The following is a 72,089-nucleotide window of genomic DNA, read 5'->3' as shown; positions in this document are numbered from 1 at the left end:
GATGCAGGAGTCTGTAACGCACTGGATGCAGGGGTATATAATGCACTGGATGCAGGAGTCTGTAACGCACTGGATGCAGGAGTATATAAAGCACTGGATGCAGGAGTCTGTAATGCACTGGATGCAGGAGTCTGTAACGCACTGGATGCAGGAGTATATAATGCACTGGATGCAGGAGTCTGTAACGCACTGGATGCAGGAGTATATAATGCACTGGATGCAGGAGTCTGTAACGCACTGGATGCAGGAGTATATAAAGCACTGGACGCAGGAGTCTGTAACGCACTGGATGCAGGAGTATATAATGCACTGGATGCAGGAGTCTGTAACGCACTGGATGCAGGAGTATATAAAAGCACTGGACGCAGGAGTCTGTAACGCACTGGATGCAGGAGCATATAATGCACTGGACGCAGGAGTCTGTAACGCACTGGATGCAGGAGTCTGTAATGCACTGGATGCAGGAGTATATAATGCACTGGACGCAGGAGTCTGTAACGCACTGGATGCAGGAGCATATAATGCACTGGACGCAGGAGTCTGTAACGCACTGGATGCAGGAGTATATAATGCACTGGATGCAGGAGTCTGTAATGCACTGGATGCAGGAGTATATAATGCACTGGATGCAGGAGTCTGTAATGCACTGGATGCAGGAGTATATAATGCACTGGATGCAGGAGTATATAATGCACTGGATGCAGGAGTCTGTAATGCACTGGATGCAGGAGTACATAACGCACTGGATGCAGGAGTCTGTAACGCACTGGATGCAGGAGTATATAATGCACTGGATGCAGGAGTCTGTAACGCACTGGATGCAGGAGTATATAATGCACTGTAAGCAGGAGTCTGTAACGCACTGGATGCAGGAGTATATAATGCACTGGACACAGGAGTCTGTAATGCACTGGATGCAGGAGCATATAATGCACTGGATGCAGGAGTCTGTAACGCACTGGACGCAGGAGTATATAATGCACTGGATGCAGGAGTCTGTAACGCACTGGATGCAGGAGTATATAATGCACTGGACGCAGGAGTCTGTAACGCACTGGATGCAGGAGTATATAATGCACTGGATGCAGGAGTCTGTAATGCACTGGATGCAGGAGCATATAATGCACTGGATGCAGGAGTCTGTAAACGCACTGGATGTAGGAGTATATAATGCACTGGATGCAGGAGTCTGTAACGCACTGGATGCAGGAGCATATAATGCACTGGATGCAGGAGTCTGTAACGCACTGGATGCAGGAGTATATAATGCACTGGACACAGGAGTCTGTAACGCACTGGACGCAGTAGTATATAATGCACTGGATGCAGGAGTCTGTAACGCACTGGATGCAGGAGTATATAATGCACTGGATGCAGGAGTCTGTAACGCACTGGATGCAGGAGTATATAATGCACTGGATGCAGGAGTCTGTAACGCACTGGATGCAGGAGTATATAATGCACTGGATGCAGGAGTATATAAGGCACTGGATGCAGGAGTATATAATGCACTGGATGCAGGAGTATATAATGCACTGGATGCAGGAGTCTGTAACGCACTGGACGCAGTAGTATATAATGCACTGGATGCAGGAGTCTGTAACACACTGGATGCAGGAGTATATAACGCACTGGATGCAGGAGTCTGTAACGCACTGGATGCAGGAGTCTGTAACGCACTGGATGCAGGAGTATATAATGCACTGGACACAGGAGTCTGTAACGCACTGGACGCAGTAGTATATAATGCACTGGATGCAGGAGTCTGTAACGCACTGGATGCAGGAGTATATAATGCACTGGATGCAGGAGTCTGTAACGCACTGGATGCAGGAGTATATAATGCACTGGATGCAGGAGTCTGTAACGCACTGGATGCAGGAGTATATAATGCACTGGATGCAGGAGTATATAATGCACTGGATGCAGGAGTATATAATGCACTGGATGCAGGAGTATATAATGCACTGGATGCAGGAGTCTGTAACGCACTGGACGCAGGAGTATATAATGCACTGGATGCAGGAGTCTGTAACGCACTGGATGCAGGAGTCTGTAACGCACTGGATGCAGGAGTCTGTAACGCACTGGATGCAGGAGTCTGTAACGCACTGGATGCAGGAGTATATAATGCACTGGACACAGGAGTCTGTAACGCACTGGACGCAGTAGTATATAATGCACTGGATGCAGGAGTCTGTAACGCACTGGATGCAGGAGTATATAATGCACTGGATGCAGGAGTCTGTAACGCACTGGATGCAGGAGTATATAATGCACTGGATGCAGGAGCATATAATGCACTGGACGCAGGAGTCTGTAACGCACTGGATGCAGGAGTATATAATGCACTGGATGCAGGAGTCTGTAATGCACTGGATGCAGGAGTATATAATGCACTGGATGCAGGAGTCTGTAATGCACTGGATGCAGGAGTATATAATGCACTGGATGCAGGAGTATATAATGCACTGGATGCAGGAGTCTGTAACGCACTGGATGCAGGAGTATATAATGCACTGGATGCAGGAGTCTGTAATGCACTGGATGCAGGAGTATATAATGCACTGGATGCAGGAGTCTGTAACGCACTGGATGCAGGAGTATATAATGCACTGTAAGCAGGAGTCTGTAACGCACTGGATGCAGGAGTATATAATGCACTGGACACAGGAGTCTGTAATGCACTGGATGCAGGAGCATATAATGCACTGGATGCAGGAGTCTGTAACGCACTGGACGCAGGAGTATATAATGCACTGGATGCAGGAGTCTGTAACGCACTGGATGCAGGAGTATATAATGCACTGGACGCAGGAGTCTGTAACGCACTGGATGCAGGAGTATATAATGCACTGGATGCAGGAGTCTGTAATGCACTGGATGCAGGAGCATATAATGCACTGGATGCAGGAGTCTGTAACGCACTGGATGTAGGAGCATATAATGCACTGGATGCAGGAGTCTGTAACGCACTGGATGCAGGAGCATATAATGCACTGGATGCAGGAGTCTGTAACGCACTGGATGCAGGAGTATATAATGCACTGGACACAGGAGTCTGTAACGCACTGGACGCAGGAGTATATAATGCACTGGATGCAGGAGTCTGTAACGCACTGGATGCAGGAGTATATAATGCACTGGATGCAGGAGTCTGTAACGCACTGGATGCAGGAGTATATAATGCACTGGATGCAGGAGTCTGTAACGCACTGGATGCAGGAGTATATAATGCACTGGATGCAGGAGTATATAATGCACTGGATGCAGGAGTATATAATGCACTGGATGCAGGAGTATATAATGCACTGGATGCAGGAGTCTGTAACGCACTGGACGCAGTAGTATATAATGCACTGGATGCAGGAGTCTGTAACGCACTGGATGCAGGAGTATATAACGCACTGGATGCAGGAGTCTGTAACGCACTGGATGCAGGAGTCTGTAACGCACTGGATGCAGGAGTATATAATGCACTGGACACAGGAGTCTGTAACGCACTGGACGCAGTAGTATATAATGCACTGGATGCAGGAGTCTGTAACGCACTGGATGCAGGAGTATATAATGCACTGGATGCAGGAGTCTGTAACGCACTGGATGCAGGAGTATATAATGCACTGGATGCAGGAGTCTGTAACGCACTGGATGCAGGAGTATATAATGCACTGGATGCAGGAGTATATAATGCACTGGATGCAGGAGTATATAATGCACTGGATGCAGGAGTATATAATGCACTGGATGCAGGAGTCTGTAACGCACTGGACGCAGTAGTATATAATGCACTGGATGCAGGAGTCTGTAACGCACTGGATGCAGGAGTCTGTAACGCACTGGATGCAGGAGTCTGTAACGCACTGGATGCAGGAGTCTGTAACGCACTGGATGCAGGAGTATATAATGCACTGGACACAGGAGTCTGTAACGCACTGGACGCAGTAGTATATAATGCACTGGATGCAGGAGTCTGTAACGCACTGGATGCAGGAGTATATAATGCACTGGATGCAGGAGTCTGTAACGCACTGGATGCAGGAGTATATAATGCACTGGATGCAGGAGTATATAATGCACTGGATGCAGGAGTATATAATGCACTCCATCCGCATAGTTTAGTGTAGATGGAGAAATCTGTTGCACTTTTTCCATCTGACCATAGAAAGTCTGCAGATAATCTATATCTAGGTGTATGGCCAGCTTTACTCTCTTTCTCCTCCCCACTTACTCTTGTCTGCAAATCTAGCAGCTTTCTGCCTTTTTTGTGAATTGGCAATTGGTGGATTTTAAAAGGCTAGTCCAAAACAGCCGAATTAGAAATATTTTCAAAATTGGCTACCATGGAATGGATTTTGCAATCCCCTTGCAGTTCACTACAAACCACTGTTCAGTGGCTAAACCCTTGATCTGCATCTGTCACCTAGCAGACAAAAGACATGCATGTTATCACAGTAAACATAAAAATGTAGTATAGCTAAAATATGGAGTCAGTGATTTTCTATGCCCCTTATCAGCCCATATCAGGGGGTTTATTCACTATAATAACAATTCACCTAGACTACAGCCAAGCTAATGGTCTTCTATGTTAAACTATAGGGCTACATCAATTCAGCTGCAATTCAAGTGAATTTGAATAAACCCTATTAGTATTTTTAATCTCCTGACTGCAGTTAACACTAAAGATGATATAAATCTATTCTGTACCAAGTGTAGGTGATGTGGGCGGCGCGATATGTGGGTGGGGCTGTGTGTGGGTGTGGCTTGAGGGTGGGTGGGGACACAGGGGCCCCATAATCTCCTATTGCCCGGGGGCCCCATGAGTTGTCAGTCCGTACCTCGTCTCACATGATCCTGATGCTTCTCCATGTCGGGGGAATAAATTAAAATATCATCCAGATACACCACCACAAACCTGCCTACCAGATGATAAAAGATGTCATCGATGAAATGTTGAAAAACAGCAGGAGCATTGGTCAACCCAAAAGGCATGACCAAATTCTCAAAATGACCTTCAGGGGTATTAAAGGCCGTCTCCCATTCGTCCCCCTCCTTGACCCTTACCAGATTATATGCCCCCCTCAAATCCAACTTAGAGAACACCTTGGCACCGACAATCTGATTGAACAAATCTGGGATCAAAGAAAGGGGATAGGGATCACAGACAGTAATGCGATTAAGCTCACAGAAACCCAGACATGGCCTAAGAGTTCCATCCTTTTTTTTAACAAAGAAAAACCCTGCATCAACTGGGGATTTGGACAGTCTAATATGTCACTTAGCCAAACTCTCTGTGATATACTCTCGCATGGCTGCTCTTTCGGGTTCAGAAAGATTATACAACCAAGATTTGGGCAATTTAGCTCCGGGAATAAGGTTGATAGGGCAATCATACTCTCGATGTGGGGGTAACTCCTGGTCTCCACTTTCAGAGAATACATCAGCAAAATCAGAAATAAAGGAAGGTACAGCTTTAGTGGTTACAACAGAAAGTGATGTGCTTAGGGCTCTTTCACACTTGCGTTATTGTCTTCCGGCAAAGAGTTCCGTCGTCGGGGCTCTATGCCGGAAGAATCCTGATCAGGATTATCCTAATGCATTCTGAATGGAGAGAAATCCGTTCAGGATGCATCAGGATGTCTTCAGTTCTGGAACGGAACGTTTGTTGGCCGGAGAAAATACCGCAGCATGCTGCGCTTTTTGCTCCGGCCAAAAATCCGGAACACTTGCCGCAAGGCCGGATCCGGAATTAATGCCCATTGGAAGACATTGATCCGGATCCGGCCTTAAGCTAAACGTCGTTTCGGCGCATTGCCGGAGCCGACATTTAGCTTTTTCAGAGTGGTTACCATGGCTGCCGGGACGCTAAAGTCCTGACAGCCATGGTAAAGTGTAGCGGGGAGCGGGGGAGCAGCATACTTACCGTCCGTGCGGCTCCCGGGGCGCTCCAGAGTGACGTCAGGGCGCCCCAAGCGCATGGATCACGTGATCGCATGGATCACGTCATCCATGCGCATGGGGCGCTCTGACATCATTCTGGAGCGCCCGGGGAGCCGCACGGACTGTAAGTATACCGCTCCCCTGCTCCCCGCTCCTACTATGGCAACCAGGACTTTAATAGCGTCCTGGGTGCCATAGTAACACTGAAAGCATTTGGAAGACGGATGCGTCTTCAAATGCTTTCAGTACACTTGCGTTTTTTCCGGATCCGGCGGGCACCTCCGGCAACGGAAGTGCATGCCGGGATCCAACAACGCAAGTCTGTAAAGAAAGCCTAGGACAGTTGTCTATGCAATAATCACTCCAATCAAGAATCTGTCTCGCTTGCCAATCATGGTAGGATTATGTTTACTTAACTATGGTAAACCTAGCACCACCGGAGCAGCAGACCCTCCAGCAACAAAACACGAGATGGATACTTGATGAAAATCACCCACCTTTAACGGATGTCCTGCACAATTTGTGATAAACATTTTTGAGTGAGTTGAGCGGAATCAGCGCTCCCCTGCTTCACTCAGGAGACGAGAGCCTGGCAGTGACAAGAACTGCCGGGTGAGTGAGTGAGTATGTGCGCCCCCCCATCATCCTTCCTTACCGCTGCACTCCCCCTGCCTCTGCGCCCGGGGCGCATATTACACACATTTGAAGAGCGCTCTGATGGGGCCCAGCATTGTCACTGTACTTCATGCCGGGCCCTGTCAAAGCACTCCCATTACAAGTGAGTGCAGCAGGCCCCCTCCCCCCGCTGGGCCCAGTCGCGGTCGCACCCTCTGCAACCGCGATCGTTACACCCCTGTCCGTAGATCATCTCCTAAATTCAGAGAAATAGGTCTCCGCGGAGCGCTCTCCCTGCTGTAAACCACGTAATCTGGTCTCGGCCTCAGAGATCCGATCCGGGTCATTGTAAATAAGACCAGAGGCTCTAAAAAATTAATCTGCCGACTGGGGGACTGTGATCCGGTTGGCAGAGAAAAAGCCCAAGACTGGGTGTCACATTTAAGCAATGAAATGATCATACCCACACGTTGACTCTCATCCCAGAAGAGTACGGACGCAGTTTAAAATACAATTTACACGACCTCCCTGAACCGAATGAAATTGTCGCTACCCCCGGAAAATCTGTCCGGGAGGGCAAACCTTAGGTTTAGGGCAGGCCTAGTACCCCCACCGGAACAGCCGCCTGTGGTCTCTGGATCTGAAAGACGGTCATTGCGGAGGTCAGCTACCTCCGAAAGACAGACCCTACAGCTGTCGACCAGTGCAGACATAGGATCCAAAGCTGCACCGATCCAAACAAAATGGCGGTTTTATGGCAGTTGATAATGTCACGAATACAGGGGAGGGAAAGGACACAGAACTAGGCCTCAAGGCTAGGGAGAGGGAAAAGGTCCCCTCCTAGGAAGCCCCTAAACCTGTCCCTGACTCCTGTCAGTATTTATAGATCCTGAAGGTGGGAAAATACATACGCCGGAACCTAGACCCTAGGAGCCCTGAAATGCCCTAGGTAGTGGCAGGGAATGAGACTACTGGTTCCTTCCCAGGTGAACGAACCAGCGTCTCCCTGAGGCCTAGTAACAACAAGAACAGGGGAACAACCAAATACAAAGAGCAGTACAACTTATCTTATAGAAAATGGATGAGCAGGAACACAGGTAAGGTCCACACACCAACTCTAAGCATAGAATATCAACCGCATGGTATGAAGTGTGAAACCAAACTAAGTAGGGAAAGCAGTAATAACCACGGGCTGCACTTGGCAATAGGTGTGGTCATTACCACACCACAACGCTGAGAATCAAGAGACTGTCAGTTAACCTCACGTGCAGTCAGTCTCTCCGATCTTCTAACCTCCGTCACAGAAGGTACCGTGACACCGGCAGGGAAACAGCCTGCCGGATACATACTAACGCTAGCCCATGTGTGCCACCAGAAGTCTGCTCCGGCCCCATTCAGTAAATTGGAGGTCCGGTCGCAGCAAGGCAAGCATGCCAAGAGGCAGCCGGACAAAAACTGCAGCAGGCCGGAGCGGACTTCCGGCAGCACACATGGGCTAGCGTTAGTACGGATCCGGCAAGGGAACAGCCTGCTGGACCCTGCTAACGCTAATGTAAAAGTAGCCTAAGTGGCTGATAACAGGGAGCAATAGATTGCTTTACATTGCACGGTTTATGGATATTAGCTAGATTAGATTATAGACTTTATAATGCAAAGCAGGGGACTGAGAATATATATGTGAAGGATGCAGTAGAATTGACCTTAGATGAACGATGTGATCTCTATAGTGAGTTACTAAAGGAGAAACGAAATGACTTTATTAGAGAATGGCATAAACTGCTGATGCCTCGTCTGTGTGACAGGTTGTTCAATGCAGGGACAATGACCTTGGCCTGGACATGTGTGCAAGTGAAGCACAGTGTGGAACAGAAGTGTCATGTTCCCATGGTGCTACAAACTCCTGGAAAGGTTCTGGGCGTGCACAGGCAGAGGGCATTAGGCCATCTAGGAATTACACATTTAAGAGGGGGGAAAATGATTTCACTCCCTCTTACAGAAATGTGTATTCTTTTGAAAGTTATGTACAGTTAGGGCTCTTTCACACGAGCGGATGCCATGTGGGTAATCCGTAGTGATGAGCGGCATAGGCAATATATATATTTTTTTCGCATAATATTCGCAATAAATTCGCGAATTTAGAATTTGTGATCTCCAGTCTTTATTTTTGCGATTGCGCAAATCAGCACTAATGATGCGCATATTTTTTGCGCAATACATGCAACTTCACATTTTATAAGGTCTGAGTAGATATTACTGATTGGTGCACTAAGTATTGTTGTGACATCACAGCACTATGTCTGTAGCATGTATGTATGAACAGCAGAGAAACAGTAATTCCTATCACACTACCTAACACCCTGCACTGGAACCTATCAGCTACACTATATCACTATCTAACCTACACTGACTATCTCCCACTATCTGTATTATATATATGAGCTAACTAACTATCTAATGTAATAGGATAAGGAATAGGATCCAGATGAAAGCACAGACCACAGCAATGACACTGCTCTCTCTCTCTCTCTCTCTCTCAGAACTTTTAAAAAAAAAACGTCAGAAAATGGCTGCTGGGGAGTTTCTTATATAGTAAGGTCGAATGCACAAGGCCGTGTTCCGCGGCCGAGAGTGGTCCGTGGTATGCCGGGCTGGATTCCTGTTCAGAGCAGGAGCGCACGGCGTCATTGGTTGCTATGACGCCGTGCGCTTCATGTCGCCGCTGCACTACAGTAATACACTATACGAGTGTATTACTGTAGTGCAGCGGCGGCATGAAGCGCACGGCGTCATAGCAACCAATGACGCCGTGCGCTCCTGCTCTGAACAGGATCCAGCCCGGCATACCACGGACCGCCCTTGGCTGCGAAACACGGCCGTGTGCATTCGGCCTAAGGGGTAGGCAACTTTCCTATTGGTTGCTGGGGATGTTGCTAAGCTCTGACAAAGATATTGCAGCCTTCTCATAGGCCCACAAGCAAGAAGGGAGGTTACTGATGAAAAAATAAAAAACGAGAATATTCACAATTAGAAATCTATAGAACTATATTCTACATCTTCGCAAATTCTCACAGTGCCGATATTCCCGATAAAAATTAGCGATTAGAATATTCGCGATCAACACTATCTGCTGCGTGAAGGAGAGCGAAACCTCGCACTGGACAGCAGCAGAGACACAGCAGTATCATGATTGATAACGCTCCGTGCCTCTCTGTGACCTTTTTACTACAAAATCACGGTGACAACTTTATCACACTGTGATTTTGTAGTAAAAAGGTCACAGAGAGGCACGGAGCGTTATCAATCATGTTACTGCTCTGTGTCACTGCTGTCCGGAACGGGGCTTGGCACTGTTTCACACAGCGGATTACCCGCACGGCATCTGCTCGTGTGAAAGAGCTCTTAAAGAGGACATGTAACCTCTCCTGACATGTCTGTTTTAGGCCTCATGCAAACGACTGTTGTGTGTTTTCCAGTCCGCAAATTGCGGATCCACAAAACACGGATGGCGTCTGTGTGCATTCTGCAATTTGCGGAATGGCATGGACAGCCATTGATATAACTGCATATTCTTGTCCGCAAAACGGACAAGAATAGGACAGGTTATATTTTTTTTGGGGACCACGGAACGGAGCAACGGATGCGGACAGCACGCGAAGTGCTGTCCGCATCTTTTGCGGCCACATTGGAGTGAATGGGTCCGCATCCAAGCCGCAAAAACTGCGGCTCTGATGTGGACCAAAACAATGGTCGTGTGCATGAGGCCTTAGGCTGAGTTCACTCTTCAGTTAGGCCTCATGCACACGACCTTTTTTATTTTTAAGGTCCGCAAAAACAGGGTCCGTAGGTCCGTGATCCGTGACCGTTTTTTCGTCCGTGGGTCTTCCTTGATTTTTGGAGGATCCACGGACATGAAAAATGAAAAAAAAATCTAAGTCAAGTTTGCCATTGAAATGATAGGAAAAAACGGACACGGATCACGGACGCGGATGACAATCTTGTGTGCATCCGTGATTTTTCACGGACCCATTGACTTGAATGGGTCCGCGAACCGTTGACCGTGAAAAAAATAGGACAGGTCATATTTTTTTCACGGCCAGGAAACACGGCTCACGGATGCGGCTGCCAAACGGTGCATTTTCCGATTTTTCCACGGACCCATTGAAAGTCAATGGAGCCGCGAAAAAAAACGGAAAACGGACCCACGGACGCGGATGCACACAACGGTCGTGTGCATGAGGCCTTATTGTGAGCCAAAACCAAGTGCGGGTGAAAAACATAGAACAGGTGCAGATCAAATCATTACACCTGCTTTGGGCTCACAATAACTGATGGAAATAACTGACCAAATAACTGAAGTGTGAACTCAGCCTTAGCACGTACTTGCATTCTCCATATAATAATTCTGGATCATCTATTCTTAGGGTCCATTCACACGTCCGTTGTTTCTTTCCTGATCTGTTCCGTTTTTTGCGGAACAGATCTGGACCCATTCATTTTCAATGGGTCCTGAAAAAAATCAGACAGCTCAATGTCAGATTTTTTTTCAGGACCCATTGAAAATGAATGGGTACAGATCTGGTCCAGATCTGTTCCGCAAAAAACGGAACAGATCAGGAAAGAAACAACGGACGTGTGAATGGACCCTTATTGTGACTTATGTGTGACATTGTGTGCGATTCCTTTTTTATTCTTTCTAGAAGTGCTTGCAATTTGCAAAGAAAGTCCATATGGGTGTTACCAGTTGGAAGGGTGTCTCTTGCACTGTCTGACATTGGCAGTACTGACTGGATGGTGTGTGTCGTCCCCCCCCCCCCCCCCCCCCTTTTTCCCCCCGACTGGTAAAACCCATCTAGACCTTCATGGCAAACTGCTAGTAATTCATTTATATCTTCTAGCAGAAAGAATAAATGAATGGTACATCATAGAGTGGACCCTGAGTTACTGTGGACCCTATTATGGTGGACATACCACCCATGTTGAACTGTTAGGTGTCACTGTTATATTTTACTGTGAAAACTCCAGTAATGTATTATATAACATGCCCCCTCATGTAAATGTAAAGCACTGTGCTATGCTATGTGTGATATGCCATGTGATGCGCCTTATGCTGCTATGGGATGACAGCAACATACTAAAGCAATGTATGCACCACTGTGCATTCATGTCCTGAGTATTCATGTCATGTTTAAGGGTTCATTCACACAACCATATTTCTGGGACTGCATCCGTTCCGCAATTTTACGGATCGGATGCGGACCCATTCATTTCAATGGGGTCGCAAACGATGCAGACAGCACACTGTGTGCTATCCGCATCTGTAGTTCCGCGGCCTAAGTTACCACCTTTCCCAACAAAAATGCTGGCCAAGTGAAGCCACACAAGGGGTGTGGTTGTGGGGGCGTGGCTTAACACAGGGTTTTAATTTGCTATGTCATAATGTGGCTCCCAGTATTAATAATGCCCCCATTAGTCCCGCCAGAATTAATAATGCCCCCATTAGTGTCTCCCAGTAATAGTTATGCCTCCATTAATGCCCCTCAGAATAGTGCCCCCAGTAATAGAAATGCCCCCATTAGTGCCAGACAGTAATATTAATGCCCCAATTAGTGCTCCCCAGAATTATTGCCTCCGTTAGTGCCCCCAGTAATAGTAATGCCGCCATTAGTCCCACCAGAATTAATAATGCCCCCATTAGTGTCTCCCAGTAATATTAATGCCCCCATTGGCTCCCGACAGAATTAATAATGCTCCCATTAGTGCTCCCCAGAATTAATAGTGCCCCCAGTAATAATAATGCTCCCATTAGTGCCACCCAGTAATACCTCCATTAGCACCCCCCAGAATTAATAATGTCCCCATTAGTTCCTCCAGTAATAGTAATGCCCCCATTAGCACCCCCAGTAATAGTAATACATCCATTAGTGCCCCCCAAAATTAATAATTCCCCCATTAGTGCCCTCAATAATATTAATCCCCAATAACACCCCCAGAATTAATTATGCCCCCATTAGTGCCCCCAGTAATAGTTATGCCTCCATTAGGGGAGGGGGGCGTTATTGTGCTCCATTAGTGCCCCCAGTAATAGAAATGCCCCCATTAGTGCCACCCAGTAATATTAATGCCCCAATTAGTGCTCCCCAGAATTATTGCCTCCATTAGTGCCCCCAGTAATAGTAATGCCCCCAGACTTAATAATGCCCCAAGTAATAGTAATGCCCCCATTGGTGCCCACCAGAATTAATAATGCCCCATTAGCGCCCTCTAGAATTAATAGTGCCCCCAGTAATAGTAAGGTCCCATTAGTGCCCCCGAGTAATAGTAATGCTCCTATTAGTGCCATCCAGAATAAATAATGTGCCCATTATTTCCCCCCACATTTCCCAGTGCCCCAGTAATAATAATAATGCCCCCATTAGTGCCCCAAGAATTAATGAAGCCCCATTAGTGCCCCCAGTAATGCCTCTATTAGTGCCGCCCAGAATTAATAATGCCCCCTTCTCTGCTTGTCTGCTCAGTATGAATTGACTTTCATTAGTGAAAAGCACTGAGGCCCACTGGTCCCTCGTCCAGTGTAGATGCTATCTGGCCCATGCAAGATGATGGACGCCTGTGGCCGGGTACCCTTGCAAGTCGTCTAGAACGCAGACCATGCTGATGTAATGGTTTCGAATGGTCTGACATGACACTTGGGTGCCTCTCACCTCCCTTAAATGTGCCTGGAGTTGTGTGGCATTCATCATACCGTTCCACAGGGCATTGTTCACAATGAAGCAGTCATCAGTGTGGGATGTGGCCAAAGGACGTCCACTTCTATACCTTTCTATGACTCTTCCAGTCTCCCTGTATCTCTGATACAACTGCTGATGACACTCTGTAACACTCTAAGCTCAGGGGCCACTTCCGTCTGAGAACATCCTTCATCAAGCCTCGCAATGGCGAGGTACTGTTGATCAATTGTTAGGTGTCGTCTTGGTCTCATGATGTCAAATTGTGAACAGCATGATGAGGAGGACTGTTTAAGGCTAGCTCTACAGGATGACAGATAGGGCACAACTACACTGCAACAGTTGTCGCGTGACATTTTGTCGCACCAATGTCGCGCAACAATTTTAATAATGATAGTCTATGGTGTGGCAATGTGACATGCCGCGACTGCAGTGCGGCAGTCGCAGAAAAATCCATCTTGATTTTTTGCGACTGTCGTAGCATGTCGCATGTCGCAGTGCGACACCATAGACTATCATTATAAAAATTGTCGTCGTGTAGACCTAGCCTAAATATCAATTCTTACTGAACGAGGAAATTTATTGGGCAATTCATGGATCAAACACCTGTCTTGAATTTTGCCCTTAAAGGGGTATTCCCATCTCAGACAATGGAGGCATATCGCTAGGATATGCCCCCATTGTCTGATAGGTGTGGGTCCCTCCGCTGGGACCCACACCTACAACAAGAACAAAGCGGGGAGCGCTGTGGCTGGAGGACCCCGGATTTCCTGGAGTCCATCCACCACCAAGCGCTGCTCCCATAAAAGTGAATGGGAGCGTACCAGGCATGCGTGGCCCATGCTTCTATTCATTTCTATGGGGCAGACGGCAATAGCCGAGCCAGCGCTCTGCTATTTTCGGCGGCCCCATAGAAATGAATGGAGGGCGGCTGCGCGTTCGCAGTGAGCCCTCTGTTCATTTCCCCGCTCTGTTCTCATTGTAGGCGCGGGCGCAAGTTGTGCAAAAAAAATGTGTACATTCAAAAGTTTAGACAAAAATAAGGAAAATAACAAATAGCAGGCAGCACTATATAGATACATTTTATTGAATAGCTCAGTAGCCAGGATGGATAAAAATCAATGATTTTAAAAAAAAAAAAAAAAAAACAGTTTTTTTTTTTATTTAAATCTGGAAAATATATTATTATTACCATCTAAAGGTTATTCCATCATGAATAAAGATTAGTTTTTTAATTATGGTACAATAAGGCTGTACGTAGACTCCCATATTGTTGAATGGATTAGGCAGTGGCTGAGGGACAGACACAGAGGTTGTAGTCAATGGAGTATATTCAGACCATGGTCGTGTTACCAGTGGGGTACCTCAGGGATCTGTTCTGGGACCCATATTGTTTAATATCTTTATCAGCGAAATTGCAGAAGGCCTCGATGGTAAGTGTGTCCCTTTTTGCTGATGACACAAAGATTTGTAACAGGGTTGATGTTCCTGAGGGATACACCAAATGGAAAAGGATTTAGGAAAACTAGAGGAATGGTTCAAAAATCTGGCAACTAAAATTTAATGTTGAAGTGCAAGATAATGCACCTGGGGCGTAAAAACTCAAGAGCAGAATATAAAATCAGTGATACAGTCCTAACCTCAGTATCTGAGGAAAGGGATTTAGGGGTCATTATTTCAGAAGACTTAAAGGTAGGCAGACAATGTCATAGAGCAGCAGGAAATGCTAGCAGAATTCTTGGGTGTATAGGGAGAGGAATTACCAGTAGAAAGAGGGAGGTGCTCATGCCGCTCTACAGAGCACTAGTGAGACCTAATTTGGAGTATTGTGCGCAGTACTGGAGACCATATCTCCAGAAGGATATTGATACTTTGAGAGAGTTCAGAGAAAAGCTACTAACTGGTACATGGATTGCAGGATAAAAACTTAGCCAGGAAAGATTAAAGGACCTTACATGTATAGCTTGGAAGAAAGGCGAGACAGAGGGGATATGATAGAAACTTTTAAATACATAAAGGGAATCAACAAGTAAAAGAGGAGAGAATATTATAAAAGAAGAAAAACTGCTACAAGAGGACATCGTTTTAAATTAGAGGGGCAAAGGTTTAAAAGTAATATCAGGAAGTATTACTTTACTGAGAGAGTAGTGATGCATGGAATAGCATCCTGCAGAAGTGGTAGCTGCAAATACAGTGAAGGAGTTTAAGTATACATGGGATTGGCATAAGGCCATCCTTCATATAAGATAGGGCCAGGGGCTATCCATAGTACTCAGTATATTGGGCAGACTAGATGGGCCGAATGGTTCTTATCTGCCGACACATTCTAGGTTTCTATATGTGTAATTCTTTGGGTAAATAAATTCCATTAATCCATTCACAATGTCATGCTCTTCCAGAGGTTTTTGTATGATTATTGGGCAGTTTCTCTGCACTACAAGATATTATCACAGATGCTTGGGTTACTTTTGCAGTTCTCAAAACTGAATTTGACTCAGCAGAGATCACATGTCTCTTCACAGCAAAAATGTTATAACATGAACAGAGTTGAGAAAAAATACCTTAAAGGAAACCTGTCACCTGGATTTTGTTATAGAGCTGAGGACATGGGCTGCTAGATGGCCGCTAGCACATCCGCAATACCCAGTCCCCATAGCTCTGTGTGCTTTTATTGTGTAAAAAAACGATTTTGATACTATACAAATTAACCTGAGATGAGTCCTGTATGTGAGATGAGTCAGGGACAGGACTCATCTCAGGTTAATTTCCATATGTATCAAATCTGTTTTTTTACACAATAAAAGCACACAGAGCTATGGGGACTGGTAATTGCGGATGTGCTAGCGGCCATCTAGCAGCCCATGTCCTCAGCTCTATACACAAAATCCCGGTGACAGGTTCCCTTTAATCCTAACTTCTACAAACCTATGAATAAGAATCAACCTAATCAAACTAATATGAAAAGTTGTTATTCTACAAATCTTCATCTACTTGCATATTATAAGTTATACCAGCAAGAATTAGTCTTTATGTAGAAAACTATGATTTAAAGGGGTTGCCCGGGATTGGTAAAGTTAGTTTAATAGCACCAAAGTCACCTTAAGTGTATATATATCTGTGTTTTACCTTTATTTTCTATGTGATCCCGATCATCAGATCTAAATTGCGAGCGCGGAGGTAAGGATTTTCTAAATGTGAGTGACATACCGGGCTCCTTTGTGGAAAGTGAAGCCTCTTCTTCCGCTTCCGAAGGAGCCCGGTGACATCACAGGCACACAAGGCGTTCTGCAGAAGCCCAGGGAGGGAGGTTAGGTAGGCGGTAACTGGCAGCACTAGGCAACCCCCCCGGGCCGGTGATGTCACCGGGCATATCAGGAGCGCTATCCTCTGAAGAAGGAGGCAGAGAACTATGCTATTTAACATAGTCCACACCTCCCATCTACTTTACATGAGTGGCAGGAGGCGAATAGCAATGAGGGGAGGGATACACGGAGGAGTGGAGACTGCTGTGACATATAGTCTAGCAGCGGCGATGGGAACATTCCGTGGGGACCGTAAGCAGCACTGGAGAACAGTCATGGCCAGTTTCGCAGTGTTCGCCGACGACCACATGCATTGCCATCTTTATTCCCAAGTCCGGCGATGCAGATGTAAGTCCTTACCTCTGCATCGCCGGGCTTGGGAATAAAGATGGCAGATCGCATGTGTTTGTCAGCGAACACTGCGAACTGGCCATCACTGCTGGAGAAGTACTGAAAATATTGAAAACCAACAGGGGGACATTGAAACTGCTAGACAAGGTGATATTGCATGTTTAAAAAAATGTGTTTTATCCCGGACAACCCCTACTGACTAGTGATTTAAATCAAATCCACCCTGTCAGTAGCTATAATTTTTATGACATGCAATTATAAAAGTATTCAGATCCAAATTCATTTTCAGATGCAGAAATTTCTGCAATAAATCTGCTGCATGTGATAGCAACCCAAAAAAGTGTATCTGTTGTTACCTAGTGTGGTAGACTACTCCATAGACTTGCATTTATTGGTATCATATTACAAACTGAATAAACGTTCCTCTGGCCCTCATACTGCTCCCTGACTGACAAGATAATTAGGGTCATTTATCAAACTGGTGTAGAGTAGAACTGGCTTAGTTGCCTATAGCAACCAGATTCCACCTTTCATTTTTGACAGCTCCTTTGGAAAATGAAAGGTGGAATCTGATTGGTTGCTATGGGCAACTCTACACCAGGACCCCAAATGTCTTCTGCTGACAGAATGTCAGTGTTCCCGCTGTGAAAAAGCTGCAGAACCATCTTCGGGACATTATAGGAAGCTTAACGTCTTCGGATCATCACTTACACTCACACGCCATTTACAGCACTAACTTTCTACCACGCCAAATAAAATGTCAACCGATTGTCCCTTTAAACGCACAGGCATTTTTTTCCTACCAATCAAAACCGGGATTCCTTTCTGGGGGGCGGTGCTTCTGCTTTAACCAATACGCTCGAAGGGTCGCTGGCATCTATCCAATTATAGTGAGCTTCAGACTCTGCGTAATTTGGGCGGGTACAAAGTGACGACATTTCTTTCCTCCAATCATTAGCTACAAGAGGAAGGTGGCGGATGACTGACATGTTTCTCGTCCAATCAGTGCAATCAGTGCGAAGTCGTCCTCTGTATATAAGAAGAGACCGTAGAGGGGTGTTGCTCAGTGGGTTCTCCGACTGTCAGTACGCAGTGGTCAGCCTCACTCAGCTCGGGCACGTTCAACCTTACCGGAGCGGCCTGCCTTTTATTTTAATGCCCTGTCACCTTTTATAAGGACTCTTTTATTGACCCGCGCCCTCTTTTTAACCCGGCTTCTCCGTCCTGTGAGCTGCGTGACCTGTTGCTGAGCCTCCTCTTCAGCTGTTAAGGCGTGGAGATAGCGTTTCCTCACTGAACACTTGCTACAATCTCTCAACTTAAGCCTCCCGGAGAATACCGAGCATCAGCCATGTCCGAATGCCCGCTGTCATCTCCGCGCTTCAGCATCCTCTCCTGGCAGCAGGTCAGCCGGTTGGACGCCATCCTGAAGGAGAGTGTACCCATCCACGGCCGCGGCAACTTCCCAACTCTGCTATGCCAGCCACGGCACCTGGTACAGGTAAGAATTGGCTGTATGGCTGGTGCTGTGCGGTACTAGGAGGGGAGTCTCCTCCATGTTGGGTGTGTGAGAAGTGACAGCCTGCCCAGTAGTGCATGCCTTCCCGCTGAGTCAGTCTGGCAGCGTGCTGGAGGACGGCTTCTCCTGTCACACACGTGGTGTAAAGGTCGTCCCCTGGAGCGCTGCTCAGCCCCCGGCTCTGAGGACGGGGGTCCCTGTATTCTGCTTGGTGGGCTCTGAGAGAAGGGGTGGGGGGGTCCCTGTATTCTGCTTGGTGGCCACTGAGAGAAGGGGTGGGGTGGGGGGGGTCCCTGTATTCTGCTTGGTGGGCACTGAGAGAAGGGGTGGGGGGGTCCCTGTATTCTGCTTGGTGGGCACTGAGAGAAGGGGTGGGGGGGTCCCTGTATTCTGCTTGGTGGGCACTGAGAGAAGGGGTGGGGGGTCCCTGTATTCTGCTTGGTGGGGCACTGAGAGAAGGGGGGGTGTGGGGGGGGGTCCCTGTATTCTGCTTGGTGGGCTGGGTCCCTGTATTCTGCTTGGTGGGCTGAGAAGGACCTACTTCATTCTGCCTGGGCTCTGAAGGAAGGGGCCGCTTCATTCTGCCTGGTGGGCGCTGAGGGAAGGGGCCGCTGCATTCTGCCTGGTGGGCGCTGAGGGAAGGGGGCCCGCTGCATTCTGCCTGGTGGGCGCTGAGGGAAGGGGCCGCTGCATTCTGCCTGGTGGGCGCTGAGGGAAGGGGCCGCTGCATTCTGCCTGGTGGGCGCTGAGGGAAGGGGCCGCTGCATTCTGCCTGGTGGGCGCTGAGGGAAGGGGCCGCTGCATTCTGCCTGGTGGGCGCTGAGGGAAGGGGCCGCTGCATTCTGCCTGGTGGGCGCTGAGGGAAGGGGCCGCTGCATTCTGCCTGGTGGGCGCTGAGGGAAGTGGCATTCTGCAGTGTATGTTCTAGCATATTGCATGGATCCTTCACACTCCAGCTGATGGCAGGGTGCCAGGTCTTAACAGTGATTTGCAGGAATGAAACTGCTGGCTCAGGAATTGTGCGGGCTGTTGCATAACCCACTTCTATGGTCCACAGTACTTGCCTCTAATAAAGTGATCGGCGGTGGCAGTCCTTGAGATAGCCCAGTCACAAGGGTCGTGCCTGTGTCTTAACAAGCTGGTAGCATTCTAATTTGCTCCACAGTTGACTTCAGTCTGTCCTGCTATCATCCATTTCAGGCTGGGGAGATGGAACGGACTATCCTGATCTTTAGCCCCTCTCCTATTACTTGTACATGTGACAAGGCCATATCTGTTTCCATTCAGTAATACACACTTGACAAGTTTAGTTAGACTAGTCCAGTGGATCCATCAGACTGGCACATGCATCCACATATCTGCTACCTCCATAACTGCAGCATGGAGGAAGGTCCTCCAGCCTGATACTGAATGGGTCCTGTTCTGCCACTCACATTTGCTTGTCCCCTATGAAACCACATGGCTATCTGTTACAGAAACTGTGGTGGGTTTAGACATGGCGAGGAGTAGCCGATTATTGGGAAGGAAGTGCTCGTTCAGTGGGGGTGAAGCACTTACGTGCAGTGATCACCTCCACAGTATTGCGATCGCTCATGCAGAGTTTCTGGGCAGCAGTGGGCTGTTCAGACAGCACGATCTGCTGCTTGGGATCGATAATTTAATCGCTGGCACGAACAGTTTCACCCGATATACAAGTTTCGCTCATCGGGTGATCGGCTGTACCTTTAGACGGGCACATTTGCAGGAACGCTCATCCCCGATCTGCCTTATCTTGATGCAATAAACTGCATTCACTTAATAGTATCTGTATATCCATAGCCTTCACACTGTGAGCAGATCATGTGTTAACCAATTGGTGGCTCCATCTCACTTTCTTGTAGTTTTTTCATATATAGTTCATGGTGAAAGGTCTCAGAACTGCCTGTAATGCTGTTCTGCACCAATGCTGTAAAGCAGTGGTTCTCAACCTTTTCACGCCAAATACCCCTTGGTGACAAAGAAGCGAATGGTGATTAACAAAATAAGGCTATCCTCACACTGCTGTCATAGGATGTGGTCTAAGCCTCTGTCAGCAGTTCCTTCAGATTTGACGAATGGTGCTGAATGCAGCTCCAATCTTCCTGTCAAAAAGAAACGCCACTTTGGGTCTGGTGATAGATGACCATTACTATTTAAATTGTGTTCTGAGCTACCAAACATACAGGAGAATACAGACCTACATACCTGTTGCATCCAGTGATGTCTCCTGATATATAGATGTTTTGTCATCTCTGTTTAGACCAGATCGCCCTGATTTCTTTCAGCTATGTCTATGCAGAGTTTGTTACAGATATCTCAATTTCCTACTTTTCCATCATCCGCCCCATCCTGTCACCCCCAATACTATGTGCCATGCACCGCAAGACTATACTGTAGTCTCCTAAAAATTCTAGTACTGTAGACGGTGCACCTTCAATAATTATTGCCACACAGCCCTGATGGTAATAGTGTTGTGTGCGCCCCCCCCCTCAGAATAATGGTAAACTGATTCTGTGCCTGGGTGCCCCCACAGTAATAGTGCTCCCAAAAGTCCCACTAATGGTAATTTTCTCCCAGTGTGTCCTAAGTGCGAACTGCACCCCCTATACTAATGTCAGCCATTGGGCCCCAGAATTAATAGTCATAGTCCTCTGGTAGTAAAAAAGCCAACAATAATTCCCCCAGTAGTAATTCCTCCTATGGTGCCTCTTGTAGTACTGGTGTCCCAATGACCCTGCCTTATAGTGGCCCAATAGCTTAATGTATTAAGGTGCCAAATAAAGTTAAACACAAATACTCACCTCTATGTGCCTGTCTGTAATGCAGGACATAGGCTTCTGGTCTGCATCCGGAGCTGCTTGCAACCCAGCTGGGCGCAGTTTCATCATATTGCCTGCACCATCCTGACAGGCTTCAGGCCTAGTCCCTGTGGCCTATGAGGGTGAACAGCAGGGCAGGGCAACATTGGCTCCTGTGCCCTGCTGTCGTATTCAGCTTTACTGGTATCCTGAGGATGGTGATGCCATTGACTATTGAGAGGCTCTAGCAACCAGCAATGAAGCATTGTGGGTACATATTCCACAAGGTGAGAACTGGTGTAGGGTCCATCACCAGGAAATCATTTTAGCTTGGGCTGACTGAGGAAACCAAGAGATCCTTGTCTCCAGTGATCACCAATTCATCGAATATCTCAGCATGTCCATTTATGAATAATCTTCAGCCAGATCTGCCCCCTGCCAGTCTTCTAAGCTTACGGCCTTGTGTTCAGCACAAAGGTTTTTGTGCCCAGATACTGCCTTTCCCTGCCACAGCCCATTGACTGATGGAACCTGGCATTGCTCCAGCCCTATCAGTCTGTTTGATACAATTGACTCCGGCAGGCAGTTCCTCGTCCAGATAGCTTTAACAATAGTGTGAAACTAGCCTAATCGGGCTACTTAAATCTGACCCCTATTTAGTGGAGTTTATGAAATTCCTTGATTTTCAAAATTTAAGTAAATATGCAATGCACTATGCAGCTAATAACTAGAGAACACTTAATTGTAAGAAATCTGTGAATTTGTCCTGTTAGAAAAGCTCCGTATGTCCTGGAAATGTAGAATCATGTGTGAGTCTAAATGGGAATAAAAGAAACAAAGTGTATCTGCTATATTCAGTGCTGGCCATAAAAGGGTTGTCTGGGAATAAATGACTTTTCACAGGAGCCCACAGCCTGCCTCCAGTATGAAGATTCATACTTTCCTGCTTCAGACGGCTCCAGTCCTGCACACTGGCTCCCATGTGTCCATCTTCCGATCCACAGCTTGTTTACTTCCCCTCCGGTATGATCTGCTCCTGCTGAAGTCAGTTATTGGCTGCAGCGGAGCAGATGTCTGGAACAAACCACAGTCCAGAAGATAAACCTACAAGGCCAGAGGTGGGATGGTTTGAGTCTTGCCATAGCAGACAGAAGCAGGCTCCTGTGAAGTTACTTATTCTAGGGCAACCCCTTTAATACTGTCTTCCTGTTTTATCTAGCAGTTCTGAGATGACTGCAGGCCCAGTAGTGACCTTCCTTCTCTGGTCTAGAGGAGGAACTTGCTACTGAGCATGTGCAGCAGTCAGCATTGTAGCTGAAGGACTTGGAGCAGCATGACTAACTAATATAGGGACAGGAGGGGTGAAATTATTTTCTATCACCAGTAGAACACCCTGCTTATCACTGACTATAGTATAAGGGGCAGGAGAGAACTAATTATCTATCCCTATTAGAGCACCCTGCTTAATTATCTCTATATAATATAAGTACAGGAGAGAACACAAGAGAGGTGAGAACTGATCATCTATCACCACTAGAACACCCTGCTTATCAGTTTTAATAAATAACATAGGGAGACACCTCAAATTGGACACCACTGTCTTGTGGCTTAGTTGCAAGTTGTGGTCATTGCAGTGTTTTCTGCAACATTTGTTCCTTGCCACCTTTTCAAAGTGGTCTAAGAGCTAAGATTTACTACGTGTGACTTCTGCAAAAGTCAGTCTCAACCTACACCAGGCAACTCCCTGGTGTACTTTACACATAGGTGCCAAATACATTAATCCCTTCCCGGCCAGAGCCATAATAGTACAACGCAGCGGGACGTGACTTGCCACCCAGCGCTGTACTATTACTGTGCGCTGGGCGGGCGAGGCTCATCGGCAGGGTCCGGCAGTCAGCCAGACCCCTGCTGTATGTGTGCTGGCATTAACCCTTGATGTGCCGCTGTCCATGTGGGGATCGGAGCAGCCATCAGGTCCCCACGCTGCTGGGACAGCATGGCAGGGAAAGCAGCCCTATGCCTGCCTTAGGCATCGTGGCTGCCTTCCATGGATCTCACAGGAAGCGGGTATTACATATTATTCAGTGTGTAATACACTTACAGCCAATACATCACAATACAGAAGTTTTGTAATGCATTGTAAAGGGGATCAGACCCCGAAAGTTTAAGTCAGTGGAACGAAGAAATGGTGAAAAAATGTTCCAAAAAAATTAAATTTCAAGTAGTGTCCTTTTCCCAAAATAAAGTAGAAAAAAAAGACATATTGGGTAGCACCACATCCGTATCGACCATCTCTATAAAAATATCACCTGACCTAACCCCTCAGGTGAACACCGTCCCAAAAATTAAATAACTGTGCTAAAAAAAAATTGGCACCTTGCATCACTAAAAGTGCAACACCAAGCAATCAAAAAGGCATATGCCCCCCAAAATGGTACCAATCAAACAGTCGCCTCATCCTGCAGAAAATGACACCCTACCTAAGACAGTCTGTCAAAAAAATAAAAAAAAGCTATGACTCTCAGACAATGGAGACACAAATATGAAAAAAGTAGACCTATTAGGTATTGCCGCGTCCGTAACAACCTGCTCTATAAAAATATATGACCTAACCACTCAGATACACTGTAAAGTGTCAAAGCCATTACATCACAAAGTGTAATACCAAGCAATCAAAAAGTCATATGCACCCTAAAATAGTACCAATCAAACCATAATCTCATACCGAAAAAAATAATCCACTACATAAGACAGTTGCCAAAACTTTGGCTTTCAGAAGATGGAGACATTGAAAAAAATCATTATTTTTTCAAAAATGCTTTATATAAAACTGAAACAAATATTAGTCATATTTTGGTATTGTCGCATCCATAACGACCTGCTCTATAAAAATACTCACCTGTCAGATGAACATTGTGAAAAAAAAACAAAAAAAAAACTGCCAAAACAGCTATTTTTTTTGTAGTAGAAGAGAAGAAAATATATCCAGCTCACCATAAGCGCTCGGTGCACGGAGAGGACCGGACTCTTCCTTTGTACAATCCCAATAAAAGCTAATTCTCCAGCATTTGTCAGTATTGGTTGTCTTTATTGTAGATCGGTATAAAAGTACATACTGCAATCTTCACCACCCTCCACCACAGGTTAACATGTTTCAAACTGGAAAGTTCTTAATCATAACTTAGTGACTATTTTTGTTACCTTGCCTCAAAGTGTAATAGAGTAACCAAAAATCATATTTACCCTAAAATAGTACCAACAAAACTGCCACCTTATCCCGTAGTTTTCAAAATTGGTTTTATAATTTTTTTATATTTTTTTGAGATTCTACTCTAGGGGTGCATCAGGGGGGTCTTCAAATGTGACATGGTGTCCAAAAAACCAGTCCTGCAAAATCTGCTTTCCAAAAACCACTTGGGGCTCCTTTCCTTCTGCTCCCTGCTGTGCCCTTACAGCAGTTTGACCACATATGGAGTGTTTCTGTAAACTACAGAATCAGGGTAATGAGTTTTGTTTGGATGTTAACCCTTGCTTTGTTACTGGGAAAAATAGATTAAAATGGAAAATGTGCCAAAAAACTGATTCTGAAATTTCATCTCCATTTTAATTGTTGTGGAACACCTAAAGGGTTAACATTTGTAAAAATCTGTTTTGAAAACCTTGAGGGGTGTAGTTTCTAAAATTGGGTCATTTTTGGGTGGTTTCTATTATGTTAGCCTCAAAGTGATTTCAGACCTGAACTGGTCCTTAAAATCTGTTTCGGAAATTTTATGAAATTTCAAGATTTACTTCTAAGCCTTCTAACAGCCCCAAAAAATTAAATGACATTAACAAAATGATCCAAACATAAAGTAGACATATGGGGAATGTAAAGTAACTACACTGCTCAAAAAAATAAAGGGAACACTTAAACAATACAATGTAACTCCAAGTCAATCACACTTCTGTGAAATCAAACTGTCCACTTAGGAAGCAACACTGAGTGACAAGCAATTTCACATGCTGTTGTGCAAATGGGATTGACAACAGGTGGAAATTATAGGCAATTAGCAAGACACCCCCAATAAAGGAGTGGTTCTGCAGGTGGTGACCACAGACCACTTCTCGGTTCCTATGCTTCCTGGCTGATGTTTTGGTCACTTTTGAATGCTGGCGGTGCTTTCACTCTAGTGGTAGCATGAGACTGAGTCTACAACCCACACAAGTGGCTCAGGTAGTGCAGCTTATCCAGGATGGCACATCAATGCGAGCTGTGGCAAGAAGGTTTGCTGTGTCTGTCAGCGTAGTGTCCAGAGCATGGAGGCGCTACCAGGAGAGGCCAGTACAATAGGAGACGTGGAGGAGGCCGTAGGAGGGCAACAACCCAGCAGCAGGACCGCTACCTCCGCCTTTGTGCAAGGAGGAACAGGAGGAGCACTGCCAGAGCCCTGCAAAATGACCTCCAGCAGGCCACAAATGTGCATGTGTCTGCTCAAACGGTCAAACAGACTCCATGAGGGTGATATGAGGGCCCGACGTCCACAGGTGGGGGTTGTGCTTACAGCCCAACACCGTGCAGGACGTTTGGCATTTGCCAGAGAACACCAAGATTGGCAAATTCACCACTGGCACCCTGTGCTCTTCACAGATGAAAGCAGGTTCACACTGAGCACATGTGACAGACGTAACAGAGTCTTGAGACGCCGTGGAGAACGTTCTGCTGCCTGCAACATCCTCCAGCATGACCGGTTTGGCATTGGGTCAGTAATGGTGTGGGGTGGCATTTCTTTGGAGGGCCGCACAGCCCTCCATGTGCTCGCCAGAGGTAGCCTGACTGCCATTAGGTACCGAGATGAGATCCTCAGATCCCTTGTGAGACCATATGCTGGTGCGGTTGGCCCTGGGTTCCTCCTAATGCTAGACCTCATGTGGCTGGAGTGTCAGCAGTTCCTGCAAGACGAAGGCATTGATGCTATGGACTGGCCCGCTCGTTCCCCAGACCTGAATCCAATTGAGCACATCTGGGACATCATGTCTCGCTCTATCCACCAACATCACGTTGCACCACAGACTGTCCAGGAGTTGGCAGATGCTTTAGTCCAGGTCTGGGAGGAGATCCCTCAGGAGACCGTCCGCCACCTCATCAGGAGCATGCACAGGCATTGTAGGGAGGTCATACTGGCACATGGAGGCCACACACACTACTGAGCCTCATTTTGACTTGTTTTAAAGGACATTACATCAAAGTTGGATCAGCCTATAGTGTGTTTTTCCACTTTAATTTTGAGTGTGACTCCAAATCCAGACCTCCATGAGTTGAAAAATTTGATTTCCATTTTTTTATTTTTGTGTGATTTTGTTGTCTGCACATTCAACTATGTAAAGAACAAAGTATTTCAGAAGAATATTTAATTAACTCAATCTAGGATGTTATTTTTGTGTTCCCTTTATTTTTTGGAGCAGTGTATTTTTGCCTTTTTTTTTTTTTTTTTTAAATACTCCCATTTTACCACTGTCATGAAGTACAATGTGACAAGAAAACGATCTCAGAATGGCCTGGATAAGTGTTTTCAAGTTATCGCCACATAGTGACACATGTCAGATTTGCAAAAAATGGCTGTCAGGAAGGTGGAAATGGCCCAGATGTGAAGTGGTTAAGGCTACTTTCACGCTAGCGTTCGGGGCTCCGCTTGTGAGTTCCGTTTGAAGGCTCTCACAAGCGGCCCCGAACGGATCCGTCCAGCCCTAATGCATTCTGAGTGGATGCAGATCCGCTCAGAATGCATCAGTTTGGCAAATTTTTTTTTTGTTCATGGTAATGCAAACGGATCCATTCTGAACGGATCTAAGCGTTTGCATTATAGGTGCGGATCCGTCTGTGCAGATACCAGACGGATCCGCAACTAATGCGCCTGCACATTAGATTGTCAGCTGGACGGGCCAAAGTTGGCTGACAATCCAATGTTTACGGGGTGCCTCTTGACTCCATGGCAGACGTCATGAGAGAGAACTATCCAGCAAGTTGGCTTTAAACTGCCCTATTGTCTCGGAGATGAGCCACTGCAAGAGGTGTCTGGCAGCAGCTTCTACTTTCTCAACTGAGCAGTCATCTGAGTAGATTAGGAGTGATGGTTGTCAGCCACTTGAGCAGTTGACGGCATCTTTTGTGCATGGCTGACCCTACATACTGAAATGAAATGGCTCTCCTCACCATCAATTTATAATACTGGCATCTTGCATGACATCAGTCACCCAGGGCCAGGTATGACTTTCTTCTGTGCTATTTAGTGTCTAAGATCTTTCAGAATTTTTCTTAGACTTAGGCTCCATTCACACATCCGTAATAATGGGTCCGCATCTGTTCTGCAACTTGCGGAACGGGTGCGGACCTATTCATTCTCTATGGGGACGGAGTTGATGCGGAGAGCACGCTATGTGCTATCTGCATTTCTGGAGCGTGCCGCCTATCTTCTGGTCCGCAGCTCCCCCAAAAAATAGAACACGTTCTATTGTCCATAATTGCGGACAAGAATAGGCAGTTCTATGGGGGTGCCGGCCAGGTGTTTTGCAGATCCGCAATGCACTAGGGATGTGTGAATTGACCATTAGGCTACATGCACATGAATGTTTGTTTCTGTTTCTTTTTTTTTTTTTTAACATGGGGGTTACTTGCTAACTGATACACCAGTTTTCTGCTGTATATCTGTCAGATTGTGGCGTAACAGTTACTTGCACTGCAATCTGCGACTTTCCCACTTATGCTGAGTCTAAAAATGGAAGTGTTTTGACTCTACCCCAGCAAGGAAGCTGGTGTAGATTTAGCCCAATGGCGGAGGTGCTAAAGTTGTGCAGGGGTTAAGGCAGTGTCTAAAACACCAGTCTTAATAAATGAGCCCATGATGTTTTAACCTCAGCGGTAATCCTGAGTGGCTCGGGGTTAACTTACACTGCAAGCAGCGGTAACCCCGGGCCATACTCGGGATTACAATGGGTTAGTTTGTACAGGGCAGGAATGGAGGCGGACAGCAGTGTGCTGTCCGCCTCCGCATTTCCAGAGTGCAGCGTGAACTTCTGGCCGCAGCTCTGGAAGATTGTACTGCTTCAGCTACAAAATTCCTGCCTCAAACATACCGCCAGGGAGGTTAAAAAAATTAGGCCACTTGGTCTGATTGTAGGCCAAAACCAGGTGCTTCGCAAAAACTGTTCAGGTGCAGAGCTATTCATTGTCTTATCTGTGTAGCTTCTGGTTTTGGCTCGCAATCTTTCAGCATTCATAGAAACACTGTTAGTGATTATCTGGCAGTGTAAAGGTGCCACAAATTACCCAATAAACAAGTACCGTAATTGAATTTTGTGTAGGCACCTAAATCGCTGCTGGCAAATGAGTCGGCATGGGAAGAGCAATAGTGTTGGGCATCGCTGCATGTAAAAGCAGTTGTCTCCTCAACTGGTGAGCAGACAATTGCCTGGAAGGAACACTTCCCTCCTGCAGAATTGTCCGGTCTGAAGGACAGTCCAAGATGAAAAGCTGATCTCAAGCTGTCCTGCTGCCATGACCTTCAAAGGCTGGCTGTCATTTGTGGGGCCATCCAGCAGAAGGGGATTAATTCACAGGGAAAACAAAGCATTACACCATTCCCAGACTTTGTAGAACAGCCTTTATACTATATAGCGTTGTATAACTGCCTAGTGGCTGGAGCTGCTCAACAGGAAACCTCTAAAGAGAACCTTAGAGCTTTGTCCACACAGTGCAGTCTTGGACCCCAACCAGATTTGGATCCAAAAAGGAGGTGGAAGTTTCTTATATTTTTTTAGCATCCAGTGGCTAGGTAGACTACAGCTTTTGGGTGTGAAATAAATGAATTCTGTGCGCTCAGATTTGTAATTGGTTAGTCACCGCTTCATACTCAATAATGTTTGCATCCACGCCCTGTGAGCTGCCTGCAAGTGACACGAACCTGTCTCCTGGTACTTCAAGGATGGTTATGACTGTCCTGCCTGTGCATTCATCTGGGGCTATGACTTGTGTAGATAAAATCCTAAAACTCTTCACCCAGCTATTAAATGGCAACTCTGTCCCATTTATTCGTCATGAGGTTTCCTTGGTGTGCACACAAGTCAGTCAAGAGGAAGCTGTATGGAGTTATTTTTCAAATAAAACTTGAAGCTTTGCAATTTTTTTTTTTTTTTTTTAAGCCACTCTTATGGGCTGAGGATCAGGACACTAAGGGCTGTTTCACATGAGCGGATGCTGTACGTGTCAGCCGCTGCATTAGACAGCCAAGCCCCGCTCTGGACAGCAGACACGGAGCAGTAACATGACTGATAATGCTTTTGACTACAAAACCAGTGACCACTTTACCTCACTGATTTTGTAGTAAAAAGATCAGAGGCAAAGAGCATTATCAGTCATGTTACTGGTCGGTAGGGGGCATTCGTTTATTACATGGTCTGGCATGTAATGTCCTATTGCGTTACCACACATGGCTTCCTCTGGTGAGAAGAACTGTCTCTGTAATTGCTGTGAAGGTGGTAAGTCAAACTTCTGAATCAGATTAATCTATTCCTCTGCTCAGACATAAACGACTCATATTATAATGGGTAATGTAACTAGAATGAGATCTGACTCCATCAGTTAATTAAAACATAGTATATTTATTAGAATACAATATCTGAGCAAAAAACATATCCAGTGCAGCAAACTACTTCTCCCAGCATGCACACCCAAAGGTGAATGGAGCTGGCTGTGTACCACCCCATCTATTGAATACATAGTTCAGATTTATTTTTTAAAGCTGAAACGGTAAGTAAGTTTGTGCAAAAGAATTTAATTAACCCCTTCCCACCCACTAATGTACCAGTGCAGTGAGCTAATGCCAACTGCTGTAGTACATCATGTTGATGGTGCAGGCCAGAAGTTGGGCGCGCTCCATCACTTGAGAGCCAGCTGTATTGTGCAGCTGGCACCTGTCTCCCTCCTGGGGTTGGAGATGGTAAAATGTCTAGGGGAATCGCTATACAAGGTAATATAGGAGTATTGTATCTTTTACAGGGTACACAAAGATGGCAGGTTTCAGTCCCCTAAAGGGACTGAACTGAAATAAACTTTATTAGCCTACATGCACACAACCGTTTGGGTTTTTCGGTCTGCAAATTGCAGATCCGCAGAAAGATGACGTCCGTATGGCTTATATTTTATTTTTTTTTCTGATCCATTGTAACAATGCCTATCCTCCTATTCGTTTTGCGCACATGTCCTATATTTTTTGTTCATCTTTTGCGGCCCCATTGGAGTGAATGGGTCTGCACCCGAGCTGCATTCGAGTGCATGTAGGCTTATATTGATTGTGACAAATGCAGCAATACTGTGTGTGCTGTGAGTTTTTAAACTGGGGTTGCAGAGATCATGAGCTCATGAATCAGGACTAATCAGCAAAATGTTGGGTCACTAATTGACTAAGGGGATCTGTCACTGGCTTATCACACTTAAAATAGGTTTTAATAAAGCTTATTTATACATTTAGGTACACTTTTTAAAGAGGACCTTTCACTTGTAAAAACTATGTGAACTAAGTATGCTGCCATGTAGAGCGGCGCCCGGGGATCTCACTGCACTTACTATCATCCCCGGGCGCTGCTCCGTTCTCCCGTTATGTCCTCCGGTACCTTTCCTCCAGTTCTAGTAGGCGGGTCTTCCCTTGTCCTGTGGGCGTCTCCTTCTCCTAGGCTGCAGCGCTGGCCAATCGCAGCTCACAGCCTGGGAGAAAAAAAACTCCCAGGCTGTGAGCTGTGTGCTGCGATTGGCCAGCGCTACAGCCTAGGAGAAGGAGACGCCCACAGGATAAGGGAAGACACCGCCTACTATAACTTAAAAAGCAAAGGTACCGGAGCCTATAACAAGAGAACGGAGCGGCACCCGGGGATAATAGTAAGTGCAGTGAGATCCCCGGGCGCCGCTCTACATGGCAGCATACTTAGTTCACATAGTTTTTACAAGTGAAAGGTCCTCTTTAACCACTTACAAATGAAAAACCATTTATGGAAAATAAGTTTCATAATGGATTGGTATACCTGAATTACCAATGTCCTACTGTCACTCTAAGGGTGCATTTCAATGACTATGTATTTTACAGTTTTTAAAATTGATCTGCCAAAAATATTGTCACATTTTTAAATATTTTTAACCCATTGTAACAGTGGCTTTATTTTATGGGCTAAAGAACAGACATACTGATTGCGGCCCCGTTGAAATTAGCAAAAATATGGTTGTGTGACTGGGCCCAAAAGTGACAGGTTACTGATGTCAGTCATGTACAGCTGAGTTCTTTCTGGGTCTTTCTACTTCCATTTCACAAGCACTACACCCACCAGCAGCTCAGTAAACGGTCTACCTGGACAGAGCACACCCTCGCTATGGTCCTGTTTGGACTCCTGCCCACACCATCCTAGATAATGCACCGCATGTATGGCTGCCCTCCATTCATTTCTATGTGCCTGCCAAAAATGGTTGCGTGCTGGCTTGGTTATTTCCGGCAGCCCCATAGAAATGAATGGGAGTGGTGTAGGGTTGGACGATATCAAAAATATTCCCACGATAACGATATTAAGAAATTTATCGCGATAACGATATATATCGCGATAAATGCCCATTTAGAAGAAAAAAACACTTGGGGCCACAAGGAGACATTTATACTGTATGGGGGCAGCCACAAGGAGACGTTACACTGTATGGGGGCAGCCACAAGGAGACGTTACACTGTATGGGGGCAGCCGGGCAGTGCTGATCAGCCCCTCCCTCTTATCAGCCCCCTCTGGTAACCCCCCCTAGTATTAATCATTGGTGGCAGTGGCCACAGGGTCCCCCTCCCCATCATTGGTGGCAGTGCCCCTTCCCCCCAGTATTAATCATTGCTGGCAGTCGCCATCGGGTCTTGCCCCCTCCCCCCCCATCATTGGTGGCAGTGGGCAGTGCGCCCCTCCCCAGTATTAATCATTGGTGGCAGTGGCCACAGGGTCCCCCTCCCATCATTGGTGGCAGTGGGCCCCCCTCCCCAGTATTAATCATTGGAAGCCACAGGGTCGTCCCCCCCATCATTGGTGGCAGTGGGCCCCCCTCCCCAGTATTAATCATATTAATCATTGGAAGCCACAGGGTCCCCCCCCCCCCCCCATCATCGGTGGCAGTCGGTCCTCCCTCCCTCCCTAGTATTAATCATTGGAGGCCACAGGGTCGTCGTCCCCATCATTGGTGGCAGTTTGCAGTTCCGATCGGAGTCCCAGCAGTGTAATGCTGGGGCTCCGATCGGTTACCATGGTAGCCAGGATGCTACTAAGGCTCTGGCTGCCATGGTATGTTAGTGAGCAGCATTATACTCACGTGCGTCGTTGCCGCCGGGCGCTCCTTCTGTCTGTGCGGCGCATTGCTAAGGCTTATAGCATTAGTAATGCGCCGCACAGACCTATGAGAAGGAGCGCCTGGCGGCCACGACGCACGTGAGTATAATGCTGCTCACTAACATGCCAGGGCTCCAGTAGCGTCCTGGCTACCATGGTAACTGATCAGAGCCCCACCATTACACTGCTGGGACTCCGATCGGAACTGAAAACTGCCACCAATGATGGGCGGACGACCCTGTGGCCTCCAATGATTAATACTGGGGAGGGAGGAGGGGGGCATTTGCCTTAGCAATGCGCCGCACAGAGCCGCCGCAAGCGGCCAGCAGGTATCGGGGGCATTTGTACAAGTACTCTGCAAATGTCCCGTATCGGTTCATGCTGGGGCGGGTGGCCGCAGATTTAGAAGCGGTCAGCGCCCATGACCGCTTCTATGACGTCACCAAATACGGCGGTATTTACGAAACGACGATATCGCCGTTTTTTTAATACCGTGGTATATCGTGATACCGGTATATCGCTCAACCCTAGAGTGGTGGCCACACAAGCACGGTGTGCTCCCATTTACTTCTGACGATGCTAGTCATATGCACCCATTGTCTTATATGAGAATACCCTTTAATTCTGGTATTTTTGGGCTACTGTGGTGGTACTGTAGCCTGGTTTTAGTCCCACCTGTAGGGGTGGTGCTAAAATGCCCCACTTCTATTGAAAAGGCTGTCACCAGGATCAACTCATTTAAACCAGACATGCTGATTAAATCTATACCTTTGTCTATGTTAAACGGCTGCAGTGATATCTGGATTCTATTAATATGCAAATAAACAATTGGAGCACTAGGACGCAGGGCTGAATACTCTGAGCACTGCTATGAAACCCTCCCTCCTCTCCCTTGATTGACAGGACTAGACAACAAGCTGAGGGCAGAGTTGTGTGCTAGCATGTACATATCATTTAGGGTCTATTCGCACATACGCAAAATAGGTCCGCATCTGTTATTCAATTTTGCGAAACTGTTGCATCCCCATAAATTTTCAATGGGGCAGCAAGATGCAGACAGCCCCGCAAAAAAATAGAACATGTCCTATTGTCTGGAGCCACGGAGAAGAAAGGAATGTCTATTATAGTGCCGGTGTTCTGCCAGATCTCTATACCTTGCGAAAAGTCTATTCCGGAAGTGATGCGGCGGCACAGGAATCAGCTGGAGGAGGGTGTGCGCTGCACAAGGTCACATCGACTGGCTTAGCAAAGAATCATTGCAGTGCCGCGATAGAAGTACTTAGTGCACCGTGCGTGTGCACTTAGTGGTATAGAGATCTCCCTACCCTGGAGTGCACACAAATAATCAGTTGCAGTTCATCCTTATTGCAATGCTGAGTGCTGGATATCGAGGCACTTGGGGGTAGGGAGATCTGATGCAACATTTTGCACTGCAAAATCTCTATACCCCTAAGTGTGCACGTGCGGTGCAGTAAGTACTTCTATCTGCTGCAATGATTCTTTTCTAAGCCAGTGAATGCTTGCGCAGCGCCGCACACACCCTCCAGCTGATTCCGGTGTGGCAGCGTTACTTCCGGTATAGACTTTTCGCAAGGTAGAGATCTGGCAGAACACCCACATTTTGATGACCGCACATGGCCGAACACACATAGCCAGTGTTCATGTTTTGTGGACCACAACACTTGCAAACATGTGAATGGACCTTAACACTATGTACTATAGCTTCACTACACTTAAATGAGCTCAAAAAGCATTATAAATTTACATATTACTGCTTTATTCACAGGCACAATGTGTATATAGACACCAGTAATGTTTTAGCTTATAAGCATAGAAAAAACATGGATTTTAATGTGGTAATGCTATAGCTTGGTGGTAATGTGGTCTGTCATGTATGTAGAGATTTCTGGTTCAAGTCCCAGGAGATGGATATAGATATTTATAATTTAAAGGCTATGGTCATAGTATAATAAACATATAATCCCATACTATATTGAATGGTGGTGTTTTTTTGCCTTTGCTAAAACGTATTACCTGTTTATTCATAGATACAACATATGATAAAGAAACCAGTAACATTTATTAGCTTTCTGAAGAAAGTCAGTCTAAGGCCTCTTTCACACGGACGAGTTTTCTGCGCAGGTGCAATGTGTGAGGTGAACGCATTGCACCCGCACTGAATCCGGACCCATTCACTTCTATGGGGCTGTGCACATGAGCTGTGATTTTTCACGCATCACTTGTGTGTTGCGTGAAAATCGCAGCATGCTCTATATAAGCACATAGAAGTGAATGGGGCTGTGTGAAAATCGCAAGTGTGGATGATTATAATTTTATTTATTTTTCTTACGCATGTGCAAAACGCATTAAAATGCTTTGCACTTGCGCAGAAAAATTTAGCATTTTCCCACGACGCACCCACAACCTATCCGGTCCTCACACGCAATGCCTGTATGAAAGAGGCCTAAAATTCAAACCAGGGATCTCTACATACTAAACCATTAGCTTAAGTATAAATATTCTAGTTTTCAAGCAAGCAACTGGATCTGAATACTTCTGTAATTGCATGCAATTTAAATTTTTGTATAGCCACTGAGTTAATTTTATTCAATATCTGTATAGTGCAACCTGTTTTATTTCTTTGTCCGGATCACTGAGAAGGCCGCACATGCTCAGCTTCATCCTGAGCTGTGATAGGGTGAGCATGGACACACCCCCTGAGCTGCCAGCTTGATGTAAATCTAGCAGGTTCTGGTTCTGAAAATGTGGATTGGAAAGCTATAGTAAAAGGCGAGCACACTTCATTTGGACTAACACTAAAATTTAATTAAATCACACTTAATTTCACACGTGTATAACGGATAGATAAAAAGTTATAAAATACAAAGCATAAAATACACTTCACTTTGTATTTTATTGTATTTTATAACTTTTTATCTATCCGTTATACACGTGTGAAATTAAGTGTGATTTAAATTAAATTTTAGTGTTAGTCCAAATAAAGTGTGCTCGCCCTTTACTATAGCTTTCCAATCCACATTTTCAGAGGGTGGGTGTCCCTCTTACCAGGGCTAGTAGCACCTGCTCGGCAATCACGTTTGAAGTGAGCCACATCTTGAATTTTATATTAAAAGTACTGCATGTCCAACTTTTTAGTCCGGCGGCCTCTCACCGCAAACTGCCATGCTGCGCCGGAGCTCCACCCCCGTCCCCATTATAGTCAATAGGGTCCGGGGACGGAGCGGCGGTATATGTAACATGGTATACAGCATTATTGGGGGGGGCTCTATGGAGAAGTAGGGGGGGGGGGCACCTACTAGGGGCTTTATGACGCGGCTCCGCCTGGCTCCTAACTTTTTTAGCTGGCTCCTAGATTCCAAGGAAATTTGTCAAACCCTGTACTACCCATCATACCCAGCTGTCCTGTGTATACCTAAATGGGAGTTCGAATTGGGCTCAACCCTATCTGAACAATTGAAACAAATTTGTGAATCCACATGTAATTGCCCAAAACACATTGCTTGAAACATAATTTAGAGTACAACCACACAGCATGGTTCAGGTGTAGATGTGGTTGTACGGTCCTCGGTTAGCTCTTAAAGGGGGTTATCTCAGACAACTGGTTCATAATGCCAGGATATGCACCTATATCAGGAACAGAGCCCTGCAAAGTGGTGGCTAGAGGACTCCGGTCATAGAAGTAAATGGGAGTGCACCACTCCCTTCAATACCATCAACAATGCAGACTGACAAACTCATCAGTTTAACAATAGCCAGCCATATAGCTGAGCAGTACTCAACTGCATTGAGTGGTCATACCTGCATACAGTGCAGATTGTGGGTTTCTTTCACAAATTTTCATGTGTAAAAATGGAGCATAATACAGTACCAGAAAAGTGAGTTTACACAAATCTCATGTACTTTGCTTTTGGAATTTGACCTGTGGTCAGATTTTGAAATCTGCAGCTTGTCAATTGGTTGCTGTCCCATTTAAAGGGAGCATGTGATCAACTTTATGCTGACCGTACTGAGGGCAGTATAAAGTAGTGACAAATGTTGATTTCAGCGGTGTGTCACTCATCAGCTCAAAGTGGTTGTGGAGAACAGCATCATAATTATTGCAGCCCAGGCCTTAAATAGTCAAGGATATTCATGAATTCCTGCCCACCTGCTGATGACTGACAGTCTTCTACCTAGTTTTCTCCCTTTCTCTCTAGGAGAGAACTGCTAATCATCAGCAGGTGGGTGGAGAGCAGGAGATTATGAATGACCATGACTCTTCTCAGGTAATTTGACTCTTTTCCAGGCCTGGGCTGCAATCATTAGGATTCTGGTTCTTGGCAACCACTTTTTTAGCTGATGTGTGACACACCGCTGACATCTGCATTTGTCACTAATTTATGCTGCCCTCAGTACAGTCAGTATAAAGTTAGACAGGTTCCCTTTAAATGAATGGAACAGATTTTCAGTCGCAGATTTTTCTGCCTCAATCTGCTGTGTGAAGGCACCCTAACACATGCAGTTTTGATGTGGAAATTCGGGTGGATTTTGTTAGCAAACCTGCACCTGTGTGAAGGTACTTTTGTGATATTTCGGTGGTATTTAGTCCCATCCACATGGTGGCAGGCTACCCCCCCCCATTTCTCTAAAGGCTCAGTCCCTCAGTGATGCATATATGATGGGTTTGCTCCTGGGTGAAAAGTTTTTGGATTCAGGTCTGTTGCCTCATTAAATCAGTAAGGGGTCGCAGTAAATAAGGAGCTTTAAGGGTGTATTAGGCTGGCATCTGCCAGATCACTGCTAAGTGTTTGTATGAACGCTTGCTAGCATCAATGATATAGCAGTGTAAGGGCTTTCACACGAGCAGATCCCATGCATGGAATCCGCTGCGTGGAAGACAGCCAAGCCCCACTCCGGACAGAAGAGAATCTGAGCATTAACATGATTATGTTAATAGGTACATTTGCCCAGCCATCCCCCCCCCCCCCCCCCCCCCCCCAACTTAAAAATGTTGTCTTTCTAACAGACAACTGGGCTAAATACAATTGGCTGTTTTGGATTGTATGCCTTTACCTGGCTCATTGGAGTTAGTTTTTTTTGGAGTCTCTCCAACTCTAGCTTCCTGAGGCGACTTGATGCAGGTGCAAACAAGTTATAAATCTCAAGTTCCAGGGAGCGGAGCACCCTGACAGACTGGAATCTCATTTTATGTAAATTATTTTTATTTTATGCGGTTAATGGATACACCCCTTGTTTGGCACCAGCATTTGGCTTTCTGCCTACTTGGCTCAGTTGCTGATTCTAGAAATTGTTCTAAGAATGTAAAACAAATATGTCCTCTTAATATGCTCCCCTATAAGAGCAACGTATAACAAAGGTCCATATTAGCCAAAACAGCTTAGACTACTTTCATACTAGCGGCATGGACCTCACCCACCGGAACAGCCTGTCGGATCTGTCCTGCTGCTAGTGACCATGTGCCTCCAGACTGCTGTTCTGTACCCATTGAATATAATCGATTATAGTCAATAGGGACGGAGTGGTAGTCCGGAGGCACACTGTCCCTAGCGGCAGGACGGATCCGACAGGCTGTTCACCCACCGGAACTGCCTGCCAGCGGTCCGTGCTTCTAGTGTGAAAGTAGCCTTAAAAGTTGTGCTGTAATTATCAAACATGTAATTATGATTCCAGTGTATTCACCTCTACTGCCCTTCAGTGCAGAAACTTGTGTTGGTACAGTAGCTTATGCGTGCAGGTCTGTAACAAGAAAAATGTAAGTGGTCCTTTGCTTCCCCCAGCAGCGCAGATGACTGGTGCATGCACTGATAAGTTAATCCTCCACCAGGAAAAAGGGGCGTTTTGCTTGGAGAAGATGGTCACTGCAGTGGGGAGGAAGGTGACCTCTTCCAAGCATCATTGGTGTGTTCAGTAGTCCTCTGCATGGCTGGGGTCTCAGAAGCAGGTGTACACTGTTGGTGCATGCATAGTACATCTAGAGTATGGGATTGCGGTGCCATGTCAATCGAGGAGTGGCAATTCATACACAGTGGATGACTAAGGTGCACTGAGGGGCTCAGGCTTGCCCTTCGGTGAACTGAACAGTTTATTTAAATCCTTTAAAATTTGAACAGTGGGTTTACATAACAAATGTTTTTACTTGACAAGATCAACCCTACCAGGTGTCTTTTAAAAAAAAAAAAAGTGGTTCTACACTTCTTACTGATCTATCCTTTGTATAGATCATCTATACAATCTGCTGTTTGAGAAGGTGTCTGCAGTAGCGCTGTGCGCTTTTTGCCTCCTGCAGGCCAGTGATGGCACTACTAGGGATGAGCGCATTGACTTCAGCTGCTTTAACCGAAGTGGATTCACAAACTTGTAATATAGTGAATTCTGCTTTGGATGAAGCAGCTGAAGTCTATTTGCTCATCCCTAGTCACTATTTCGCTGGTCTGATCGTGGCGCAACCCCTTTCACTTATATGGGCTGAGCAGCACACAGGCCAGTGAAATGGTCGTGATGTCTTTGGTCTGAAACTTCAAGAAGGCCACTGCCTTCTCAAACAGCTGATTGGCGGTGGGCCCTGGTGTCTGACCCCTGCCAATCAGATGCTGATCTATGAAAAGGATAGATCGGTAAGAAAAGTTTAGAACCCTTTAAGTTGCAGGCCAAAGTTAAGGGTTCTTTGTGTGGATTTTTTATTTTTTTTCAAAGAAAATCCTAGTCTTCTAACCTTGGCACAAGATCATTTCCTCAGTACCTGCTTGTCCATCGTACCACCATCAAACATGAACAGAAAAGCCCACAGCCAGTCTAGTCCAACGAATGGGTAAGAACTGCGGAAACTATCTTTTGACTGCAAAGAAATTCTTTAAAAAAAAAATCTTGTAGAACCCCTTTAACCACAGGTTTATATCCCCCTAAAGACCAGGCCCTTTTTTACAAATCGGCACTACACTACTTTCACCGTTTATTGCTCGGTCATGCCACTTGCCACCCAAATGAATTTTACCTCCTTTTCTTCTCACTAATAGAGCTTTCATTTGGTGGTATTTCATTGCTGCTGACATTTTTACTTTTTTTATTCGAAATTTAACGATTTTTTTGCAAAAAAAATGACATTTTTCACTTTCAGTTGTAAAATTTTGCAAAAAAAACGAGATCCATATAGAAATTTTGCTCTAAATTTATAGTTCTACATGTCTTTGATAAAAAAAAAAATGTTTGGGTAATAAAAAAATGGTTTGGGTAAAAGTTATAGCGTTTACAAACTATGGTACAAAAATGTGAATTTTCGCTTTTTGAAGCAGCTCTGACTTTCTGAGCACCTGTCATGTTTCCTGAGGTTCTACAATGGCCGGACAGTACAAACACCCCACAAATGACCCCATTTCGGAAAGTACACACCCTAAGGTATTCGCTGATGGGCATAGTGAGTTCATAGAACTTTTTATTTTTTGTCACAAGTTAGCGGAAAATGATTTTTTTTTTTGTTTTTTTTTTTTTCTTACAAAGTCTCATATTCCACTAACTTGTGACAAAAAATAAAAACTTCTATGAACTCACTATGCCCATCACGAAATACCTTGGGGTCTCTTCTTTCCAAAATGGGGTCACTTGTGGGGTAGTTATACTGCCCTGGCATTCTAGGGGCCCAAATGTGTGGTAAGGAGTTTGAAATCAAATTCTGTAAAAAATGACCAGTGAAATCCGAAAGGTGCTCTTTGGAATATGGGCCCCTTTGCCCACCTAGGCTGCAAAAAAGTGTCACACATGTGGTATCGCCGTATTCAGGAGAAGTTGGGGAATGTGTTTTGGGGTGTCATTTTACATATACCCTTGCTGGGTGAGAAATATCTTGGCAAAAGACAACTTTTCCCTTTTTTTTTTTTTTTTACAAAGTTGGCATTTGACCAAGATATTTCTCTCACCTAGCATGGGTATATGTAAAATGACACCCCAAAACATTCCCCAACTTCTCCTGAGTACGGCGATACCAGATGTGTGACACTTTTTTGCAGCCTATATGCGCAAAGGTGCCCAAATTCCTTTTAGGAGGGCATTTTTAGACATTTGGATACCAGACTTCTTCTCACGCTTTGGGGCCCCTAGAATGCCAGGGCAGTATAAATACCCCACATGTGACCCCATTTTGGAAAGAAGACACCCCAAGGTATTCAATGAGGGGCATGGCGAGTTCATAGAAATTTTTTTTTTTGGCACAAGTTAGCGGAAATTGATATTTTTAATTTTTTTCTCAGTCTCCCGTTCCGCTAACTTGGGACAAAAATTTCAATCTTTCATGGACTCAATATGGCCCTCACGGAATACCTGGGGGTGTCTTCTTTCCGAAATGGGGTCACATGTGGGGTATTTATACTGCCCTGGCATTCTAGGGGCCCTAAAGCGTGAGAAGAAGTCTGGAATATAAATGTCTAAAAAATTTTACGCATTTGGTTTCCGTGAGGGGTATGGTGAGTTCATGTGAGATTTTATTTTTTGACACAAGTTAGTGGAATATGAGACTTTGTAAGAAAAAAAAAATAATTCCGCTAACTTGGGCCAAAAAAATGTCTGAATGGAGCCTTACAGGGGGGTGGATCAATGACAGGGGGGTTGATCAATGACAGGGGGGTGATCAGGGAGTGTTTATGGGGTGATAACCACAGTCATTGATCACGCCCGTGTAAGGCTTCATTCAGACGTCCGGATGCGTTTTGCGGATCCGATCCATCTATCAGTGCATCCGTAAAAATCATGCGGACATCTGAATGGAGCTTTACAGGGGGGTAATCAATGACAGGGGGGTGATCAGGGGCTAATAAGGGGTTAATAAGTGACGGGGGGGGGGGGGGGGGGGGTGTAGTGTAGTGGTGCTTGGTGCTACTTTACTGAGCTACCTGTGTCCTCTGGTGGTCGATCCAAACAAAGGGGACCACCAGAGGACCAGGTAGCAGGTATATTAGACGCTGTTATCAAAACAGCGTCTAATATACCTGTTAGGGGTTAAGAAAAACACATCTCCAGCCTGCCAGCGAACGATCGCCGCTGGCAGGCTGGAGATCAACTCTCTTACCTTCCGTTCCTGTGAGCGCGCGCGCCTGTGTGCGCGCGTTCACAGGAAATCTCGGCTCACGCGAGATGACGCCTATTGGCGTTAGCGTAGCCTGGGGGAGCCGCCGCAATGACGCGTTAGCGTGGCGGCAAGCGGTTAATGTGTTTCTTCAGTTGTCCATCAATATTGATGACCTATACTCAGGCTAGGCTTTCAATATCAGACTCCTGGCACCCCACTGATGAGCTGATTGGAGAGACAGCAGTAGCGGTGCAGTTTAATTACCGCTCCTCCGTCCCATTCACTTCATTGTTACAGAATATAACCAACTGCTGCTTCCCATTCAAGTGAATGGGATGGGAATGTATTTGCACTGCTCCTCCACAGCAATGTTGACTAGAAGGTAAACTGAAGAGAAAGCAGCGCTCGTACAAGTGCTTTTGTCTCTTCAGCTAATTAGCAGGGGTGCAGGTAACACTGGAAACTAGCAGTGTATGATGAAAAAACGAATCAAAGGAGGCAATATGGATAATGACAATACATTAGTAAGTGGCTTGTATACCTTTTTCTACATAAATGCCATATGCTGTGAGACAACCCCTTTAAGTTTAGTCTATAATCGTGCCAGTACTAGAAAATGGCAAGTATTTTTAATTGTAATTTTTTTGGTAACTGTAAATAAACATTCCAGAAACCAGTCTCAGGTCAGCGTGTGACTTGCTATATGCTCATTTAATGAGCATGCTTTCTAGTCTACAAGGAATCCTGTGCTTCATTCATGTAAGTGCTTCATACCAAGTGTCATCACAAACCGGATCCTCCTGGCTGAGCAGTTCTCGACTAATAGGTGCAAGTATTTAGCACAGCCAGTCATGAAATGCTTATGTAAGTGCTTTTATCCTAGTTAAGATCTTTTATGATGGTAACAAATGTGCCATAACAATTTGTTCTCAAATTTTTGCTCAAGCACAGCAGAATTATTTTCTTGCTAGACAATTTTTTAATCTGGTTTTGTCTACTAGAGCCTTCGGTTTGACCAGCCCTGAGTATGCCCAGTGTCCTCAAAGTTTGTACTGATTCCTTAGTTTTTGGTTTAACTCTGATGCAAAAGCAAATCTATGCTTGATGCTGATATAAAAAATGCACACATAAAAATCTCAAACAGCCTTCATCTTTCTTTTGTCTTATTGTAACTTAAAACGGAGAAAAATCTTAGTCAGCCATGACCACCCTCCTCCTCAGAGTTCTGTGACCAGCTGTAAAGAGACGTGGCTGAAGCAAGACCTCCAGTCTACAGTAGGACAAAAAATGGTTAAGCCCAGCCCCCTGCCATCTGTCTCCAAAGATGAAGCGGATTAGGAGTTAAAAGCCCAGACGACCCCTTTACTCAATATCCCCCACCAACCAGCTGTATGAAGAGACTGCGTAAGCAAGTGCAGTCTCGCTTCTCTTCCTGTCCGCTGCTGTCTATGGTCTTTGCCATAGACAGCAGCGGACAGAAAGAGAAGGGAGACTGCGTGTGCGCACTGCACACGCTGTCTCCTCATAGAGCGGATTGGCAGGTGTTGGACCCCTGCTGATCTGATGTTGATGACCTATACTGAGGAAAGCATTAAAGGGGTTGGCCACTATCTACTAGTAGCTGGACATGTGCAGGGAACGGCACATGCATGCAGCTAGTAGTGGGCATTATACCATCGGCACCCATGTCTGATGGCTTCATATGCCTGTTACTAGCTGAATGTATGCGGTTCCCAGCACATGTGCAGCTGCTCATGGATAGGGGCCAACTCCTTTAAACACTTTATCCACCTAAGGGGTGATCTGATTGTCAATGTCTGACTGAAGCATCCGAAGGCACCTATCCTAGTGATTGGATGTCATTGCCAGAGGAAGCTACCTGTGCATCCACAGTGAACATCAGTGTGTGGTGGACAGGAGGAAGGTTCAATAATTGACAGGCCCTTAACTTCACTCCCTAACAAATATTGTATGTATTAATGCTATTAAATATGGCTGATGTAAAGGAGTTGCACAACTTAAAATTGAATGGGAGTGTATCACAGATGATGAGTTTAAACTAGAGAAACACCTGGATCAAAGCTTGGAAGCTTGACAGACGCTGAGAGGAGAAATGAGTCCTAAGGAAACATGCCACAGCATGGAGCTCTGCTGAGCATGCAAATCATAAGACCTGTTTAGTCTGGAGGCCTTGGCAGCCAAATATACATGTAACAATTCTAGGTTTGTGCCCTCCCCTTTACTAATGGTAAACTATTTTGTTTTTGTTTTTTGCAGATAGTCCGAAATCGCCTAGAGCAGAACGGTATCCTGGTAAACAAGGTGAAACTGAATGGTTCTGCTGCAAGTCACGTGCTTCATGAAGATAGTGGCTTAGGTTACAAGGATTTGGATCTCATATTTATGGTGGATTTGAAGGGGCCTGATGCTTTTCAGGTGGTAAAGCATGCTGTTTTGGATTGTCTATTGGACTTTCTCCCTGCAGGTGTCAATAAAGAGAAGATTACGCCCATGACATTAAAAGAAGTTTATGTTCAGAAATTGGTTAAGGTTTGTACTGAAAGTGACCGGTGGAGCCTAATCTCATTATCAAACAATAATGGCAAAAACATTGAGTTGAAATTTGTTGACACTCTAAGAAGACAGTTTGAGTTCAGTGTGGACTCCTTCCAAATCCTGCTGGATTCAATGCTTGTTTTCAATCATGGCCCAGAGACTCCAATGTCTAAGAGCCTTCATCCAACTGTGACTGGAGAGAGCATGTATGGAGACTTTGAGGAAGCAATGGACCACTTGCGTAATCGGATAATTGCCACAAGAAACCCTGAAGAAATCAGGGGGGGTGGTCTTCTCAAATACTGCAACTTGCTTGTGCGTGGCTTTAGACCAAAGTCAGAAGTGGACATGAAAACTATGCAGCGGTACATGTGCTCACGTTATTTCATAGACTTTCCAGACATATGTGAGCAGTTGAGGAAGCTGAAGTGCTATCTGCAGGACCATTTTGTGGGGATGGAGGATAAGCGTTATGTCTACCTGATGACCCTTCACAATGTAGTGGATGAAAGCACTGTGTGCTTAATGGGGCATGAACGTCGTCAGACTCTCACACTCATTGCTTCTTTGGCAATTCAGGTCTTATCTGAACAGAATTTTGTCCCTGCCATCCCAAATTTTACCTGCTACTACCAGCCAGCCACCTTCATGAGTGATGGTAATTACAGCAGTTACTACCTTACTCCTGTCCAGCCTATTGTTTCCTGTAGTCACTCCTATCAGACTTGGCTTCCTTGCTGCAACTGACTTTCGCCAAGATCACTGACCAGCTTACATCCTCAGCCTTCTAAACAGATCAAGAAGTGACTGGTTGTCTTTGATCTTACCATGTGATAACAAAAGGACTAGGATGGTCCGCACTCTCAGCCTTTCAGCTGACACTTTTATATAGAAGGACAACCATTAGTATTAAAAGTTTGCCTCTTTTTCCTCCTAACTTCATACTGATGCAAGCTTTAGAACCTGTGTAACTACTGGGTGTTTGGACCAAAGTGTAGGAGTTAGAACTCTTAAGTGCCTGTAAAGCTTGACTGGTTCAACTCCTAGATTAGAGACCATTTCTTTTGCTTTCAGTATTACACAACTCTTACTGAAGATCCCTCCAGCACACCTTTTTATCTTTCTGTAGTATAATGTGCCTTTTTAGTTCTTTAATCACAAATAAAAAATTTGTTCTCTGCACCCATATACTGGATTTACAGCCTGGTGCTATAAGATATACCTCCCAAATTAAGGGCTTGCTTACACTACCATATTTGCCAGAAATTGGACTGGGTCCCAAAGGGTGTTGTCCCTTTTGTGACAGTCTTGGTTTTGACATATACAGACAGGAACACAAGGCGGTGTGAATAAGCCTTTGCAATAAATTATTTTTTTTGCATTCATATATATAGTCAACATGATTGAATAGTTAAAATCCTGCCCAATGTTTCGCTTAAAGGGACACTGACAGGGCCAAAAAGCATATTAAGGTATATATATATCCGTACAGGTCTTATAAAGTGTATAAGAATCATGTAAGTATCCCCCCTGTCCACCTTATAACTACAGTAATGTGAAGTTTTATAACCTGCTGGAATCGGGTTCAATCTGCCCAAGGGGCGGTGTTTCACCTCAGCTTGCGCCCAGCCAGCCTCGCCACAACTGCCGTTTGAAGCTCCGCCCAGCTCATCAATATTCACTTCGCTGGGCGGCTACTAGTGTCCCCGGCCAGCTTCAGCGCATGCGCCCGGGATCGCATCGCGCCTGCGTCAGTCTCATTCTCAGAGGCAGCCTCTGAGAATGAGACTGTGCGCAGGCGCGATGCGATCCCGACCAGTGAGGGTGCCGGGCGCATGCGCTGAAGATGGCCGGGGACACTAGTAGCCGCCCAGCGAAGTGAATATCGATGGGCGCTTCAAACGGCCGTTGTGGCGAGGCTGGCTGGGCGCAAGCTGAGGTGAAACACCGCCCCTTGGGCAGATTGAACCCGATTCCAGCAGGTTATAAACTTCACATTACTGTAGTTATAAGGTGGACAGGGGGGATACTTACATGATTCTTATACACTTTATAAGACCTGTACGGATATATATATACCTTTAATATGCTTTTTGGCCCTGTCAGTGTCCCTTTAAGGCTATAGGCTGTGTCTGACAGACTGTAGATTGGAAGAACTGAAACGAGTTAATGGGTGTAGAGACAAACTGATTAGACTTGTGTATAAGATGTCTAAAGTGAGGAAGGAACTGGTTTCAAAAAATTGACAAGCAAACCTACCATTACACCAAAAATGTGAAGCTGCACTAGCATAGAAATGCTGAGGAATGGAATAGTAATGTTCAGTACTGTCAACTGCTATAGGAGTTTCTTCTCAATCACCAGATTTGGCCCTTGATCCCCCAGCATTTTTTATTTTATTTTTTTCGGTGGGGGATTGTAGTATCTGCCCCATAACTGCAATTCCTTGATTTTGTTTAAGGCAGGGATGCCCAACCTGCAGCCCTCCAGACGTTTCAAAACTAACTCCCAGTATGCCTGGACAGACTAGAGCTATCATCTGGGCATGATGGGAGTTGTAGTTTCACAACAGCTGGAGGGCCGCAGGTTGAGCATCCCTGGTTTAAGGTATTAAGTGGTAATACAGCAGCTAAGACTGCATACTTTTACTGGTCTCTAGGAGAACATGCCAGGTGTCTTGGAATATTGTATTTCAGGGACCCAAAGAAAGGATGCCAATCTTCTCACCGTGCAGAAAATACATTACCCTATTTAATTTTACAGCTCAGAATGCTAAGAGCAACTTTACATAGAGACTACTTGACTGAAGGTGGCTAGACACTGGGTGGTGCTGCTGTAAATAGTAGGCGAGCCAACCATTGTCCAGGGTGTGTCTGCTTATAACTTGGTGTGTAGTAATCTGCCGCCCCTGTCCTTGTAGCATTTGACTGCAGGAGATGGTCCCACTGACACCTGAACTCCAATATCTTGTGTATAGCTACAGCTAAATGACCGCTAACTTGTGTAATGCAGCAGGGAACATATTCCTGAGAACAGGCTGTATACGGAGGGCTTTCCTAGTTTATTCTTCTGGTGCATGCCTGTGTAATTTTAGTATAAAGGTTTAAGATGTGATGTGGATGAACATTTGTCTGGTGCTGTTCACTGCTTGCATATACCTATGTATATGGCTGTAGAACCATACAGTGCCATGTCAGCCATATACCACAATGATAAAAATGATCTGGTGTAGTGTACTTTTTTTTGTGACCCACTGTATCGGGGGGGAAAAAAGTGGCCTATTTTGCTTACCTGTGTAGTTAGTGGTCTTTGAAGAAAGGCCTGATGCCTACAGAGCTTTATAGTCCTAGGTGCTCCTTTAGACAGTTGTGCTTGGCTACCGTTTTAATGGCCTGCAGGGACTTGGTGGTCTATGGCAGTTCTGTCACCAAGCTAAATCTGGTCTCATAGCCGGGCTGCGTGCATAAAGATGAACATTCAGTATAGATTCTGAATCCATGCAAGTATAATGAATGTAAATGCTGTTTTTAGATTCACACCATGTTCTGTGGGTTTCAGGCTGAATCATTGAGTGCATACTTTCCTGCAAGGCTTATAGAGCAGTTTGGCTAATGCATGTCAGCTTTTAAAACTAACACCAGGGTTAGTGCAGTGTTGGCCCATTGATAAAATGGCCTTTGTTAAAAGGGGTCTTAAGACACAATTATTGTCCAGTAACTGCATCATTGTGGGCATATAAAATGAACTGGTTTACACAGGGAGATGTGCTGCTGACAATGTAACTCTAGACGGAGCAGTTTGGATTGCTTGTTCAGACACCTTCTGTTTTGTAAAATTTAATGAGTGCAAATTGGCACCTGGTTGAGGGTCTCATCTGCCTGTATCAAATGATCCTTAAAGGGGTTCTCTGGGAATTAAAAAAATGAAAATATGTTAATATTTATTATAATTTCCCAAATGCCTTTCATTTAGTTATAATGGTTTGTTTTGTCTGGGGAACAATCATTAGGAGAAACAAAATGGCTGCTGCCCTATTGGTGGACACAAAGCCTGTCCTAATGCCACAACAGGACAAGTTACTTCACAACACTGAGCTAAAGAGCGGCCTCATCCTCCTCTCCCACTTGTCAGGGATTAGGATCCTGAATACAGATGAGAAGATCTTTAGCTGAATCTCTGTAGGAATGGAGTTCATGAGGAGACATGAAATACAGAGGACGGACAGAACAGACTGTGGTAATGGAGGCCGCTGTGTTCATTAGCCACATCTGTTTATGAACTCTAATATGGTTATCAGCTGAATCTCTGTAGGAATAAACTGTATTCAGGATGATTCCTGACAAGCAGAGAGGAGGATGAGGCAGCTCTTTACCTCAGTGTTGTGAAGTAACTTGTCCTCATGTGTGATTAGGACCTTTTTGTTTTTTCTAACAATTGCTCCTCAGACAAAACGAGGCGTTAGAACTAGCAAAAGGTATTTGGAAATATATTTAATAGTTATTTTCTTAATTCCTGGAAAACCCCTTTAAATGATTTGTCTAGCATTGGCACTTTTTTTTTTTTTTTTCTTGGCTGCCTTCCCCACCTACCTCACTGGACCTGGAGAGGGAAGCATACTTACTCCTTACCGCCTGGTTTCAGCACCTGCCAACCACTGTTCTCAGCTCTTCGGTCTCCATTTGTCAACTTTTGGAATGGATGGGCTGAGCTGCCACTTGGGGGGGACACAGTGCACTTAACCCTCATCCACTCCATCAGTTGTCATGTGGGGACTTGAGTGGTTGACTGAAGGAGCCAGAACCTAGCAATGGGGAAGCAGGTAAGTATGCTTCTCTGCCCAGGTCCAGTAAGGTTGGTGGAAGAGGGCTAGAAAGGCTGCCAAAGCTGAACTCCTCCTTTAACCAGGAACACCAGTTATTTTGCAGCAGACTTAAGGGGAGGTCATGAGAAAATGACCTAATGGTTAAATGTTTTTATGTTGAAAGAATTAGATTTTTTTTTTTGACAAAAAAATGTTAACTAGATCTAAACAAATCCTGTAGTTTTCACACTGGCTACTAAAGGTGAATTTAGACTGGCTGATGAACAGCACCTTGTTGGCAAAGAACGCTTCCTTCCCAACAGTCACTGCTTGTTCAGTGGAGGTGAAGCTCTGTATTTACTTGCAGCAATCGCCTCCACAGTATGAGAATGAGTGGTTGCTATTGCAATCACTCATCCTCATATGCTACATTGTTTCTGGGTAGCAAATTGCTGTTTAGACACTGATCTGCTACCCAGAAACAACTTGGGTGCCTGCATGAACTCGCTCGTTCATCAGGTGATTGCTGCATCTTTTGACAGGCAGATTGACCAGAGCGAGCATTTGCAGGTAGGTTTGTTCCCAATTTTCTGGCTGTCAATCCACCTTAAGCCTAATAGAGGCCACTTTACTGCAGTTACCTGCTTATGTCATTCTGATCTTGCCTGTTATCACCTGTATAGATAAAACGGGCTTCTCCACTCAAATAAGTCCGAGCATGCCCATAAAACTCACATGGAAGTAAATAGGGGTCCCTGCCAGTCCACTGTCTGTCCCATGAGCCTGCCATAAATTGTATCTGTTAAATTTAAATCTGTTTTAACTGGCAGATAATGTTTGACATTTCCTTAAGGATTGTCCCTGGGTATCAGAACAGTAGGTGACAACTTTAGTGGACCCTCAGGGTACAGTATGTTCCCATGTGGCAGATGGATTTCTTGCCTTGGTGCTGCAAATCCTGCAGCATTTTGTACAGTGCCAGCAATATGGATGAGAACTTCAGAAATACAGACACTAAGGGCTGTTTCACATGAGCGGATGCTGTACGTGTCATCCGCTGCATTAGACAGCCAAGCCCCGCTCTGGACAGCAGAGACACGGAGCAGTAACATGACTGATAATTCTTTTCTCCTCTGACCTTTTTACTACAAAACCAGTGACCACTTTACCTCACTGATTTTGTAGTAAAAAGATCAGAGGCAAAGAGCATTATCAGTCTCTGCTGTCCAGTGTGTAGCTTGGCGCACTTTCACGCAGCGAATGACACGCACGGCACAGCCCTAAATACATTTGTAACCTAAATTAACTGGTGGGGATTTTAATGCAGAGGGAGAAACCTGACAAATCAGCAGCAGAATGTCTGTTGCAGAGCACCTGAGACATGTGGCCATACCCTCATGAAAACAGATATGTATCTTGACAGATGTGGGCAGTACATGTGGCTTCATTTGATGGTGAACATCTGTAGTTTACAAAATGCATATACTGTAGTAGCGAATTTGATATTAAGGTTTAAATGAGTTTTGTTTGCCTCATTGTTTTAGTTTAGGGGTGGCCCTTCTAAATCTTGGCTTACACACCTAGTTGATGCAAAAGAAATTAATCCATAACCTAAGATATTGAGAATTAACAGTTTAGACTATGTAAGGCTACTTTCACACTTGCGGTTTCCCTTTCTGCTATTGAGATCTGTCATAGGATCTCAATAGCGGGGGAGAACTCTTCATTTTTGTGCCTGTTCATTGTCAATGGGGACAAAATGGAACTAGGCAGAACGGCGTGCACCAGAAGGCATTGCGTTCCCATGACCAACACAAGTGCTGCAAGCAGCGTTTTAGTGCGTCCTGGGATGCGGAGCAAGACTGATCCATCATGACTCGCAATGTAAGTCGGTAATCTTACACAAAATGGATCCGTCCCCCATTGACTTACAATGGCCTTGGCTATTTTAGAGATAATATAACGGATGCAGATGGTTGTATTATCATGACTGAAGCATTTTCATGACTGATCCAGCAAAAACGCAGATGTAAAAGTAGCCCAATACAAAATTCTATGCATGTGACTTCTGGTTGTTAGAGAAACTGCTATGCTACAGGTTCATGCAGACCCTCTAGATTTAGCTGCATTGAATGGGGCTAAACTGCACTCAAGCTCCTGCTGTGGCTTTGCGAGGGGTCCGTGTGGTAACTGCCAAGAATGGACCTTTTTGGTGCCGAATCAGTGTTAACCTGCACTTAAATTCTGTCTGAACCTACCTTTAGGTCAGGAGAACACACAACCAAAAATCCAGGTGTTTCCTCCACAAACTCATGAACAACCACAATGCATGTATTGCATGCAGTAGATCTGTAAAGCCAGCAGATTTCACTTGCTCTATTGGAAAGGGTGAAATCCGCTGTATAAACTGATATGCTGCAGATATAAATTATGCAATAAACGCAACTTTTCTACTGTTATGCGCAGCATATGTAGACTTCAGATTCTCATTCACTTTGCTGGTACTGTACAACACTGCAGATTTGGAGCAGTTAATCGGTGACCCTGTCCTTACAATGTTGGTCTGCTGAAGTTTCCCTTGTGTGGATGTGCAGCTGTACACAACTTTTACATTGTCCAAAGAGCGGAGCTGTGCCGCTGATTGCGTCTATCATATCTTACACATTACAAGGAAATTGCATGCCTACAGGGATTTTGTGAATTGTGCCAAATTTTCTCATCCTCATTTGCAAGTGTTTTGTAGAATGTCTGCTAGGATTGAAATCTCCCCCACTGCGTGTCACTGTGATATGCTGTTAATCTGTGCCTGCACACTGGTTAGTCTTAAAGGGGAACTAAAATCCTGAATAAAACATGAATGGATTTAATCCACAGTGCACACAATGCTAGGTCTACAAAGTGTGCCCCCAAATTGCCAGTAGTTTAGGAGAAATTTTGCTCCATCTTTGGCTAGGTCAATGTGTGATGTCACGTGGAACAGGAAGTTCAGGAGGGCGGTGGTGGTGGTCTTAACCACACTAAAATGCCTTCAGATTGATCTGCCTCAGGAGTCCCCTGGTCTTGGTCCTCACAACCACATCCCTGAAACGTAACATCTGCCTCCAAGTCTTTTCAACTTGCTCATTCCACTCCAGCCAATTTTATTTCACTGCATTGAGACAGATCTCAGCAGAGACGTGATGAAGGGTCTCTGGGCTGAGCTCCTGTGCGTGAGAGGTTAGGGTTTCCCTCAAGTTCCAAAACACTAGGAATTGTAGTTCCTTTCTTAGTCTAACTCCTTGTAGTGTCTTCTTGTAGACCATAATAACATCCTATAAATCAGTTTCTCAACTCTGGTATTTGGAACCCACCTACCAGTCATGTTTTCAGGAGTTCCTTAGTAGCAGGTGTTATAATTAATGTCCATGCATCAGAACTTTACCACAGGTATTCATTCTGAGAGATTCTCAAATCCTGACCGGTAGGTGGGTCCCAAGGACCAGAGTTGAGAAACCCTGCAAATGCTGAGTTGAAGTTATCTCCTTTTTATACCCCTCTGTCTTACTTCAGTAATAGGAAGAGCTGAGACTTCTGACAGATGGGGAAGGTGTTTGTCAGAACAGCCATTTTCTTACTGTAACCCAGCTTTCCCAGGAACCTGAGGCAAGTCTGCCTAGCGGTACCACTATTTAAGAGTGAGGGGGATTTTTCTTGGTAGATATAGTATTCTGCAGAATATGGGAAGGAGGGTGAGGAGTCATGGCTGCAGCCTGAGAGAACAAAACACTTTTTTTTTTCTAATCTACTTTGTTTTCAATATGGTCTGCAGTTGTGATAACTAACAAGCAACTTACAAAGACACAAGTATTTTTTTAGTTTTTTGGATTCTGGCTTTAGTTCCTCTAAGTATTGTATTCCTTGTACACTTTGTCCCGCATTCATGTTGTAAATTATTGTAGAAATTTCCATCTGTGATTAAGCTTAAACCTAGCTGTCCTCCCCTGTGAACACATGATGTATAGTCTTCCTTACTATGCAGTTCTGGTTATCTATTTTTACGCTAGACTGTTCCTGGTAACACCTGCACTAACCCTGCTTGTAAAGTGACTGTCCATCTTCGCTCCACCTGCTTTAATAAAAGGGCCATTTACCGTAATTACATTCTGGAACTTGAGGTGGAGTGCAGACATATTAACTGGTGAATCACACAGGCAGATTCTTTAATAGCAAATACAATTCCTGCATAAAGAAACTGTCTACACAATCTAATGCATGGAGATATGTAAGTGTATGCGCCAGTGTAGGAGTGCACCACCATGACTTGTGATTGAGTCTGGCCTCTGATTAATGTCGCTGTTCTCTAAAAATCATGAGTGTAAGAGATTAGCCCAGGAAGCGCTGCCTGTGCCAGCAACTCGTCTCTCTGCATATTAGTAATATGATGCAGTCAGAACTTATCCTGTGTCTTCAATACAACAGACCCTCAGTCAGGTAGGAACTCACTGCATCATAAATTACCTTAATGCTGTGAGGTCAGAGATGTGGCCAACACACAGGTCGTTTCCCAGGCTGCACATGTTATGTGCATGAGTCCTAAAGGCTTGCGTACATGGCAATATTTCTGGTCATTGCTCCCTTGAAATGAGCTATGGGTTTCAACATTTGCCAGCTTCTGGTTCATTTTTAAATAAAAAAATAAAATAAAAATGGCATAATGCAGGAACACTGTGTGTAAATTAACCTTGCTGTGTTTTCAGATGGTAATGTAGACGTCTTGCTGTAGAAACCCTGCCATCTCTGCAATGTTAAAGTGCTACACTCCTTTGACCAAATTTAGGCAGCTCTTTCCAGTGCTGGAGCTGCTGACAATTGGTGACTTCATTCTCCTAGCTGCATGCTCAGCTCATTCCTGGAATCTGAGCACATAGTTAACACTTGCAATGCAAAGCTGGCCCCTATCACTAAATGGGTGAAGTTAAAAAAAAAAATAATAAAAAAAATGTTTGGGTGCAGGTGCCGTGGGGTAAAGGTTTTTATTTTAGTTTTAAGATGTGCCTTTATTTTTTTTATTTCTGTGAGGGTATGGTCAAGTTTCTGCATGTAGTCTTGGACTCCAAAATCGGGAGTGGATCATAAAAGGAGAGAAAGTATAAAGCACAGGTATGACTTTATTTTCTTAATTCACTCCTAGTATTGTCCTTCAAAACTGCATCAGGAAACTTGACTGTGACCTTGCCCCAGCTACTTCTTAGGTCCTCTGTTGAGGCCTAAGGGGTGTTTAACAAAGTAAAGTTCATGTTTTGCCTGCAACATTTTGAAATTATTATTATTTTTTTTCCAAATGCATTTTGTTTTTGTTACGGGGGGGGGGGGGGGGGGAAATGTGCAGTGTTATATTACCTCCCTCTGTGGGGGTTGTGGAGCTGACAAAAAAAAAAAAATAATAAAAATATATTTTCTCAAACTCTGCCTCATTTATTGGTGCAATTTAGAAAATGCAACATTTCTAGACCTGTCAAAATCGCCCTATTTTGGTGGCGTCAACATATTCAGGCTTGTTTTTAAATGTGTGACCATTATGGTAATATCATCCTATAGATTCTTATGTCAGCCTGGCCAAATTGCTTGCTCTCCTGTCCAAGGAAAAAGCGATGATGCAATGTTGTATTATTTTTTTTTTGTCTTTTACATTGTTGCAAACATCTTGATCTGAGACTCAAGTGGCCATACTTTATCTATGCTATCTCTTTGCTTCGATCATGGAGTCATGTGCGTTAAACAGAAGGTAAGTTGGTTGCTCCAGTAAAGAAATTAAGTTGGCTAGAGATGTGTGGGTCACTCACTGGGGTGGATTGTGGTTAGCAAAGTGCAATGTGTTGGTGGCATTAGTACAGTTATAATGCATGGATTCTGTAACAGAAGAGACTCGTGTGTTCTCATAATTGGTACTTAAAGGGGTTGTCTTTTCTTGCGGTTGCTAAGGCGAGATGACTGTCCTGAACCCTGGCTGGGAAACAAGACCACATCTGTGCTCACTGTATGCAGGGCATGGGAGCTACAACAGTTCATTGCAGTCTAATGAATGCAATTTCAAGACCCCTAAGGTGACTTAATATAAGTGTGTGTGGGGAAGTTTTTAAAAAAAAAATCCCCATAATAGATATTGATGTGTCCAGGACTGGTGCAAGGATTTTTGCCACCCTAGGCAAAAGCTAATTTTGCTGCCTCTTGACTCTGCCCATTGACCTGCCCTTTTTTGTCCTCACATCCTCAGCTGTGATCTATAGGCCCCCATGCTATGTATAGACATCTGTCACCTCTCCATCCCATAGCCCAGCTCCGTCCCAGCCTCTCACACATCCTGCCAGCACTAATCCCATCATCGCCTCCTCCGGGCTGTTCTCCCCTCATTTATTCCCCGCTCTCCCTCCCAGGACAGCATGTCCCCATACAGCCCCCATCCCGCGACTTACAACTCTTTTGCCAGCACCATGGCCACTCCTTGCGCCTCCCGATCGTCTCCTCCGCTGATACCGGCCCCGAGTGAAGTTTACTGGCCACTTCCTACTCTGCACTGGGAGCGGGGTGTTTCTGCAGCAACTACTACATCACGGCCAGAGCAGCGCCCCCAGCAAGAGTGCGCTCTATGCGGTGGCCTACTTTGCTTATGGGTGGTGCCGGCCCTGTATGTGTCCCAAAGTGCCTGTACTATTACCATATATGTATACTGTACGGTAACAGAAAAATCAAAATGGCTGATTCCTGTTTTTGTCATGACTCTCAAATCTGAATAGTGATTATCCAAAGTGGTATCTATAAACTGATTTCACATATATATATATATATATATATATATATACTGCTCAAAAAACAAGAACACAAAAATAACATCCTAGATCTGAATTAATTATTCGTCTGAAATACTGTGTTCTTTACATAGTTGAATGTGCTGACAACAAAATCACACAAAAATAAAAAAAATGGAAATCAAAATTTTCAACCCATGGAGGTCTGGATTTGGAGTCACACTCAAAACTAAAGTGGAAAAACACACTACAGGCTGAACCAACTTTGATGTAATGTCTGTATGACCTCCCTACAATGCCTGTGCATGCTCCTGATCAGGTGGCGGACGGTCTCCTGAGGGATCTCCTCCCAGACCTGGACTAAAGCATCTGCCAACTCCTGGACAGTCTGTGGTGCAACGTGACGTTGGTGGATAGAGCGAGACATGATGTCCCAGATGTGCTCAATTGTATTCAGGTCTGGGGAACGGGCGGGCCAGTCCATAACATCAATGCCTTCGTCTTGCAGGAACTGCTGACACACTCCAGCCACATGAGGTCTAGCATTAGGAGGAACCCAGGGCCAACCGCACCAGCATATGGTCTCACAAGGGGTCTGAGGATCTCATCTCGGTACCTAATGGCAGTCAGGCTACCTCTGGCGAGCACATGGAGGGCTGTGCGGCCCTCCAAAGAAATGCCACCCCACACCATTACTGACCCAATGCCAAACCGGTCATGCTGGAGGATGTTGGAGGCAGCAGAACGTTCTCCACGGCGTCTCCAGACTCTGTCACGTCTGTCACATGTGCTCAGTGTGAACCTGCTTTCATCTGTGAAGAGCACAGGGCGCCATTGGCGAATTTGCCAATCTTGGTGTTCTCTGGCAAATGCCAAATGTCCTGCACGGTGTTGGGCTGTAAGCACAACCCCCACCTGTGGATGTCGGGCCCTCATATCACCCTCATGGAGTCTGTTTCTGACCATTTGAGCAGACACATGCACATTTCTGGCCTGCTGGAGGTCATTTTGCAGGGCTCTGACAGTGCTCCTCCTGTTCCTCCTTGCACAAAGGCGGAGGTAGCGGTCCTGCTGCTGGGTTGTTGCACTCCTACGGCCTCCTCCACGTCTCCTGGTAGCACCTCCATGCTCTGGACACTACGCTGACAGACACAGCAAACCTTCTTGCCACAGCTCGCATTGATGTACCATCCTGGATAAGCTGCACTACCTGAGCCACTTGTGTGGGTTGTAGACTCCGTCTCATGCTACCACTAGAGTGAAAGCACCGCCAGCATTCAAAAGTGACCAAAACATCAGCCAGGAAGCATAGGAACTTAGAAGTGGTCTGTGGTCACCACCTGCAGAACCACTCCTTTATTGGGGGTGTCTTGCTAATTGCCTATAATTTCCACCTGTTGTCTATCCCATTTGCACAACAGTATGTGAAATTGATTGTCACTCAGTGTTGCTTCCTAAGTGGACAGTTTGATTTCACAGAAGTGTGATTGACTTGGAGTTACATTGTGTTGTTTAAGTGTTCCCTTTATTTTTTTGAGCAGTGTGTATATATATATATATATATAATTATTATTTTTTTTTTCCCCCTCAGTATTAAAACAGAAGAGAAACTATATAAATGTAGTTTCACTGATCATACTGACCTAGAGAATGGAGGTACCAGGTCTGTTTTTCCACATGGGAATGCTGTAAATACAAAATCCATTAAAAAAAATTTTTTTTTTTTGCTTGCTACTAAATTTGTATACAATATCAAATGAAGCCTTTAGAATGTGCAACTTGTGAACAGAAAAATAAAATGTTCTCTGGGACAGCAGGGTGTGAAAAAAAAAATTAAAATCATTGTGAAAGGGGGCTACCTTTTGAAGCAATTTTTTTAATTATCACATTGTACTCATAAACTAAAAATCATTTTGTTGGCCTTTAAAAATATGGAGCTTTTTATTTTTTCTGTACAGGTCTGAGTTGCTCTAATAAAGGAATCAGAATTTTCTCTGCTCCCAACAGCCAGCTAATCTCACAGCTCCTGATCTCTAACATTATAAACACTCAGTATAGCTCAGCTCTCATCTTACTGATAAGAATGTGCCTGAAATAAGTGTTTATGACCTTATGAAATTAGAGAAGGGTTATTAGATGACTGGCACAAAGTGGAAGTAAAAAGTGATTCACACACCTAGACAAGAATGCCTCTATTTTTAATAGAGGCCCACAAAAAAAAATGAATTAGACTGAGTAATGCCTTTTGTATGAATCCACCATGACATCATAGTATGAGATCGACCTCTGTAGGGGCAGGAAACTGAGGATAAATTGCCCCCACACCTGTTTTTCAAATTACTATAGTGCCCTTGAAAATTTTAGTATTTCTTCATACTACAGGTAATATAACATTTATTGGGTGGGAATTCGGTGCCATCATGGTGGATTCATGGAAAAGGAATTACCGGTAAGTCTAATTCAGTTTTTTCCGATTTCACCACCATGACATGCATAGTAAACTGCTCAAAAAATAATAAAAGGAACACAAAAATAACAAATCCTAGATCTGAATTAATTAAATATTCTTCTGAAATACTTTGTTCTTTACATAGTTGAATGTGCTGACAACAAAAATCACACAAAAAAAAATGGAAATCTAATTTTTCAACCCATGGAGGTCTGGATTTGGAGTCACACTCAAAATTAAAGTGGAAAAACACACTACAGGCTGATCCAACTTTGATGTAATGTCCTTAAAACAAGTAAAAATGAGGCTTAGTAGTGTGTGTGGCCTCCACGTGCCTGTATGACCTCCCTACAACGCCTTTGCATGCTCCTGATGAGGTGGCGGACGGTCTCCTGAGGGATCTCCTCCCAGACCTGGACTAAAGCATCTGCCAACTCCTGGACAGTCTGTGGTGCAACGTGACGTTGGTGGATAGAGCGAGACATGATGTCCCAGATGTGCTCAATTGGATTCAGGTCTGGGGAACGGGCGGGCCAGTCCATAGCATCAATGCTTTTGTCTTGCAGGAACTGCTGACACACTCCAGCCACATGAGGTCTAGCAGTGTCTTGCTTTAGGAGGAACCCAGGGCCAACCACACCAGCATATGGTCTCACAAGGGGTCTGAGGATCTCATCTCGGTACCTAATGGCAGTCAGGCTACCTCTGGCGAGCAAATGGAGGGCTGTGCGGCCCTCCAAAGAAATGCCACCCCACACCATTACTGACCCAATGCCAAACCGGTTATGCTGGCGGATGCTGGAGGCAGCAGAACGTTCTCCACAGCGTCTCAAGACTCTGTCACGTCTGTCACATGTGCTCCGTGTGAACCTGGTTTCATCTGTGAAGAGCACAGGGCGCCAGTGGTGAATTTGCCAATCTTGGTGTTCTCTGGCAAATGCCAAACGTCCTGCACGGTGTTGGGCTGTAAGCACAGCCCCCACCTGTGGACGTCGGGCCCTCATATCACCCTCATGGAGTCTGTTTCTGACCGTTTGAGCAGACACATGCACATTTGTGGCCTGCTGGAGGTCATTTTGCAGGGCTCTGGCAGTGCTCCTCCTGTTCCTCCTTGCACAAAGGCGGAGGTAGCGGTCCTGCTGCTGGGTTGTTGCCCTCCTACGGCCTCCTCCACGTCTCCTGATGTACTGGCCTGTCTCCTGGTAGCGCCTCCATGCTCTGGACACTACGCTGACAGACACAGCAAACCTCCTTGCCACAGCTCGCATTGATGTGCCATCCAGGATAAGCTGCACTACCTGAGCCACTTGTGTGGGTTGTAGACTCCGTCTCATGCTACCACTAGAGTGAAAGCACCGCCAGCATTCAAAAGTGACCAAAACATCAGCCAGGAAGCATAGGAACTGAGAAGGGGTCTGTGGTCACCACCTGCAGAACCACTCCTTTATTGGGGGTGTCTTGCTAATTGCCTATAATTTCCACCTGTTGTCTATCCCATTTGCACAAAAGCATGTGAAATTGATTGTCACTCAGTGTTGCTTCCTAAGTGGACAGTTTGATTTCACAGAAGTGTGATTGATTTGGAGTTACATTGTGTTGTTTAAGTGTTCCCTTTATTTTTTTAAGCAGTGTATATAAGGCCGAAAAGACATTTGTCCATCCAGTTTGGCCTGTTATCCTGTAAGTTGATCCAGAGGAAGGAAAAAAAAAAAAAAACGAGATGGAAGCCAATTTTCCCCACTTAAAGGGGAAAAAAAATTCCTTTCCGACTCCAATCAGGCAATCGGAATAACTCCCTGGATCAACGACTCCTCTAGTAGCTATAGCCTGTAATATTACACTCCAGAAATTCATCCAGGCCCCTCTTGAATTCTTTTATTGTACTCACCATCACCCCCTCTTCAGGCAGCGTTCCATAGTCTCACTGCTCTTACCGTAAAGAATCCTTTTCTATGTTTGTGTACAAACCTTCTTTCCTCCAGACGCAGAGGGTGTCCCCTCGTCAGTCACAGTCCTGGGGATAAATAGATGATGGGAGAGAGCTCTGTACTGACACCCTGATATATTTATACATAGTAATTAGATCTCCCCTCAGTCGTGTTTTTTTTTTACTCCCATGTGTGGTCTGACTAGGATTGGGCGATATCAAAAATATTCAGACGATAACGATATTAAGAAATTTATCGCAATAACTATATATATATCGCGATAAATACCCGTTTAAAAGAAAAAAAAAACACAAGGGGACGTTCTACTGTATGGGGGCAGCCGCAAGGAGACGTTCTACTGTATGGGGGCAGCCGCAAGGAAACGTTATACTGTATATGGGGGCAGCCACAAGGAGATGTTATACTGTACAGTGGGATGCGAAAGTTTGGGCAACCTTGTTAATCGTCATGATTTTCCTGTATAAATCGTTGGTTGTTACGATAAAAAATGTCAGTTAAATATATCATATAGGAGACACAAACAGTGATATTTAAGAAGTGAAATGAAGTTTATTGGATTTACAGAAAGTGTGCTATAATTGTTTAAACAAAATTAGGCAGGTGCATAAATTTGGGCACTGTTGTCATTTTATTGATTCCAAAACCTTTAGAACTAATTATTGGAACTCAAATTGGCTTGGTAAGCTCAGTGTCCCCTGACCTACATACACAGGTTATTCCAATTATGAGAAAGAGTATTTAAGGGGGTCAATTGTAAGTTTCCCTCCTCTTTTAATTTTCTCTGAAGAATAGCAACATGGGGTCTCAAAACAACTCTCAAATGACCTGAAGACAAAGATTGTTCACCGTCATGGTTTAGGTGAAGGATACAGAAAGCTGTCTCAGAGATTTCAGCTGTCTGTTTCCACAGTTAGGAACATATTGAGGAAATGGAAGACCACAGGCTCAGTTCAAGTTAAGGCTCGAAGTGGCAGACCAAGAAAAATCTCGGATAGACAGAAGCGACGAATGGTGAGAACAGTCAGAGTCAACCCACAGACCAGCACCAAAGACCTACAACATCATCTTGCTGCAGATGGAGTCACTGTGCATCGTTCAACCATTCGGCGCACTTTACACAAGGAGATGCTGTATGCGAGAGTGATGCAGAGGAAGCCTTTTCTCCGCCCACAGCACAAAAAGTGCCACTTGAGGTGGGCTAAAGCACATTTGGGCAAGCCAGCTTCATTTTGGAATAAGGTGCTGTGGACTGATGAAACTAAAATTTAGTTATTTGGCCATAACAAGGGGCGTTATGCATGGAGGAAAAAGAAAAACAGCATTCCAAGAAAAACACCTGCTACCTACAGTAAAATATGGTGGTGGTTCCATCATGCTGTGGGGCTGTGTGGCCAGTGCAGGGACTGGGAATCTTGTCATAGTTGAGGGACGCATGGATTCCACTCAGTATCAGCAGATTCTGGAGACCAATGTCCAGGAATCAGTGACAAAGCTGAAGCTGCGCCGGGGCTGGATCTTTCAACAAGACAAGGACCCTAAACACTGGTCAAAATCCACTAAGGCATTTATGCAGAGGAACAAGTACAACGTTCTGGAATGGCCATCTCAGTCCCCAGACCTGAATATAATTGAAAATCTGTGGTGTGACTTAAAGAGAGCTGTCCATGCTCGGAAGCCATCAAACCTGAATGAAAAATATGTTTTGTAAAGAGTAATGATCCAAAATACCTTTAACCAGAATCCAGACTCTCATTGGAACCTACAGGAAGCGTTTAGAGGCTGTATTTTCTGCAAAAGTAGGTTCTACTAAATATTGATTTCATTTCTTTTTTGTGGTGCCCAAATTTATGCACCTGCCTAATTTTGTTTAAACAATTATAACACACTTTCTGAAAATCCAATAAACTTCATTTCACTTCTCAAATATCACTGTGTGTGTCTCCTATATGATATATTTAACTGACATTTTTTATCATAACAACCAACGATTTATACAGGAAAATCATGACAATTAACAAGGTTGCCCAAACTTTCGCATCCCACTGTATATGGGGGCAGCCGCAAGGAGACATTCTACTGTATGGGGGCAGCCGCAAGGAGACATTCTACTGTATGGGGGCAGCCGCAAGGAGACGTTCTACTGTATGGGGGAAGCCACAAGGAGACGTTCTACTGTATGGGGGTAGCCGCAAGCAGACGTTACATTGTAGGGGGCGGGGGCCACAAGGAGATATTATGATAAAGTCTTGTGGCCACAGGCCACCATACATACAATAATACTTTATGATATACTTTTCCCGCGGCTGCCTCGCTTGTGTGCTCTGATTCTGACATGAGATGTCGGTGGGCGGAGATTTGAATATGGGAGCAAGGAGGAGGGAGAGCTGGGGAAGGCCGCTGCGGGAAGTAGTAAGTTTCTAATTTTGTCATCAGAGCACACGAGCGAGGCAGCCGCAGGAAAAGTCTCTCCAGAGACACCCAGTACTCACACAGAGTTCGCCACATAGAATCGGCACGGGTGGGTGACGGACGGTGATGTCAGATGGTGGGTGGAGTCTGGAGACTTGAATAAGGGAGGCGGATCAAGAAGGAGCGAGTGGAAGTAAGGCGTTATGCAAGGTGCAGAGGCGGGCGGACGCAGATTTAGAAGCTGTCAGCGCACGTGACCACTTCAATGACATCACAACAGCCATATCGCCATTTTTTAATACCGCGGTATATCGTGAACATCGGTATATCGCCCAACCCTAGGTCTGACTAGTGATCTGTAAAGTGGTAGGACTATGTTCTCATCACGGGCATCTATGCAGCTGCCTGACACTGTTTTTTCCAGCTTAGTTTGCTGTTTATTATAATTCCTAGGTCCTTTTCCATGTCCGTGTTGGGCCTCATGCACACGACCGTTGTGTGTTTTGCGGTCCGCATGACACGGACAGCCTTTAATATAACTGCCTATTGTTGTAGGACATGTTATATATTTTTTTTGCGGACCACGGAACGGAGCAACGGATGCGGACAGCACACGGAGTGCTGTCCGCATCTTTTGCGGCTCCATTGAAGTGAATGGGACCGCATCCGAGCCGCCAAAACAGCCGTGTGCATGAGGCCTTACTGAGTATTTTACCATTTAGTATGTATGGGTAATTTGCATTATTCCTTCCCATGTGCATAACCTCACATTTTTCTGTGTTAAACCTCATCTGCCCAAGCCTCCAATCTATGCAGATCCATCTGTAGCAGTATATTGTCCTCTTCAGTGTTAATTACTTTACACAGTTTAGTGTCATCTGCAAAAATTGATATTTTACTGTGCAAGCCTTCTACAAGATCATTATTAAATATATTGAAGAGAATAGGGCCCAATACTGACCCCTGAGGTGCTCCACTAGTTACAGTCACCCAATCTGAGTGTGTACCGTTAATAACCACCACCAGTTTTTTTTTTATTACTGAGCCAGTTGCTTACCCACATACAGACGTTTTCTCCAGTACGGGCATTCTCATTTTATATACTAACCTTTTATGTGGTACAGTGTCAAATGCTTTGGAGAAGTCCAGATATACGACATCCATTGATTTACCACTGTCAATTCTAGAACTTACCTCCTCATAGAAACTGATTAAATTAGTTTGACATGACTGATCCCTCATGAAGCCATGCTGATATGGTATTTTCTTATTTTAATTTGAGATCCTCCAAGATGGCATCTCTTAGAAAACCTTCAAACCGTTTACCCACAACAGATGTTAAACTTACCGGCCTATAATAGTTTCCGTGCTCTTTTTTTAATAAATTTTTTATTTATTTTTTATATTTGCACCACATTTGCTATGAGCCAATCCTGTGGAACACTCCCTGTCAGTATTGAGTCTAAGTAACAGAAATAAGGGTCTGGCTATGACATTACTTAATTCTCTTAGGATACGGGGGTGTATGCCATCTGGTCCTGGCGATTGTCTATTTTAAGTTGCTGTTGTACTTCTTCCTGGGTCAGACAGAGCATTTTTAATGGGGAATTTATTTTTACATTCTGCATTTCATATGTTTATTTTATTCAGTGAATACCGTGGAGAAAAATATTTAATAATTTTTTCTTTCTCCTCGTCGCTCTCTGCAACTCCCCCCCTCATTGCTCTGTAGAGAGCCAACACCTTCAGATTTATACTTTTTACCATTTATATATTTGAAGAACATTTTAGGGTTAGTTTTGCTCTTTGGCAATGAATCCCTCGGTCTCTAGTTTGGCAGTTTTTTGTTTGTTTTTTTGCATATTTACATTTTTTTCCTTAGTTTTTCAGTGCTTCCTTTCCTCACTCCTGTTTTAGTGATTTTAAATGCTTTCTTTTTGTCATTTATTTGCTTTCTTTACAGTTCTATTTATCCACATTTGGTTTCTTCTGGTTATCTTAACGCTTTATTCCTAATAGGTATCTACCTCTCACAATTAGATTTTAGGATGCTTTTAAAAATTATCCCATTTTGTGGTGATATTTTTATTTTTGAGGACTTTGTCCCAGTTAGTTATGCCTATGGCCTCTTAGTTGGCAAAATTTTGCTCTTTTGAAGTTTGGTATTTTTGTTCCTCCCTGTAGAAACGCTCGTTTGAAGGATAATTGGAAGTTTATTACTTAATGGTCACTATTTCCCAGGTGTCCCCCCAATCTGCACATCTGTTGTTCTGTCAGGTCTATTGGTTAATACTAAGTCCAGTATGGGTGTCCCTTTAGTCGGGTTCTGAACTATGACGGCATAGTATATGAAACCTAACAGATCAATCTAAGGGGGATGGGCTATGGCTTGGAGGACCTTCCTACCAAAGGATAATTCTGAAGATCCCGACAAGTCGAGCCTATAATGCTTAATGTATGCACGTTTGACCAGGTCGCGGCTTTGCATATCTGGTCCAAAGATGCACCCGCTTTTTCAGCATAGGATGAAGAGACTGCCCTGGTGGAATGAGCCTTAATTTTCCCAACCCCCTCCACTACAGAACCACAGAGAGGATCCAGGGTCAGGGCCCTCTGTCCAATTCTTGCGGCGGGTGCATGGGCCCCTCAGTGGAGTAAGGCTGCGGGACGTTTGAAGCCCAGATCCATGGGTAAGAAGAAGCAGCCCAGAGGGGTATTGCATTCCACTGCATGCAGCACGGATCCATGGAGGGAGCATGTATTCCGGTGCATTCTCGGGCATGCGGCTCAGACGAGGAAGAAGGAGCCTAGATCATGCAGCTCCCATGGCTGTGAAAGAAGGTACTCCTTATAATGACTCTACTTATGTTACACAGCAAATATTTGTTGTCATGCCTCATGGCTTTGGGAGGACTGACTGTGTTCAGGCCTTCTTGCCTGAACGGTCTGTTATATTGGTTTTTCTGATTACTGATGCCTGTATGGCTAAAGGTCTTTCCATATATACAAACCGGATTCCAAAAAAGTTGGGACACTAAACAAATTGTGAATAAAAACTGAATGCAATGATGTGGAGATGGCAAATGTCAATATTTTATTTGTAATAGAACGTAGATGACAGATCAAACGTTTAATCCGAGTAAATGTATCATTTTAAAGAAAAAATACGTTGATTCCAATTTTCACGGTGTCAACAAATCCCAAAAAAGTTGGGACAAGTAGCAATAAGAGGCTGGAAAAAGTAAATTTGAGCATAATGAAGAGCTGGAAGACCAATTAACACTAATTCGGTCAATTGGCAACATGATTGGGTATAAAAAGAGCTTCTCAGAGTGGAAGTGTCTCTCAGAAGCCAAGATGGGTAGAGGATCACCAATCCCCACAATGTTGCGCAGAAAGATAGTGGAGCAATATCAGAAAGGTGTTACCCAGCGAAAAATTGCAAAGACTTTGCATCTATCATCATCAACTGTGCATAACATCATCCGAAGATTCAGAGAATCTGGAACAATCTCTGTGCGTAAGGGTCAAGGCCGTAAAACCATACTGGATGCCCGTGATCTCCGGGCCCTTAAACGTCACTGCACCACAAACAGGAATGCTACTGTAAAGGAAATCACAGAATGGGCTCAGGAATACTTCCAGAAACCATTGTCAGTGAACACAATCCACCGTGCCATCCGCCGTTGCCAGCTGAAACTCTACAGTGCAAAGAAGAAGCCATTTCTAAGCAAGATCCACAAGCTCAGGCGTTTTCACTGGGCCAGGGATCATTTAAAATGGAGTGTGGCAAAATGGAAGACTGTTCTGTGGTCAGACGAGTCACGATTCGAAGTTCTTTTTGGAAATCTGGGACGCCATGTCATCCGGACCAAAGAGGACAAGGACAACCCAAGTTGTTATCAACGCTCAGTTCAGAAGCCTGCATCTCTGATGGTATGGGGTTGCATGAGTGCGTGTGGCATGGGCAGCTTGCATGTCTGAAAAGGAACCATCAATGCAGAAAAATATATTCAGGTTCTAGAACAACATATGTTCCCATCCAGACGTCATCTCTCTCAGGGAAGACCCTGCATTTTTCAACAAGATAATGCCAGACCACATTCTGCATCAATCACAACATCATGGCTGCGTAGGAGAAGGATCCGGGTACTGAATTGGCCAGTCTGCAGTCCAGATCTTTCACCTATAGAGAACATTTGGCGCATCATAAAGAGGAAGGTGCAACAAAGAAGGCCCAAGACGATTGAACAGTTAGAGGCCTGTATTAGACAAGAATGGGAGAGCATTCCTATTTCTAAACTTGAGAAACTGGTCTCCTCGGTCCCCAGACGTCTGTTGAGTGTTGTAAGAAGAAGGGGAGATGCCACACAGTGGTGAAAATGGCCTTGTCCCAACTTTTTGGGGATTTGTTGACACCATGAAATTCTGATTCAACATATTTTTCCCTTAAAATGGTACATTTCTCAGTTTAAACTTTTGTTTCGTGATTTATGTTCTATTCTGAATAAAATATTAGAAGTTGGCACCTCCACATCATTGCATTCAGTTTTTATTCACGATTTGTATAGTGTCCCAACTTTTTTGGAATCCGGTTTGTACATGCTTGGTGGAATGTCTTGCATTTTTTCCTGTAGGTCATCTGAACGCCTGTAGCATCTTTTTGCCGGGTCAGCTAAGTGGGATGAAAGCCTGTTGCGTCTATACTTGTTTGGCTTGCACCTACAGCATCTGACTGGTCGTCTGAATACCTGTAGCTTTTATGCCTGGTTACCTAAACGCCAGTAGAGTCTATGCCTGGTCGACTGAATGCCTGTCTAGCTGGCTGCCTTTGGAGCCTGTGCCTCTATGGCTGGCTGCCCTTTTGGAGCCTGTGCCTCTATGGCTGGTTGCCCTTTTGGAGCCCGTGCCTCTATGGCTGGCTGCCCTTTTGGAGCCTGTGCCTCTATGTCTGGCTGCCCTTTTGGAGCCTGTGCCTCTATGGCTGGCTGCCCTTTTGGAGCCTGTGCCTCTATGGCTGGCTGCCCTTTTGGAGCCTGTGCCTCTATGGCTGGCTGCCTGCCTTTATTTGAGTCTGTCTGGCTGATTACTTTGGCTGACTGCTTTGAAATCCGTACCTGGCAGGCTGGCTACATTTTGGTATTTGCCTGGTTGGCCTCATGTACCTAGGGAGCTGTTTGCTTCTGTGTTTATGCTTGCTGGGATGACTGCTCTTGCTATCCCATGCTGCTGCTGAGTTTATCGAGTGTTGATCAGCGGACAGCTCCACATGGCTGACTGCTTCTACGGCTGTGTTGGCATGAGGGGCGGCTGTGTCTGCATGGCTGGTCTCTTCTGTTGCCATGTCTAAATAGTGGACCGCTCATGCAGAAGTGTCTGGATGAATGAACTTATCTCTGAGTGAGTATCTGTGCCTGGGGTGCCACCAAGTCTTTGGCGGTCTATCTTGGTGGCTATGCATGCAGGGTGAACTAGTTCTGTGCCCATGTTTGTTTGTCAATTTGTAGTTTAATAGTCTACAATTGGCATAGCACTCCAACAAAGCCCTATAATACTCCTGAGCAGGATTGAGAAAATGGGCTGGACCATATTGCTTGAATGGCCTACACTATGTATGGCGTCAATGTCAAGATAAGTACTTCTCTAAGATGTTTTGTTAAAATCTGTTACGATTATTTTGATAAACACTTGATGAGAAACCCATGAGATTTCTTTTATAAGATTATGCTAGATTTAAGTATAATGTCCGGTATTAAAAATTCATAGAATGTTATTGATCAGACCCTTTTTTTCTTTAGGTTCAGACCTCCTAGTTAGCTTTTTAGATTCCCTATGCTTCCATCTGGATATCCTTACCTTTCATTACTTTTCAAGCACTTCTGATAAGCCCAGAATTCAAAAGGAATAAGTTGCCACTGTCTGGACTTTTCAGAGATGCCTTATACGTTACCTAGGGGTAACTAAAGATTGAAGACGCCCTTCGCTTTTGTTTCCTTTTTGGCATAAATAAGGGTAAGGCGGCCTCAGAGTTCACTAGACACAATGCTTATTATAATTTTTATAATTTTTTTTTTTCTGGCTTACATCTCTTCTGGAATCACAGCTAAGAGAGTAGCCCGTCAGAGGGTCAGTATGCCAATGTAGTATAAAGTAAAGTATAGAGTATTCAGAGTACCACCCTAACTAAAACGTAGCCTTTATTCAAAACGCTAAAATTACCCAACACAAAATATGCAAAAAAAATAAATAAAAAATTATTCAAAAGAGAGGCTGTGTAAACGCGGCATCATTCGTATTCCACAATACGGGATAGGGCAGATTTCTGGGCAGGATGGTGATGTTCTGATGGGGACCTTTCCCTGATTCTCACCCTTGCTATCGATCCCTGCCTATAGAACAACTTCCTACAAGCCTTCAGATGGCCCTAAAGACAGATATGCACGGCACCTAAATAAGGTGCCCTAAGTTCGGTCTATTAGATGCCCTACCTTAAATATGAAAAATAATAAACACTGAGTACACAAAAAAATAAATGCTAGGTACATCAAAATAGATGCCAAGTACATCAGAGTAAAATGCTGAATACATCAAGGTGTGTCACCCCCCCCCCCCATAACAGTGACATCCATAGATTCCCCCCCATAACAGTGGCATCCACAGATCTCTCCTCCCCCCCCATAACACTGTCATCCACAGATCTCCCCCCCATAACTGTTATCCACAGATCTCCCCCCCCATAACTGTTATCCACAGATCTCCCCCCCCCATAACTGTCATCCACAGATCTCCCCCCCATAACTGTCATCCACAGATCTCCCCCCCATAACTGTTATCCACAGATCTCCCCCCCCCCATAACTGTTATCCACAGATCTCCCCCCCCCATAACTGTTATCCACAGATCTCCCCCCATAACTGTTATCCACAGATCTCCCCCCCATAACTGTTATCCACAGATCTCCCCCCCATAACTGTTATCCACAGATCTCCCCCCCCATAACTGTTATCCACAGATCTCCCCCCCATAACTGTTATCCACAGATCTCCCCCCATAACTGTTATCCACAGATCTCCCCCCCATAACTGTTATCCACAGATCTCCCCCCATAACTGTTATCCACAGATCTCCCCCCATAACTGTTATCCACAGATCTCCCCCCCCCATAACAGTGTCATCCACAGATCTCTTCCCCCCCATAACAGTGTCATCCACAGATCTCTCCCCCCCCCATAAGTGTCATCCACAGATCTCCCCCCCCCCCCCATAACAGTGTCATCCACAGATCTCAACCCCCCCATAACAGTGTCATCAACAGATCTCTTTTCCTCCCCCCATAACAGTGTCATCAACAGATCTCTTTTCCTCCCCCCCATAATAGTGTCCTCCACAGATCTCTCCCCCCCCCCATGACAGTGTCCTCCACAGATCTCTTCCCCCCCCCCCCATGACAGTGTCCTCCACAGATGTCTTCCCCCCCCCATGACAGTGTCCTCCACAAATCTCTTCCCCCCCCCCCCTCCCATAACAGGATTCAATATATTCGTGAACCTATTCGGATTTGAAAAAAATTTGGATTCGTTCCACCTTTACTTAATACATAACGATGAATAGATGCTCAGTACAATTTCTGCAATATCGAATTGTATCCTGATTAACACAAAAAAACTTCAGTTTGCAAAGGTCATCACCATCAATTTATAGGTCCCTTTATCCCAACGTGTTTCCCCCAGTGTGTAAAGTGGGCTCATCAAGGGGCATAGTTGCAGTATTTAGATAGGCATCAGAGGTATTATTTCACAAATGACCCAAACTGGTGTCCAACTATTTTTTGTAACACCAGTCGATCATGGGTAAAAGATAGATAGACAGTGGCGTACCATCAATATAGGCAGACCACGCCCTGGCTATGGGGCCCGTGAGGTTAGGGGGCCCGGCCAGGCTGCATTGCTCCGCCCCCTTCCCGACCTGAATACACGCTGCAGTACCAGTAGAGAGATAAATATCGGCAATGGTGGATAATAGGGACGTTTGGGTCCGCAGCCCCGTGCCCAGTGTCAATAAGGTGCCCATTGCCACCCCAAACGCCCCCAGTGCTATTACATATTTACATTTCTCACTATGCGCAGCGCTAGTGCTGCGCTGACAACAGCAGGCTGGGCCCCGAGTGGAAGGAGGGAGGGAGAGGGGAGTGAGCAGCTGCAACGCTCCTTCAATCAGGTAGCAGCTCAGTGCCCGATGTGCCCGCCCCTCTGCCTCTGTGATGTCTGTTTGCTCCCACAGCTAGCTAGGGTTGACACCTGGAGCGTGGTAAAGTACCTGCCCTGTATTTACTTTTCAGCAGTGATAATTGCCCTGTATCCCACATGCTTACCCTCCTCTGGGTCTTCCTGCACTTCTCTTTGCTTGTTTACTCCCAGCACTGCCGTCACTATTCTTAGGCTGTGGGAGAGGTCAGAAGGAAGCAGCAGAAGCGTTTTGCATGATGGAGCAGAGCTGAGGTGAGGAGCTGACAGCAGGGTGACTGAATTTTCAGCCATTCGGGTCAGAGTCAGACAGGAGCCTCAGCTCTGCTCACTGTAGTGCATATGTATTCTTTCATATGGGACCTGAGGCATGTGCTGGATGCTCCAGATATAGCCTAGCCTAAAAGGATGGGGCATGACTGAAAATGCTCAGCTCTGCTCCCTGTTATTAACAAGGGGAGAAGTTCAGCTGTGAGACAGAGATCTAATGTTGTGGACCTGCACAAGATCTGTCCCAGGGGTCACACTGACCAGTGTGGACAGTCCTGCTGCAGTAATTAATCCTATAGGCTCTCCTCTGCTTTACACCTATCTAAAATAAATAAAACTTAAAAGGGTTTTCCCATCTCAGACAATGGGGGCATATCGCTACAGCATTGTCTGATAGGTGCGGGTTCCACCACTAAGACCCGCACCTACAATGAGAACAGAGCCGGGAAATGACCGGAGGGCGCACTGCGCATGCGCAGCCGCCCTCCATTCATTTCTATGGGACCGCCGAAAATAGCTTGGCTATTGCCGTCTGCCCCATAAAAATGAATGGGAGCATGGGCCCCGCATGTGCGGTGCACTCCCATTCACTTCTATGGGAGCAACGCTTGGTGGTGGACGGACCCCGGGAAATCTGGGGTCCTCCAGCCACAGCTCTCCCCGCTTTATTCTCATTGTAGGTGCGGGTCCTTAGCGATATGCCCCCATTGTCTGAGATGGGAATACCACTTTAAAGGGTAAGGCCGAGTTCATATCCTGTTTTTGCCATCCGTATATCCGTACATCTGTATCATGTATACATACAGTGGCATCCTTCATTATAGAGTTTGAAAGAAAAATTTATGTGTTAACGTACAGTCGTGGCCAAAAGTTTTGAGAATGACACAAATATTAGTTTTCACAAAGTTTG

General features: G+C 45.1%; 1 protein-coding gene across 1 annotated transcript; it reads left to right on the top strand.

Annotated features, from left to right (window-relative positions):
* Window positions 1–17,263: 17,263 nt before the first annotated feature.
* On the top strand, window positions 17,264–45,455 carry TENT5B (terminal nucleotidyltransferase 5B). The gene is made up of 2 exons (XM_040424262.1): window positions 17,264–18,434; window positions 43,995–45,455. The coding sequence occupies exons 1-2, from the start codon at window positions 18,285–18,287 to the stop codon at window positions 45,018–45,020; spliced, it is 1,176 nt and encodes a 391-aa protein (XP_040280196.1). The 5' UTR covers window positions 17,264–18,284; the 3' UTR covers window positions 45,021–45,455.
* Window positions 45,456–72,089: the final 26,634 nt, after the last annotated feature.

This window comes from Bufo bufo, chromosome 3, assembly GCF_905171765.1.
Source record: "Bufo bufo chromosome 3, aBufBuf1.1, whole genome shotgun sequence".
NCBI classification, from domain to species: domain Eukaryota; kingdom Metazoa; phylum Chordata; class Amphibia; order Anura; family Bufonidae; genus Bufo; species Bufo bufo.
Note: the sequence above shows the minus strand (reverse complement) of the source record. Positions and strands in the feature narration are given on the sequence as shown.

Excerpts from the sequence above, each read along its gene's own strand:
- TENT5B (XM_040424262.1), top strand. The coding sequence starts at position 18,285 with ATGTCCGAATGCCCGCTGTCATCTCCGCGCTTCAGCATCCTCTCCTGG. Across the intron at positions 18,435-43,994 it reads AGCCACGGCACCTGGTACAG|ATAGTCCGAAATCGCCTAGA; the intron begins GTAAGAATTGGC and ends TGTTTTTTGCAG.